We start from the raw sequence: 72,089 nt of genomic DNA on the forward strand, positions 1-72,089 counted from the left end.
GAAGACAACCTTCCGAACTCGTTACGGACACTACGAGTTCGTGGTGATGCCATTTGGACTGACCAATGCGCCCGCAGTTTTCATGGATCTGATGAATCGAGTATGCTGACCTTACTTGGATCAGTTCGTAATTGTTTTCATCGATGACATTCTGATCTACTCCCGGAGTAAGGAAGAGCATGGCAGTCACCTACGACAAGTTTTAAGAACTTTACGAATGGAGAAGCTCTATGCGAAGTTCTCGAAATGTGAATTTTGGATCCGAAGAGTCGAATTCTTAGGACATGTGGTAAGCGAAGAGGGAATCCACGTGGATCCATCCAAAATTAAGGCTATTGAGAACTGGTCAGCACCAAAGACGCCTATAGAAATTCGTCAATTTCTAGGTCTTGCTGGATACTACCGCATATTCATACAAAACTTCTCAAGTATTGCGAAACCTCTTACAACACTGACCTAGAAGGGCGTGGCCTTTGACTGGGAAGAGAAACAAGAGAGAGCATTTCAAAAGCTCAAACGAGCCTTGTGCACCGCACCTATACTATCCCTACCCGAAGGGATAGAAGACTTCGTGGTCTATTGCGATGCATCAAACCAAGGGCTCGGTTGTGTCCTGATGCAACGGGGTAAAGTCATCGCCTACGCCTCGAGACAGCTGAAGACACACGAAGTCAACTACACCACACATGATCTTGAACTGGGGGCAGTTGTGTTTGCCCTGAAGATCTGGAGACATTACTTGTATGGCACAAAAAGCACTATTTTTACCGACCACAAGAGTTTACAACACATATTCGATCAGAAGGAGCTCAACATGAGACAACAACGGTGGGTCGAGCTACTGAACGACTACGAATGCGACATTCGTTATCATCCGGGTAAAGCCAACGTAGTAGCAGACGCCCTAAGTCGGAAGGAATATTCTAGTCGAAGAGTCAAGTCGTTGACGATGACTATCCATTCGCACTTGTTGAAACAAATTCAGGCGGCTCAACTTGAAGCTATGAAACCTGAACATGTGGCGAGTGAATCCCTCAGAGGAATGGATAAGAACTTAGAAGCCAAGGGTGGCGGAGCCCTATATTTCATGAACCGGATCTGGACCCCGAAGCACGGTGGTTTCCGAGACTTAGTCATGACCTAAGCGCACAACACTCGGTATTCCGTCCACCCAGGTTCAGAAAAGATGTATCTGGATCTTAAAAAGCTATACTGGTGGCCTAATATGAAAGCATAGATTGCTACCTTCGTAAGTAAATGCCTTACTTGCGCAAAGGTCAAGGTCGAGTACCAGAAACCCTCTGGTTTACTGTAACAACCAGAGATCCCCGAGTGGAAGTGGGAGCGGATTACTATGGATTTCATAACCAAGTTGCCCAAGACAACGGGTGGACTAGATACTATATGGGTCATCGTCGATAGATTGACCAAGTCTGCACACTTCCTACCTATCAAGGAAACCGATAAGATGGAGAAACTTACGAGAACATACATTAGGGAAATAGTGCGACTACATGGTGTTCCTATATCCATTATCTCCGATAGAGATAGTAGATTCACCTCAAGATTCTGGCAATCGTTGCAACATTCCCTAGGAACAAAGCTAGACATGTGCACAGCTTACCATCCACAGACCGACGGACAAAGTGAGAGGACCATCCAAACACTAGAAGATATGTTGAGAGCCTGTGTGATTGACTTTGGGAAGGCATGGGATACTTATTTACCCCTTATCGATTTTTCCTATAATAACAGTTATCACACGAGCATTAAGGCTGCTCCATTTGAAGCCCTCTACGGCCAAAAGTACAGATCCCCTCTGTGCTGGGCTGAGGTGGGTGATACCCAATTAGCTAGGGGGCAAACTTCTGACAGTACTCTCACTGGTCCAGAAATCATTCGGGAAACGACGGAGAAGATCGTTCAGATCCGTGAACGATTGAAAGCCTCCAGAGACCGACAGAAGAGCTACGCTGATAAAAGAAGAAAACCTTTGGAATTTCAGGTGGGAGACCGAGTCCTTCTCAAAGTCTCACCCTGGAAGGGCTTGATACGTTTCGGAAAGCATGGAAAGCTAAATCCAAGGTACATTGGGCCTTTCGAGATTCTCGCAAGAATCGGCCCAGTAGCTTACAAACTCAATCTACCGAACGAACTTCATAACATACATTCTACATTCCACGTTTCCAATTTAAAAAAGTGTATCCGATGAGACTCTTGTAATCCCACTCGACGAGATCGAGATCAACGAGAGCCTCAACTTCGTGGAAGAACCCGTAGAAGTCATGGACCGTGAGGTCAAGCAGACGAAGCAAAGCCGTATCCCGATTGTGAAAGTTCGCTGGAACGCCAAGCGCGGACCGGAATTCACTTGGGAATGCGAGGATCAGATGAAACTGAAATATCCTCATCTTTTTACTTAGTTATTTGTAATAATCTAGTAACTAAACTCAAATTTCGGGACGAAATTCCCTTAACAGGGGGATAATGTGACAACCCGAAAAACTTCTCGCATGCACTCTTCAATTCTTTCCAGTATTAGACTTATTTTACTATATAGTAGTACCCTTTAGAGTCTAATGAAGTGTTCTAAATGTGATATAATCAAGGTAGGAGTGTTAAAAAGGGTTAACTCGAAGTGTAGGAATCAAAAACCGGGCCAAACACTCCAACACATGGAGTGTACGGCTACACACTTGAGTGTGCGGCCACACACTCTTGTTTGCGGCCTCACACCCTCCCAACCGCACACTCCACCTATATATGCCACACTTAGATCATTCTTGAACCCTTCCTTCACTTCTTCAAGCATAGAACACGAAAATCCTCTCAAATATCATCCATTCTCCTTGAAGATCTTCATAAAAGGTACCAAGAACACCAAGAACAGCAAGATCTTCATCTGGCCGCACACATGGCCGCACTTAGGGCCGCACACAAGTGCTGGCAGCACACTAGGCTGCACACCTGGCTGCACACACACATATAGTGTGTATTTTGGCCATACACCCTCTTGTATAGACTTATAAGCCCTCATACAATCATATATGATTATAACACTTCACTATAAGTGTTTACTAGTCCCTAAGGTGGTCCCAAAATCATCAATTAGTTGTTCATAACACTAATTAAATCCATATATGTGCCAATATATGCTAAATAGGATTCGCGAGTGTTCTCAGTTCACCACTTGACACTTAGCACCAAATCCAACATTTTCATCAGACACTACAAGTGAGTTTATACCCCTTTAATTAACCTTAGAAAGACTTTTAAACGTTTTAAATACTTTTATGGGGGGATACAAGTTGAATACTTATAATTATTACATCAATCACATGTGATTAATAACTAGAAAACCAATGATTTTATCACTGTTCAAACTGTTTATCAAACTGCTTTACTTCACAATGTTTTACAAACTCTTTTACTTATCAAATACTTTTATTTAAACTTTATTATACTTCTTATAAATTGCATGTCCATGTATGCATAGATATATAAGAAATGTTTAAAAGGCTTAGGAAGGCCATCCACCCTATTTCCTTTTCCTCGATTTGGATGTGGTCTGGTGGGATGTCGGGTAGCCGTCCGAGGGTCGTTTCAATATTAATTATATGTCATATGTGCATATATAGACATAAAAGTACTTCCTTATTCATGCGTATCAGTTACATCATTAGTAAGTTACCATCGGGGTAACACAAGATTTCATTTATACTATTGCAAGATCAATGAGTCAGTTCATTCATGAGTCAATACTTATTGCTATGAAAACATATACATTACATTACTATGAAAACATATACATTACATTACTATGAGAACATATACATTACATTACTATGAGAACATATACATTACATTACCATGAGTACACATACAACTATACTAGAAAAAGAACATATACAACTATACTAGAAAGAGAACATATACAACGATACTAGAACAGGAACAATATATATACATATACATACATACACTTACATAAATGTGATCCACTGTATCGGAGCATGCCTTAAATGTCATGGCCCGAGTTGTAACCAGAGTCTCTTGGAGGGAGAGCGTGAGTTTGCGTATAGATCTATACTGGATTGACTATCCTACACCTTGCTGCTAGCTACAGCCGGACCTACAGGTCTGCGGGTGCCAAACGTCATACCTTTTTACGACTTACATTTGTCGTTGTTACTCAGTCGATAGTATGGTACAATAAATTACATGATACCTTAATATAAATCCGGTTTAAGGTAGTTAGTACAGCAGTAGTTCCTATAATACAACACTACAGTACTACATTAATTTACCCATTATATACATTTAGTGATTATTTCACTTAAACATTTATGTACAAACTATATTTTGTTAATAATAGTTACACTTGGAAAATTACACACTTTTACAACAAACGAACTTACAAAACAATTAAGCCTTGGTAAGAGGCTACTTTAATAGAAAATATAGGTTTTTCTGAGAGATTCAAAATTTTACAAACACTTACAAACATTTACATACATTTTACAAACTTACACTTGAGACAAGTTCAAACGTCTTGATAACAAACACCGACACTAAAATACTTATGAACTCACCAACTTAATGCTAATAAACTCTTTCAAAATAACTTGTATTCTCAGGTCATCAGTAGTCAGGTACCGAGACCAGCTTTTGAGAAGGTGGAGCACATTCAGGACTCATCTCTTTATTTTGACTTACATTATTTTTGGTGTCCATATCTATACAGAACACTCTTGTATTAAAATTATATATTTAATGCAATGGATGATGTTGTTTTCTTGTTTACTTTTACTGTGTTGTGATACTTTACATGACGTCCTCTGCCCCAGAACGTTTCCGCCGTTCTCGGTTATTGGGGTGTGACATAGATCTATGGTTTGGATCATCCGCATGGCCTGGAAAGTTTCTGTATGGATTAAGATCTAGGGATACTCGGCGAGTCACAAAGGTGTACTCGGCGAGTTGCTTGAAGATGGGAAGGAACTCGGCGAGTTGGAAGAACAACTCGGCGAGTTGGTTAAAGATAGCCTTGGACTCGACGAGTCTGGTCGTGAAGTCCTAATCTTCTTCTGGTTAAGCCGTGAATCGGTGAGTCAAGGGAGGACTCGGTGAGTTGAGTGCAAGGGGACTCAGAGTTGTTGGACTCGGTGAGTCTCGGGGTGACTCGGCGAGTTGAGTCGCGGTTTGGGGTAGTTCTGTGCATGGGGACTCGGCGAGTAGAGTCAGTCAGGGGTTGACTTTGACTTTAGCTTTGACCAAGTGTTGACAAGTTGACTTCCAGGGGCATTTTGGTAATTGTTGGCATTTGTTTTGAGTTCAGTGTTGGTGTTGGCTAGTGGTGGAGATCGTGTCTGTGGTCGGAGCAGTTCGGTCGTATCTTTTTAGTCGGCAGTTTCGAGGTGAGTTATCCTCATTATATCGACAGGGTCTACGACACCAAGGTCGGCCCTTTATCGAATTGTGATCCGTGTATCGTTGTTATGTTATTGCTTTGCTATGTTTGCATCCTGGTAGTTAGGATGGTATTATGTTAGAGACCTGGTTAAGGTCAGTATCCTGGTATATAGGATGATGCTATGCTAGTGACCGGTTAGGTTGGTATCCTGGTTAGGATGATGTTATGTTATGTGATCGGCTTGATTGAATGTGGATTGTTATATGATTGAATGTTTATGTGCACATGGTTGTTGGACTGGGGTTGGGTTGAGGCGGGTCCTACTTTGCGCTGCTGGCCAACATACCCAGGGCGGACCGGTTATCCCGAAGGCCTAGCGAGCGGTCCGGATAGGCTGTAGGCCCCAAGAGGGCGGACCAGACGTGCCGAGGCTCGGAGAGTGGACCAGGCCGACTGAAGGCCCAGTGCGGGCGGACCAGTCATACTGTAGACTCAGAGAGTGGACCAGGTGGATTGAAGGCCCGGTGCGGGCGGACCAATCACACTGTATACTCGATATGTATGGCTAGACTCGGAGGGTGGACTAGGTGGACTGAAGGCCGGTGTGGCGGACCAGTCACATAGTAGACCCGAAGTGCATGGCTGTTTTGTGTTCTGTTATGATATGTTATGTTGTGCGTGTTTGGTATATGTGGTTGGTATTTTGGGGGTATCTCACTAAGCTTTCGGGCTTACAGTTGTGGTTTAATGTTTTTCAGGTTCTTCAGGAGACCGTGGCAACGCAAAGGCGTGATCGTACCGCTCGTCATGATTATGTTTTATGATGTGGTTCTGGGAAGACTCTGATAATAATTGTATTGAAAACCTTTTTGTAATAACTTAATGAAATGGGGTTGTTTTTGAAAAGTTTAAATTGATTGAAATTTTTAGAGCGTTACAAGTTGGTATCAGATCCTTGGTTTCGGTGAATTGGAGGAACATTCGTGTGAATCCAGTCTCAAATCAAGGAGAGTTTTCAAAAGAGAATTTAAATGGTTTTCAAAATAAGTAAAGGAGGACGCGGAGGTACGATCAGCCGGAGCCAGTAAGTAACCCCAAAATACCATACATGATATTGTTTTTAAGCTTTGATAGAACAGCATGCTAGTACTAGGCTAGGGATCTTCAGGATTTCATGATAATGTTGCCTGATTTATGATACCTACTAGCCTAGAGTTTCTTCTGTGTGAGATTTCCAGTGTTCCTCTGGGAGTGAGGTCCGAGTGCTTGTTATGTATGTTTTTCTCTAGGGTGTTGTGGTATACTTGCTACAAATATGGGTAGGTGTGGAAGGTAGTATGGGCCCGTACTACTGAAAGCACAGGACCGATATGCGTATCAAAGAAACCATGACCTCTAGGGTGGGGTTGGTTCCCGGGTTAGTGGGAAGTATCTGAGATCTTGCGGTGTTTTTCAGTATGGTGGATGCGAGGCATGCTGGGAGCGGATCCGGGTCAGGATCGGGAGCAGGAGAGGGCGGTCAGGGTGGGTCGGTGCTCACCGAGGTTATTGGTCAGATGAGCACATGTATGTTGGATGCTAGGATTCGTGAGATCCTGCATGATGAGGTTGCTGCATTGTTCCGGGCCGAGTTGCCAGAACTGTTTGGGTCGATCAAGACCGCCATGATTGAGTATTTTGATGAGCGTTATGCGGCTCTCACAGAGACGGCTGCCGCGGCGACTACAGCGGTTGTAGCAGCGGCAGGGGGAGGAGTCGGTCGAGGTTTTCAGTATCGTGACTTCGATAATACGAAGCCTCCTACCTTCGATGGGGTTCAGGATCCGATTGTTGCTATGAGATGGTTTTCGGACGTGGAGGGGTGTTTCTTCACGTGTTCATGCCCTGCTGATCAGAGGGTGAGGTGTGCCCTGAACCTGTTGAGGCTCGGGGCGAAGGATTGGTGGAGATTGACCACGGGGTCATATTCGGATGCGTAGAGAGTTGTGGTTTCATGGGATCAGTTCCGGGAGATGTTCAGCACTCGTTATGTTCCACGGGTTGAGAGAGAGATTGGCTCAGGAGTTCCTGGAGCTGAAGCAGGATTCAGAGTCAGTGACAGAGATCCCCAGGATGTTCACTGAGAGGGCGATGTTTTGCCCTGAGTTCGCTTCGGAGCAGGATTAGATGTCCCGATATCTGAGTATGCTCAAGAGGGATATCAGGCAGTTTGTGTCTACGCAGAAGTGCGAGACCTTGTTGGAGTTGCAGGAGGCCGCTAGGCGGCGTGAGTTAGAGATTGAGTTGCAGTTGCGAGAGTAGAGGCAGGCCCCGGTGCAGTCACAGCCGGCGCCGAAACGGTCCAGGACCGTTGATTTTAGAATGGGAGATCAGAGCATCCATACTTGTGGGAAGTGTGGGAAGGGTCACACCGGAGTTTGTAGGTCCGGTGGTGCATGCCGCAAGTGCGGAAAGGAGGGGCACTATGCGAGGGATTGTCAACAGACAACCTCGGTTCGGGATTTTAGGATTTGTTATCATTGCCATCAGGTTGGACATTTGAGGGTCAACTGTCCACAGCTTGCTGCAAGACCGGTGCAGGCTCCAGCACTGGCCACTTTGAGGATTGCGGGTGGAGGTCAGGGTGGAGCGGAGCCCCCGAGGGCTCAGGGTCCTGCTTTTCAGCTTACAGCGGAGGAGGTTAGGGCAATGCCGGATGCAGCTGCGGGTATGTTTCTTTCTTGATGTCTTGTTATTTGGTAATTATTGTGGAGTATTGTTTATTTGCTAGTCTCGCTGTGTGATTTTTGGTATTGTATTCGTTGTTCCTTGAGGGTTGTGGTATGGTTATGGGTGTGGTGTTGGGAATTTCGTGGGTTATCATTCATGAGGATTATTAGTGGGAAATCTGGCTTTTGGTCTGATGTCGGGTAGCATCTGTAGTCTGAGGAGTGGTTAGCTGAAGTTCGGGTTCCTTTCGAGCCCGAGATGATCATCGTTGATATGTAATATTGGGAAGGTTGCTCGTTCTAGCGGGAATCGGTTCGCGTGTAAGGGATTGTGTTATGTATGGTTGTTTCGGGAGGTCAATGATGACGACCGGTGGTTGATAGTCAGTTCTCTAAGTGGGGGAGAATTGGAGAATTCTCCGGAAGATCGATAAGCACGAGAGGTTGTTTAGCTGTTGGGATTCAACTGTGGTTCTGTCAGCCGAGCGTAGGCTGGTTTGATGCAAGCGTCAGTCAGACGGGGTGGGATGCAGACCAAAGGTGATTGATTGTGGACGACCTGGGATCGGGCCGGGATTGAGAAGGTAGGATGGAGATAGAGTTCGGAACCCCTAGTGGGCTAGAACAGTATGCATGGGAGAGTTTCTTGGAGGGATAACTCGGGATGATGAATGCTAGTTGAGCGGTCCGGATAGACTGAAGGCCGGTGGGCATACCAGTCAGGCCGAAGGCTCGGAGAACGGTCCAGTCAGGCTGAAGGCCCTAGAGGGCGGTCCAGACCTGCTGAAGGTTTTGAGAGTGGTCCAGATGGGCTGAAGGCCTGGTAAGGAGGTCCAGTCATGCTGAAGACTCTGCATGTGTTGATAGATCAGTATGAGGGAATGGAATGAGTATGTCGCGTTGTGATAGCATCAGAAGGTCTGGCCCCGGGTATCGGTCGTGATTCGTGAAAGGTAGTGCATGGACTCGAGAGTCCTTGTGAACGGAGTCAGAACATGTGGGGTGCATGAGATAGCGGCTATGCTATAAGGGAATGGTGTAGTATTGGGTGAGCACCGTGGCACTTGTGGTAGTGTCATAGCAGCCGAGTGGATTCCCTTGGTAAGGAAAGGGAAATGAATGTAGCTCTGAGAGGGAGTGTAAGCTCACGGAAGTGAAAGCAGTAGTGCGGAGTTATGATTGGGGTGTTCCAATTATGGTTATTGCGCACCGTGTGCGGCGATGGTATGGAATCACATCCGGGTTGGATGTTTTCTGAGATCGCGGAATGAATTCCAAGGGTGAAGAGCAAAGAGGCTCGGAAGGGATGCAGGGATGGAGTCTTGGATTCCCAGCTTGATTTTGATCAAGGATTTGTGTATGTAGTAGTAATTCATCCTGGGGGATGTTTGGAGGTGTCGTCAGTGTGTCGGGTCTTCCTAACCCGAGGATGCTAAAGCCAGTTCAGCATGTGTATGTGATTGCGGAGAACTCGTGGGAGTTGCTTTGAAGCTGAAGGATGTGTCATCCTGTCAACATGGAGTGGATAAAGTTGGGCTCAGATCGGGATTCTGGTGGTTCGGGGTTATTTCTAGCTCGTATGAGCCAAGTGAATGTTGTGATCTGGAACGAGTGAAGTATCATGGAGTGGTACTTGGCTGTTAAGTGTGGTTATCTAAGGATGAGGTCGGTGGCTGGCTTGAAGCGGTGGTCAGGGCACCGCAAAAAGGGGAAAGTTGGGTTTTGTGTTTCGGTGGTTGTGTCTTGAGGAACCTGGTCTGGCTGAGTGGAGAAAACCCTAATTCGGGGGTTGAGCCCTATATAAAGAACATGATATCCTCTCCCCCATCCTCTTTACCTTCCCCTTGAGTTCCAAAAGCCCTAGATTCGTGTGAGCTTTCCTTGTGTGAGTTTGGAGCCTCTGTGGAGGGAACCTTGGGGAGAAATCGAAGAGCAAGAAGGTTAGAGCAAGGGGCTTTGCAGAGATTTAGCTTATTCTTTAGTTGGAGCTTTCATTTGAGGTAATAATCTGCTGTTTGAGCTTTTATGCATCTAGATCTATCATTTGTGGGGTTTTTGGAGCATAAATGAGGTCCATCTCAAGTTTGGTGTAAGATCTGAGGTTGCTACCTCAGATCTAGGTTGTTAATAATCCACAAAGCCATAAAGTCAATGCACAAGAGTTGTGGGTGAAGTCCTTTTGTCCTAAACCCTAGCCCTAGAGTGTAAAATGCTTAGATCTACTTGGATTCACGTAAAGTTTGCCACTTTACGTGATGGATGGATTGTAGAAGGGTAGATCTATGGTTTGGATCATTTGTATGGCCTGGAAGGTTTCTGTATGGATTAAGATCTAGGGATACTCGGCGAGTCACAAAGGTCTACTCGGCGAGTTGCTTGAAGATGGGCAGGAACTCGGCGAGTTGGAAGAACAACTCGGCGAGTTGGCCCATACCGGAGATGCGTGCATATATAGTACATCGAAAACAGAGCTCGTATGCGGAAGTTACGGATTTTACAAGTTCAAGACACAAAATCCGAGGTTGTCAGGCTGGCCACGATGTGGTAGCATGGCTGATGGGTTCCAGGGTTGTTAGCAGACGTATCGTCCATGGAAGAGGATAAGATCGACACCATGACGTGGTGAAGAAGACCACGACATGGCACCCAAAGCTCTGCATTTAAACCCCCGAAGCCATCCCGAAGCCCCGGTCTTCACATCCAAGTTCCAACGGAAGGTTTTACACTCCCGAGATTCCCGAGAAATCAACTTTCTCAAGTCGAAGTTCTGCTCGGTTTTTGTCTCACCTTCTTCAATCTATCCAGTGAGTTCATACCCCTACAACTACATTTTCAAATGCTTTGTAAATGCTTTTATACACTTTTAAGGGGGGGGGGGGGAATACAAGTAAACACACGGTTATCCTCGTGTGAAAAACTTCAATCTTTGCTATACTTTTTGTTATATAACCAATCATATGTGATTTATAACTATCATACAAAAACGTTCTCATGCAACATATCACGATAACACTTTGTCCTTTTTGGAATGAAACATGTTTTTATATAAATATCAAACACTTTATTTTATATTTTGAGTATAAATGTTCAATAATGTTATTACAAATTGTTGGGTCGTATTTTGTGTAATGAGTTGCGTCTATTTGGCTCGTTAGTTAGTCCATTTTGCATCTCCGGTATGGGCCTGTCCATCCGTGAGTTTAGTAGGGTTTAGTATATATATAGGAGCTTGCATGCATCCTAGAACGTAACGAGAGAATAGAACGATCAGAGTATTCAACAAGTTTATTTGTAATCGCTCTTGTAACCCTAAAATCCTCTACAGCGGAAGTTCTTAGTCGAGCTCTGCTGAGGATTGTTTGATCTAATCATTCGACACGTATTGATCCATACTTGTGTTATTTACTGCTTTTACATCCATCGCATTACCTGTTACGAAGATCTAATCGATCTTTAAGTTGTTTAATAACTTATCAATTAGTATCAGAGTAGGAGGCTGTGTAATTCATACACATCTTTTCGGTGAAAAAGGTTGCGATTAGGGTTATTCCGCATTAACTAATATTTATTGAGTCGTCATCTCTTAATTGACGTATCTCAGCATTTATTTGTTTTGACCTAATCTTATATATATTACAAGTCTGATCTTTCAAACAGGTTACGATCAAGCATGGACGAGTCACAATCAAATCCCGTAAACATCTCAAATTGCATTGGATCAACAACGAAGATTCCCATCCTTTACACCCAGGATTATGAAGTCTGGGCACATCACTTTGAAGATTATGTTGTTGGATCTAAAGACAATGGATACCTCATCTGGGAAGCAATCGTGTCTGGACCATTCGCTCATTCAGCAACGTCTAGAATCATTAAAACACAGAAAGAGTATAATGATCTGTTGAAGGACGTAAAAGATATTGCTCAAGACGAAAAGGATAAGTTTCAGTGCAATATTAAAGCATTGAGACTAATCTGATTCGCTCTTCAATCAGATACTTTCAGGCTAGTGAGTTCATGCAGCACTGCCAAAGAAATATGGAATAGGCTACAAGAGTTATATTCCACATACGAAGATCTGGAACATTCCATTCAGACTTTACTCTTGTCTGAGTTAGGCGAATTTAAGCAGAATCCCGAGGAAACTGTTACTCAGACATTCGATCGCTTCAATCATCTTCTCAGTAAGATGATTAAACACGATATTGAAAGGAAGTTGATTGAACAAAAGGTTACATTTTTAAATGGCCTTAGATCTGAGTGGAGAGCGGTTGTGTCCACTGTTAAAGCTCATGAGCAATTCAAATCTTATTCATTGGCTAAGCTGGTAGGAATTTTGAAATCCCAAGAAAAGATTGTCTTGCAGGAGAAGAATGTGGTTTCAAGCTTGGGTTCCTTGGCCCTTCTTTCAAAAAGCAAAAGTGTGATGGAAGATGAAGACCTTAACTTAGAAGACTATGACCTTACCTATGAAGACTATGCAATGATGGTGTCAAATCCAAAGAGGTTTATTAAGAAAAGGTTTCCTACCAATAAGAACCAAAATTGCCAAGGAAGCTATAGTTCTGAAAAAGTGAGGGAGGAACCAAAGGCAGAAGAAGCAAAGAAAGAGCCGAAAGCTGAAGGGGATTCTGGGGTGAACTGCTATTACTGTGGAGGAAAAAACCACTATGCCAAAGACTGTGTCCTAAAGAAAATGGCAGAAAATGATGAAGAAAAAGATGAAGAAGCTGTGTTGATGAAAAAGCTGGAAGAGATCAAGAGAAAGAAAACTGCTGCTAAGCCTTCTATGAATGCTTTAATTGTGCAGGGTTCGGTAGCGGATGATGAGTTCGGTGGTGTGGAGGTATGGTCAACCGACTCTGAGGATGATGAGGTCAGAAAGCCATCTCATGGAAAGGCTTATGTTGCGAAAGGTGAAGGAAGCGGTGGAAGGTGTTTGATGGTGTCGGATGTATATCAAATGAGGGGATACAACACAGACGGTGGGAATGAAGACATGAAGGAGCGAGAGGACTTGTGCTTCACAGCAAAACCTCTCAGCGTGCAGTTTAATGAGCTTGATGAATTAATCAAGAAGGTACAATCCATTTTTGTTTCATTCAAAGTCCCACAAAATTCATATGAAAAAGAACTAAAAAATGTAAATTCAAGAATCTCTCATCTAGACAGCAGTTTAACTCAAACACGGGTCACCAATTCTAACCTAACTGACCAATTAAGCAGGGTGTCTTCAAAGAGTGAGGAACGGAGGATGTGGATAGAGCTGAAGGAGTCGGAGTTGATCAAATCCAAAGACGAAAACATTTACTTACAAAGAGACAATTTAAAACTTTTGAAACAAAGAAATGTGTTTTGTTTGATTGCTAAGCGTCTTTATTCTAACATCACTCAACTTCATCTTAACTGTGAAATAGGACAGAAAATTCATCGCATGATTTTGCCCTTTCTTGAGTTTAAGGAAGATGAAATTGACGCAGAAGCATATAATTGCGAAAGTGTAGTTTCGTCTGAGGATGTAAATCCGACGTATATGTATGGTCTAGACAAAATCGAATCTTTCATAAAGTCCAAGGACCATAAGGACATGTTGAAAAATCTTTTGGATGAAAATGACAAACTGAAACTAAGGACTGAAACCATACAAAAATTTGACTAATTGAATGCCAACTTGAGCTCAGAAAATAAAATTGATGTTGAAAATGCATCTGAGCTTAATGAGGATGATGATATGAGTGTAATTTCTGTAGAGGATGTAATTGACTGTTCTGAGTTTGTCAAAAGCGAACCCAAAAACCACAAAAATCTTATTTCAGAAAATTTTGTGGAGTTCGCTCGTTTGTCCCACCAAAAGTCCCCGATCCTTGAAGAAAAAGTTGTTGTATACCAAAAGGTAAGGACGACTCCAAATCAGGTATATAAGGTCACAGGAGTAACCGAACATCAGACAGCCGAACTCACTGCCATTGTAAATGAAGATAATGCTGATGGCTGTGATGAGTTCTTCTAGTCTGCCCCCATCGACAATGCTGGTGAAACCGTTGGTCTGTCGGAACGGACATCCTGGAAAACCAAAGGCAGATATGTGCCAGAGCCTTTGAACAAGCCTGATAACTTCGACGTGCCAAGTACTAGTGGTACAAAAGACGTTCCTGAAGAGAAAGGAGTTCCTGCAGAAAAAGTCACTCCTTCAAGCGAAACATCATCAGTTCAGAGTGAACCGGCAGACAAGAAGCAAAAGAAAAAAGCCAACATCCATCGACAGCCGAAGCAAGTAAAGAATCAGAAGCAGCAAAGGAATTAGAGATACAAGAAAAATCTCTCTGAATGAAAACATTTTTGGCGATCTCAAAACGCCCATTTCTCTTATCATGACAGAAATCCAACGTCATAGAAAAATGCTGTTAGGAAGCAAGAAAGTAATAACAACCGAAAGGAAAGGTTCGGTTCAGAGGATCATAATAAACGAAAGGTTCAGAGAACACCAGCTACCGAAAGCAAAAGTTTGGTTCCGAGAGTAAAAGCAATCAAGGTTCAAGGTTCGGTCCCACTAATAATCAAAAACAAAAGGGATACCTAGAACCTCAAGTCAAGCAAACTTCTAAGTCTAACTTCTCTTATTGTAATTCCTCTCAACCTCATTCTAAATCCAATTCTGTTCATACTTAAAATCCAAAATCTTCAACAGATTTGAAAGGAAAATCGAAGGTTTCCTCAGTCAAGACCAATCAAAATCATTCCAATGTCCCAGTGCCTAAACCTGAATCCAAACCGTCTGTAACAAATCCCAATAAAATTAAGGTTTTCACCATTAAAAAGAAAGATGAAACAACTTTAATAAAAAGAACATATCTTGTTGACATCTCTCTTACTATTCCTGTTCCTATGAAAGGCTCACGTGGACCCAAGAAACTTTGGGTTCCTAAATCTGCTTAATTTTTGCAGGTTATCAGTGACGAGAAGTTTGACGAAGAATGGTATATTGACAGTGGATGCTCACGTCACATGACAGGAAGGAAGGAAGAGCTGAGGGAATTTCGGTCTCTTTCAAACGGTGGAAACGTCAAGTTCGGGAATAACTCATTTGGCACGATAAAAGGCTATGGAATGATAACAAATGGAGATTTCACAATCAGAAAGGTTGCATACGTTGAAGGACTACAGCACAACCTCATTAGTGTATCTCAGCTTGTTGGAGGAACCAGTCTCAAGGTTTCTTTCGACGATGAGGGTTCAGAGATAATTGAAAAGAAAACAAAAAGAGTAATTCTCAAATCGGAGCGTAAAGGCGAAATGTTTCCCCTGAATCTCAAACCTATCAAAGGAAACCCAACTATCTGCCTCCTATCCAAAGCACAATCTGACGAAAGCTGGTTGTGGCACCAAAGGCTCTTTCATCTCAACTTCAAAGATATCAACAAACTTGTCTCAGGTGGTCATGTTCGAGGTCTTCCATTGCTCAAATTCGATCGAGAACATTTATGTGCTGCGTGTGAAATGGGAAAGCAGAGTCGTCATAGTCACCCATCGATTGTAAACACTAAAGTTGTTGAACCATTAGAGTTAATTCACATTGACTTGTGTGGTCCATCATCTATCGAAAGCATCGGCGGTAGCAAGTATATTCTTGTTATTGTTGATGACTTTTCACGTTTTACATGGGTGTTCTTTCTGAAGCACAAATCTGAAGCAACTCTCAAGCTAAAGACGTTTATCAAGCAGGTTGAAGTGCAGCTGAGGAAAGTCGTTCGCAATATCAGGAGCGACAATGGGCTGGAGTTCAAAAAATAAAGAATTCGAAGACTTCTTGAAAGAAAAAGGAACCAGTCACAACTTCTCAGCTCCCTACACCCCTCAACAAAACGGAATTGTCGAAAGACGAAACCGATCTTTATGTGAGGCGGCCCGAACCATGCTAAGTTTTTCTTCTTTACCGTTATACTTTTGGGCTGATGCTATTGCTGCAGCATGTTTTACGCAGAACAGGTCCTATCTCAATAAACGCTTTAATCTCACTCCTTATGAGATCATCAACAACAGGAAGCCAAATGTCAAATTCTTCCACGTATTCGGCTCACGGTGTTTCATCTTCAATTCTAAAGAACACCGTAACAAGTTTGACGTAAAAGCCGATGAAGGGATATTTCTGGGATACTCTCTCACTTCGAAAGCATACAGGATTTTGAACAAACATTCGAGGAAAATTGAAGAAACTTATTATGTGACTTTCGATGACAGCTATGTCAAAAAGCTGAAGGCCAATGAAGACACAGTAGGAGAAATTTTTTCTCAAACATGCCAAGTCACAGCCTCGATTGCAAATCTGTTTGAGAAGTTTGTTGAGTTATTCGATGAACCAGAGAAGGCCACTCTCTCGGAAGTCAGTGCAGCAGCCAACAAAGTAGATCATCTGAAGCAACTCATCGAAAATGCTGCCAAGCAAATGAATGAAGGAGGATCAAGTTCCAACGACCCTCCACAGCACGATGCTTCAATTGAGGAGGAGGATCCACCTTCTTCTTCACAACAGGGTTCACATGTTGAGGGGGAGAACTATTCTCCAACTGCTCCCGAACGCCTAGCTGTACCCGAAAGCCAATCTGTACCAGAAAGTCCTGTGGTACTCGAAAGCTCAACTCCACCCGAAACTCCTGTAGCTCCGGAAAGTCAAGATATACCTGAAAGCTCATCTGTCGAGGGGGAGAATGTTGATATGTCTTATGACGATGATAGTCAATCTGAGCTAGAAGAGATCGTAAATGCTGAATTGGATCCATCCTATGATCCAAATTACCCTCCTCTTGTCAAATGGACCAGAGATCACCCTATTTCACAGGTTGTCGGTAATATCTCTGAAAAGGTCCTGACCCGATCTCAACTGAAGGCAAAGCAAACTTCCTTATTTTCAAAAGTAGAGTTCTGCATGTTTAACTCCTTCGTCTCAAAAGTTGAACCAAAGATAGTTAACACTACTCTTGATCATTCCGATTGGGTTCAAGCTATGCAAGACGAACTTAATGAATTCGAAAGAAATAAAGTTTGGCGCCTCATTCCAACTCCTCCAGATGCCTCGGTTGTTGGTCTCAAATGGGTCTTTAGAAATAAGCTGGACAAGGAAGGCAATGTGGTTAGAAACAAAGCTCGTCTAATGGTGAAAGGATACTGCCAGGAGGAAGGAATCGACTATGAGGAAACTTTCGCTCCTATGGCTAGGCTGGAATCTGTTCGAATATTTCTTGCCTATGCTGCACACAAGAACTTTGAGGTCTACCAAATGGACGTAAAGTGTGCATTTCTAAATGGAGAGCTCGAAGAACCAGTGTACGTGGAGCAACCTCCTGGATTCGTTAATGAAAAATATCCCAATCACTACTATATTCTGGACAAAGCGGTATATGGACTGAAACAAGCACCGAGGGCCTGATATGAAACGCTAACCAAGTTTTTAAAGATGTCTAAATTCAAACAAGGTTCGGTTAACCCAACCTTCTTTCGTAAGAAGGAAGGTAACCACCTTATGATTGTTCAAATCTATGTCGATGATATTATCTTTGGCTCAACGAATCCTAGCTCAACGGCTGAATTCAGAAAGTTGATGGAGACTAAATTTGAAATGAGCTCAATGGGTCCAATTAACTTTTTCCTTGGTTTGAATATTAGACAGGGACCCGAAGGCATCTTTATTAATCAGGAAGCTTACACGAAGACTCTCCTTGCTAAATTTGGCATGATGGGAGACTCAAAAGTTAAAGTTCCAATGGCGTTCGGCACCAAGCTCACTCTATCCTTGGATAAGCCAGCTGTCGACATTACGCTATATCGCCAAATGATCGGTTCTTTAATGTACCTCACTGCTAGCAGGCCTGATATAATGTTTTCTGTTTGTTACTGTGCTAGATTTCAGGCAAATCCCCGTGAACCTCACATGCTTGCAGTGAAGAACATACTCCGGTATCTCAAGCGAACTACCTCTCTCGTCTTATGGTATCCATCCAACTCAGGTTTCTTCGTTCAAGCCTATTCAGATGCAGACCTTGGAGGTTGTGGACTAGACAGGAAAAGCACCACTGGAGGCTGCCAATTCTTAGACGGGAAGTTGGTTAGTTGGTAATCAAAGAAACAGACCTGTGTGTCTCTGTCTACCGCTGAAGCAGAATACATCGCAGCTGCCTCCTGTACTTCTCAAGTGATTTGGATCCAAAGCCAACTCCGGGACTATGGACTCAATATGAAAAAGATCCCACTATATTGCGACTCTGAAAGTGCAATTAGGATCTGTCATAACCCAGTGCAACACTCGAAAACTAAGCACATAACACTGAGGTATCACTTCATTAAGGATCATGTGGAAGATGGGAACGTCGAAATACACTTTGTTCGAACCATTGATCAATTGGCTGACATCTTCACCAAACCTCTTCCTGAAGCATCTTTTAACAAAATACTACAAGGGCTAGGTATGATGGAAGCAGAGTCAGTACCAAAAATTACCTCTTAAAACTCAAAAGCAAGAAGCGAAATAGACCGAACGTTCGGGTTCGGGTCTTGTGCTAATGTACCGAAATGAACCGAGCGCTCGGGTTCGGTTGCATTATCTGCTTTTCGCTCATCACTCAAAGGTAGTTTCCTTGGTTGTAGATCTTATGTATAAATTTTCCATATTCGTTTCTCTTATTGTCAAAGTTATTCTCTTTTTCAAATCTATTTTCTTTGGTGACCGAAATCAACCGATCGTTCGGGTTCGGTTCCACAATTTTTATCACCCGAAATAGACCGAACGCTCGGGTTCGGTCCCAAAGTTTTTCTCAACTGAAATAGACCGAACGCTCGGGTTCGGTTCCAATTTTTTTGTGTGTCTTATTTTTTTTATTTTTATCATAAATATTTTTTTCTTTTCTTTCATAAATTCAAAAATTCCAAAAATAATTTATTTTTTATTATTATCTTATTTAGCTTGGCTATTATTTTTATTTTGTTCTTGTGGGTATATATTTTCATTAGCTAAGTGTCCCTAGAAGCATGCTGTTGTATGTGTCCAAAGCCTCACCTGATTCTGAATAATAGGCCTTACTGACTTGGTATAAACAAACATTGTCTTCCCAATTAGGCTTTCTTATTTATTCTAATCATGAGCTACCTAACTCTCTTCTCACATGAGATATGAGTTTTCTGCTTGGTCCTAATCTTTATAGCAGAGGTACTTTCATTTCTTTACACCATCTATGTTGCATTTCTCCATCACATTCGCTTCACAAACGTAACCCTTGAGACTCTCAGAAATTACCACTGAGGTTTATGGTTGCACAATTTCTGTGTTCATGATCTTAGCTTCGTGTCACTACGTGCTAAGTGAAACCCAAAATTCAATACCCATTATGCATTGACGGTGAACAATTAATTTTCTCAAGCTTTCACTAATGGATTGACGAAGGTACCACATGAAATCTCTAATTTTCTTTTGAGTGATTCCTATGAAATTGTTAAACACCCATAACATTTCTTCCCTTGGGATCCAGTTTTAATTTTTGTTGAGATTTTATAAATTTCCTAGCCAAATTAAAATTATCTCCAACCTACTTGTTCAATAGACTACACCGGTCTCGCAAGTACTTCGTTCGATTTCTGTCTTATATCAAGATTAGGAATTTTGAATCGAAGCGATATCCACCATCATAAGCCTAATTAAAAGAAGCCTTTCAACACTTCTTAACAAGTGTCTGATCGTTATTCAACGGGAAACCACACAAACACTTTAAAGTCTCTCCTGACTTTGAAGGAAGAGATTCGTGCCCGGGATCATTTGTTTCGTGTCTTTATTGACATCACATATTTTCCCAAAAGTGTTGCTTTATTTCTTTTCTTTTACATCCTAAGCACGGAAATCTTTGATTTTCCTAAATTCAGGTTCTATTAATTACAAGGCATTTAAATGGATTGGTGACTTATTAAAGGATGTGGTAAATATTGATCCACGTGGGCGAATTTTCTTTTAAAGATGTTGTTTTATTCTAAAGGGATAAGATGACGAAATGATGACTCAGGCGAGAGTCTAATCGATTTGATTTCAAACGGCGCAAGAGGGACGCGTGCGAATCTGAACCGTTTCATCTCCAAACGGCGCCTGATGGGAAGGCGTGTTATTAGGGGCCTGACATTCTCTCTCATGCGTGTTCATCGGCAACCCTAACTGTCACGCATCAGTCAACTCCGAAAAACCCTTCGTTTTTCAATAGAAGATTTGGGAAGATCTTTCTCTCTCCTTACACCATAGTATAAAAGGCAACATCCTCCACCGTTTACCTCTTTACTGCAATTATAATTCTCAGAGCGCAAGAAATCCCTAAACCTTCACTGTTCATCATCTTCTTCACTTTCTTCATAACAATGGCAGATTCTTCCTCAGTTCACGCAACATCTCACATTTTGCCCATCCGCCCACATCAAAGCTTGATCATCGATTTAACTCCTCAATCGTATGATGCATTCATGTTCCCCATCATCGAGTGTCTGAAGTTTTCTCCAATCGCTTCTGCACTTACCAGGGCTGAAACCGTTCCGATGGAATTCTTGTCACAGATCTTTGCCACTGCTCACTACGACAAGGTCTTCGACAGAATATTCTTTGATATCTTTGAACACAAGGCGTCGATTTCAAAGCAGCGGTTCTGGTCACTGTTAAGGTTTGACGCAGATTCTTCCAGGGTCAATCCGGAATTCATCCCCATGGGTCATCTATTCAACATGTTCTACAACATGGGATACATGGAGGTGCTTACTACGGTGACGAAATTCAAGAAGTCGTGCCTACCTCCACAGTGGAATGGGATGTTCACTGTTTTGTTTAAGGGCTTATCTGAACGAAGCGTCGGGTCTGATGGAGCCAGCCGTTTATTTCTCTCCATCATGTATGGTATCTACAATGGCATCAACATGGACTATGGGTCAGTTCTGTGGCAACAACTCATTCAGAGTCTCTCTTCCACTTCCAGACATTCAGAGATTTCATATGCTCGATTCTGGACCATTGTCACGAAATGGGTGATGGACAAGTACCATGTCCCCATTGTCGCTGGTGCTCCAATGTCTTCGATTGGTACCTTCCATACCACGAAGATCATTGTGTCGGATGCTTCAAAATTTCCGTTCAACGGGTCTATTCCGGAAACGATGTATGGTGATGTTCCGGCTGATAGCAGGATCATTCAGGCGTATAAGGAGTTCAGACGTTCTGGTCTGAGGGATCTTACTCCGGAAATGTTGAAATCCATTCATGACGCCGACAAGCCTGCTCCAAGAGGCAAGAAGGCTGATAAGGGAAAACAAGTGGCGAAGGGGGCGAAAGGCCCATCTCCAAAGAAGAGGAAACCCACCAGAGCTGCTCAGTCTCCATAGCAAAAGAGGAGAAAAACCCAACCGCGATGAAAGTTAATTATCGCTTCCTCCTCAAGCGAGTCTGAAGGTGATAGTTCTGATTCTGACGGCTATCAACGTGGTAACACTCCACCACAATCTCCAACCCCTGAAGTTCATGTCTCTACTTCTCCAATTTCCTCTCCACCTAAAACCATTCCTATTTCTATTCCCCCCATAACTTCCACTACTCAAATACCACCCACTTCCATCCCAATACCAACACCAATATTCACCGATGCAACCACAACAACCACTGCAGATGTTAGAACCAACGTATCTGATACGGGGGTTCATACTGATGCACCCGAAACTACCCCAGCACCCGAAACCACCCCAGCACCCGAACAAACAACTCAACCCGAACCTACCCATACTACCGAACCACCAGCATCACCACCACCATCAGAGGGAGAATAACCATTCCTTGGCGGGGAGAATATGACCTTTGACTCGGTCTACTATAGCCCGTTTCAAGTACAGAGTGATGACGATGTCGACGCTCCTGTCACAAAAAGGCATCTCCAGGAGCTCCATGATAAAATTGACTCTCTCATCACCTCCTCTTCCACTTCTCAGTCCTCCCTATCTGAAGCTGCAGTTCAGAAAATTGTTGACGCTTTCTCCAAAGCTCAGCAAGCTTCACTTGCTTCTGCAACCACTGCCATAGATGCCTCCACCAAAGCTTGTCAGGCAGCGACCGAAAAAGTCGATAAACTATTTACTGATGCCTCTTCCCTGTTGAAGTCTTTACAGGAGAGTGCCAACACCGCCAAGACTATGCTGGAACCAATTGTCCACCAGCTAGCAACATCAGTCGCAACTGAGTTGAAGTCATTCGCTTCTCTTCGTCAAACAATTTCTGACGACAACTCAGCCTTTCGAACAACCATCGAGGAACGTCTCTCCAAGCTTCAAGAAGATTTGGCTGCCGAGAACACTCTCATGGATGCTCTCGCAAGGAAGACTACTGCTCTGAAAGTCAAGAGCATTCAACTCTCCAACTCTCAACAGGAGATTGAATCTCTTCGATCTGAAAGGGAGGTCATCAAATCGTGTGTTTCGGATGTCCACTCTGCCATCTCCAACATCTTAGAAGCACATGATCCAATTCTTAACTACACTGTGAGGCGTGACCTTGCAGAGAAGCTCGCTCCCGCCCTCGCCCTACTCAGCAAAATCGAAGGGCTCCTTGATTTTGTGTCCATTCCGAAACAAGGGGGAGAGAAGGAAACAATGTCTCAACCACCTCCTACTTCCACAGCTACTCACACTTCCGAACCTTCTCCAGTAGGCCAAGCCTCTGGTTCCGGTGTGAAAGACAAAGGCAAAAATATTGCTGAGGAAGAAGAAGAAGAAGACAAAGAAACAATCGCCGACTTGTTGAAGCGTAAAAGTCGATGCAATGAGGCTGTCATCAGTGCTCGTGTGGCAAGAGAGGCTGAAGAAGCCGAACGTAAACAGAAGGAAGCCCACGATCTTCTTGAGAGCAGGAAAACTCTGTTTCCTTCCTAGACTCTTGAGAGGATGATTAAAGAAGCCATTGACACACCGAGTATCTTGTGGCTGGAACCTGTGATCTCTTTAGATCATTCCAATACTGTCGACTCACAGTTCGACATGCCATTGACCCGAAAGGCTTTCATCTTTCATGCCTTTTCCAACGTTGCAGAATTCCCTCATCCTCATCCACAGGTTGATCGGGACCTAATTGATTTCTATCTGAAGGCTGCTCAACCCCAATATCAGACTTGGAGTGCTCAAAAACTTGTCAACGTTCGGGTCTTGAAGCCGTACAGTGAAGGTAACTTCATCAACGTCTGGTTCAAGGTACTTCGGGGATCTGCCAAAACAGAACATACTATTTCCCTTGCAGATCTTCCCAACCTTAATCCCCATGATTGGATTATCTTGCACACCATCCTCCTCACCAACGAAGTTGAATACGGTCCGATCATCGACCATTTCAAGAGGATGCTCGTGTGCTACATCATGGAAGTTGCATTGATGGATCAGGAGATTGCAAGCGTATTTAAGAAGAAACCTACAATATCTCCTGTTGGCTCTGCCAGTGATCTCAACCAAATGCAGATGGGGAAGATTGACTCGAGGAGGAATTCGGTCATGTTTACCAGAAACGAAGGATATAAATGTCTTTTCGCCTTGGCTGACAAACATCTCTATACCACTGCATGTTTGGAGCACGTTTTGGGGATCATCCACAGATGCAAGCAGAACACAGCGGATGATATCAAGTACTTTGATGATATGATTCAATGGTACATTCGGTTCAGACAGACTATTCTCGCTCTTATCACACGTATGTTTGATACTGTAAAGAAGGCTCCTGCTGCTGGCCCGAAGAAGTAGTCTCGCTCCAATTTGACGCAAAGGGGGAGATTGTTGGGTCATGTTTTCTGTAATGAGTTGCGTCTATTGGGCTCGTTAGTTAGTCCATTTTGCATCTCCGGTATGGGCCTGTCCATCCGTGAGTTTAGTAGGGTTTAGTATATATAGGAGCTTGCATGCATCCTAGAATGTAACGAGAGAATAGAACGATCAGAGTATTCAGCAAGTTTATTTGTAATCGCTCTTGTAACCCTAAAATCCTCTATAGCGGAAGTTCTTAGTCGAGCTCTGCTGAGGATTGTGTTGGGCTGAAGATTATTTTGAAGATTGCGTCTTTTGGGCTCGATAGTATAAGTTATCTTGTATTCCGGTTTGGGCCTGTCCAACCGAGAGCCTTTTATGTATTGTATATAAGTTCATGCTTGCATGCATATTAGGTTAACGATTGATACGATAATTCTAGAGCTTAACGATAGTATTTACAGGTTTCTTTAATCGTTCTTGTAACCTACCAATCCTCTACAGTTGATGTTCTTAATCGAGCTCTTCTGAGGATTTTGTTTAATCATTCGACTCGTTTGATTCTATCTTGTCTTGTTCTTATTATTGCGTTCTTACTGTTTTATATTTAAATACTTGTTCAAGATCTAATCGATCTTCATAGATTAAAGGTTGTTTTTAATCTCATCAATTGGTATCAAAGCAGGAGGCTGTGTAATCGATACACATCTTTTCTGTGAAAAAGATTTCTATTAGGGTTTTTCCGCAATTAATAACATTTATTGAGCCGTCATCTCATTATTGACGTATCTTGATATTTATTGTTTTGCCCTAATCTGAGTTATTACAAGTCTGATCTTTGAACAGGTTTTTACGATCATAATGGACGAGACGCAATCAAACCCTATTAATATTTCCAACAGCATCGGATCGACGACAAAGATTCCAATCTTATACACCCATGACTATGAAGTATGGGCGCATCACTTCGAAGACTACATGATTGGATCGGAGGATAATGGGTACCTCATATGGGAAGCTATCATCAATGGACCATTTTCTCATTCTGCAACGTCCAGAATCATTAAGACACAAAAGGAGTACAACGATCTGCTGAAGGATGTGAAGGATATTGCACAAGATGAAAAGGACAAATTCCAGTGCAATATCAAGACGTTAAGGTTGATCAGATTCACCCTTCAGTCCGACACATTCAGATTGGTCAGCTCATGCACGACAGCAAAGGAAGTTTGGGATAGACTTCGCGAACTGTATTCCACAGACGAGGATCTTGAACATTCTATCCAAACCTTGCTCTTATCTGAGTTTGGAGAATTCAGGCAAGGAGCCGAAGAAACAGTGACCCAGACGTTTGATCGCTTCAATCATCTTCTTAGCAAGATGATCAAACACGATATTGAAAGGAAGCTTATCGAACAGAAGTTTACTTTCTTGAATGGACTGAGGTCTGAATGGAGAGCAGTGATTTCCACAGTTAAAGCCCATGAGCAGTTTAAATCATACTCTTTGGCGAAGCTGGTGGGTATTCTCAAGTCCCAAGAGAAGATTGTGCTACAAGAAAAGAACGTCGTTTCGAGTCTTGGTTCGTTGGCCCTCCTATCTAAAAGTAAAGCTGTGATGGAGGATGAAGACCTCAACTTGGAGGAATATGACCTCACGTCTGAGGATTATGCCATGATGGTGTCCAATCCTAAGAGGTTCATAAAGAAGAGATTCCCCAGCAACAAAAACCGAAACTGGCAGGGGAGTTACAGTTCTGAAAAGGTGAACAATGAACCGAAGGCTGAGGAGCCCAAGAAAGAACCGAAGGTGGATGGCAATTCCGGAGTAAGCTGTTTCTACTGTGGTGGGAAAAACCACTATGCTAAGGACTGTGTTCTTAAGAAGATGGCTGAAAAGGATGATGGAAATGACGAGGAAGCTGTGTTGCAGAAGAGACTGGATGAGTTGAGAAAGAAGAAGTCTACCGCTAACCCTTCTATTAATGCTCTTATTGTGCAGGGTTCGATTAATGATGACGAGTTCGGTAGCACGGAAGTTTGGTCTACAGACTCAGAAGACGATGAAGTGAGGAAGCCTACCCATGGAAAGGCTTATGTGGCGAAGGAGGAAAGCAGTGGAGGAAGATGCTTCATGGTGACTGACGTATCTCAGATGAGAGGATACAACACCGATGGTGGAAGCGATGGACCGAAGGTGCAGGAGGACATGTGCTTTACGGCCAAACCACTGAGCCAGCAGTTCAATGAGCTCGATGAACTGATAAAGAAGGTACAATCTGTTTTTATTTCATCTAAAGTGCCACCATCCTCATATGAGAAAGAACTAAAAAACGTTAATACTAGAATTTCTCATCTAGATAGCAGCTTAACTCAAACTCGAGTCACCAATTCTAACCTAACTGATCAATTAAGCAGGGTGGCGTCGAAGAGTGAGGAGCGGAGAATGTGGATCGAGTTAAAGGAGTCGGAATTAGTTAAAGTTAAAGACGAAAACATTTACTTGCAAAGAGATAATTTGAAATTGTTAAAACAGTGGAATGTTTTTTGTTTAATAGCTAAACGTTTATATTCTAATATTACTCAGCTTCACTTGGATTGTGAAATAGGCCAAAAGATCCATCGCATGATTTTGCCCTTCCTTGAGTTTAAGTAGGATGAAATCGATGTCGAAGCCTATAATTGTGAGAGTGTGATATCGTCTGATGATGTTAATCCGACCTACATGTATGGGCTGGACAAAATTGAGTCCTTCATTAAATCCAAGGACCACAAGGACATGCTTAAAAATCTTTTGGATGAAAATGATAGACTTAAACTGAGAACCGAAACCATACAAAAATTTGACTCTTTAAACGCTAACGTAAGCTCAGAAAACAAAATTGATGTTGAAAATGCATCTGAGCTTGACGAGGACGAAAACATGAGTGAAATTTCTGTAGAGGACACGGTTGACTGCTCAGAATTTGTTAAAAGCGAACCTGAAAACCACAAGAATCTTATTTCTGAAAATTCAGTGGAGTTCGCTCGTTTGTCCCAACAAAAATCCCCGAAATTAGCAGAGAAAGCAGTTGTGTATCAAAATGTCAGGACCACTCTGAATCAAGTATACAAGGTGACAGGAGTAACCGAACATCAAACAGCTGAGCTCACAGCTATTGTAAATGAAGACAATGTTGATGGATGCGATGAGTACTTCTGGGAAGCTCCAATAGATAATGGAAACGAAACCGTTGGCTTATCTGAAAGAACCTCCTGGATGAGAAAATGGAGATACATACCTGAACCCTTGAACAAGCCGGATAATTTCAATAAGCCAAGCACCAGTGGTACGAAAGATATTCCTCAGGAGGATGATCGTTCGGCAAAAGAAGACATTCCCTCTACTCCCTCAGCTCAAAGTGGAACTTCTTCAGACATTCCCTCTGCTCCCTCAGCTCAAAGCAAAACTTCTTCAGTTCAAAAGGAACCAGCCAAGGAGAAACCGAAAACGAAAGCGAATGTTCATCATCAACCTAAGCAGATGAGGGATAGGAAGATAGAAAGGAACCAAAGATACAGGAAGAACCTTTCTGAAAGAAAACAATTCTGGCAATCCCAGAATGCATACTTTTCACACCAAGACAAGAATCTGAAGTATGAAAACAATCCTGTAGGAAAGCCTGAATCTCACAACAACCGAAAGCCAAGGTTCGGTTCACAAGAAAATACCAACCGAAGGCAAAGGTTCGGTTCTGAAAAAGACTTCAACCGAAACCAAAGGTTCGGTTCCGAGACAGACTTCAACCAAAAGCCAAGGTTCGGTTCACAAGACGATTCCAACCGAAAGCAAAGGTTCAGTTCTGAAGTCAAAAGAGAACAAGACTCTAAGGTCAGTCCCTCCAATGATCAAAAGCAAAAGGGTCATCTGGAATCTCCAGTCAAGAAGCAATCTCCATCTAAACCCACTTCTTCTACCTCTTCTAATTCGTCTACCAATTCATCTCCATCTTGCTCTAAAGCAAATTCTGCCCGTTCTCATCCGTCAGCTGAACAAAAGGGAAAGCGGAAGGTCAATGAATCCAGACCAGAGTCCAAATCGAACACACCCAATCCTAACAAAATAAAAGTTTTTACTATTAAAAGGAAAGATGAAACAACTCTCATAAAACGAACATATCTAGTTGACATCTCTCTTACTGTTACTGTTCCCATGAAAAGCTCACGTGGACCCAAGAAACTTTGGGTTCCTAAATCTGCTTAATTTTTGCAGGTTATAAGTGACGAGCAGTTTGACGAAGAATGGTACATCGATAGTGGCTGCTCACGTCACATGACAGGGAGGAAAGAGGAGCTCAGAGAATATAGATCTCTTGCAAATGGTGGCAACGTCAAGTTTGGAAATAATTCCTTCGGCACCATAAAGGGATACAGAATGATAACAAATGGGGACTTTACTATAAGGAAGGTGGCATATGTGGAAGAACTCCAACACAACCTCATCAGTGTATCTCAGCTTGTTGGAGGTACAGGTCTCAAAGTCTCATTCGATGATGAAGGTTTTGAAATCATAGAGAAAAAGACAAAGAAAGTGATTCTCAACTCAGAGCGAAAGGGCGAAATGTTTCCTCTAAACATGAAACCCATCAAAGGAAACTCAGCTATATGCTTGTTATCAAAAGCTCAATCCGACGAAAGCTGGTTGTGGCACCGAAGACTCTCTCATCTCAACTTTAAAGATATCAACCGACTTGTCACTGGAGGTCATGTTAGGGGTCTTCCATTGCTCAAGTTCGACAGAGAGCATTTGTGTGCTGCATGCAAAATGGGGAAGCAGAGTCGTCAAAGTCACCCATCTGTAATCAACACAAAAGTTGTTGAACCACTCGAATTACTTCATATCAATTTGTGTGGTCCTTCATCTATCGAAAGCATCGGTGGTAGCAAGTATATTCTTGTTATTGTTGATGACTTTTCACGATTTACATGGGTGTTCTTTCTAAAGCTCAAATCTGAAGCGACTCAAAAGCTGAAAGTGTTTATCAAGCAAATTGAAGTGCAGCTCAAGAAAGTCGTTCGCAACATCAGGAGCGACAATGGTCTTGAATTCAAGAACAGGGAGTTTGAAGAGTTTCTTGCAGAAAAGGGAATTAGTCACAATTTCTCAGCTCCCTACACACCACAATAGAACGGAATAGTCGAAAGATGAAACCGGTCTTTGTGTGAAGCTGCCCGAACTATGCTAAGTTTCGCTTCCTTACCTCTTTATTTTTGGGCTGACGCTATTTATGCTGCTTGTTTTACACAGAACAAGTCCTATCTCAACAAGCGATTCACGCTCACACCATATGAGATACTAAAAAATAGAAAGCCCAATGTGAAATTTTTCCATGTGTTCGGCTCAAGGTGTTTCATCTTTAACTCTAAAGAACACCGCAACAAGTTTGATGTCAAAGCCGACGAGGGAATTTTTCTGGGTTACTCGCTCACATCCAAGGCGTACAGGGTTCTAAACAAGCGTTCGAGAAGAATTGAAGAGACATACTACGTGACCTTTGACGATAGCTATATCAAGAAGCTACAGGCCAAAGAAGACACTGCTGGGGAAATCTTTCCTCAAACTGGCCAAGTCACAGTCTCGATCGCTAACTTATATGATAATTTCTGGAACTCTTTGATGAACCAGAGAAAGCTTCTCTCTCAGAAGCAGGCGCAGCAGACAACAAAGTGGATCATATGAAGCGAATTGTCGAAGATGCTGCAAGAAGAATGCATGAAGGAGGATCGCCCACTGATGACCCTCCATCCAACAATGCTTCAGTCGAGGGGGAGCCAAGTTCTCATGTCGAGGGGGAGCCAAGCTCACATGTCGAGGAGGAGCCAAGTTCTACAACTCCAACCGAAGGTACCTCTCCAACCGAAGGTGCTTCAATGCCTGAAAGCTCAGTACCACAAGAAACCCCTGAACCTCAAAGTTCTCAAAGCATATCAATCGAGGGGGAGCATGATGATATGACGCTTGATTACGATAGCCAATCTGAGCCAGAAGAAATGATTAACGCTGAACTAGATCCAACCTTTGATCCGAATTATCCTCCTCTTACCAAATGGACCAGAGATCATCCTATCTCTCAAGTAGTTGGTGACGTATCTGAAAAGGTTCTGACCCGATCACAACTGAAGGCAAAACAAACATCCTTATTTTCAAAGGTTGAGTTTTGTATGTTTAACTCATTCGTATCAAAAGTTGAACCGAAGACAGTTAACACTGCCCTCGATCACTCTGATTGGGTTCAAGCAATGCAAGACGAACTGAACGAATTTGAAAGGAACAAAGTCTGGCGCCTCATTCCAACTCCTCCAGATGCTTCGGTTGTTGGTCTCAAATGGGTTTTTAGGAACAAAATGGACAAGGAAGGTAATGTAATAAGGAACAAGGCTCGTCTGGTGGTCAAGGGATACTGTCAGGAGGAAGGTATAGACTATGAAGAGACTTTCGCTCCAGTAGCTAGGCTAGAATCTGTTAGAATATTTCTGGCTTATGCTGCTCACAAAAACTTTGAAGTTTTCCAAATGGACGTCAAGTGTGCATTTCTCAATGGAGAACTCGAAGAAACTGTGTATGTGGAGCAACCTCCTGGGTTCGTGAACGAAAAGTATCCAAACCATTGCTATATTCTGGATAAAGCGGTGTACGGTCTCAAACAAGCTCCGAGGGCCTGGTATGAAACGCTTACAAAATTTTTAAAGATGTCTAAATTTAAACAAGGTTCGGTTGACCCAACCTTCTTTCGCAAAAAGGAAGGTAACCACCTTATGATAGTTCAAATTTATGTCGATGACATCATCTTTGGCTCCACGAATCCCAGCTTAACAGCTGAATTCAGAAAGCTGATGGAGACTAAGTTTGAAATGAGCTCAATGGGTCCTATTAACTTTTTCCTTGGTTTAAACATAAGACAGGGACCCGAAGGCATCTTTATTAATCAAGAAGCTTACACAAAGACTCTCCTAGCGAAGTTTGGCATGATGGGAGACTCAAAAGTCAAAATCCCAATGGCATTTGGCACTAAGCTTACCCCATCTCTAGACAAACCGGCTGTCGATATCACGCTCTATCGTCAAATGATTGGCTCACTGATGTATCTAACTGCTAGCAGGCCTGATATCATGTTTTCTGTGTGTTATTGTGCTAGATTTCAGGCAAACCCACGCGAACCTCACATGCTTGCTGTGAAGAACATCTTACGCTATCTCAAGCGAACCTCCTCTCTAGGTCTATGGTATCCATCCAACTCAGGCTTCTTCGTTCAAGCCTATTCTGATGCTGACCTTGGAGGATGTGGACTCGACCGTAAAAGCACAACTGGTGGCTGTCAATTTCTTGACGGGAAGTTGGTCAGCTGGCAATCCAAGAAACAAACGTGTGTGTCGTTGTCTACTGCCGAAGAGGAATACATTGCCGCTGCATCCTGCACATCACAATTGATTTGGATCCAGAGTCAACTTCGAGACTATGGACTCAATATGAAGAAGATCCCACTATATTGTGACTCTGAAAGTGCAATTAGGATCTGTCATAACCCAGTGCAGCACTCTAAAACCAAACACATAGCACTGAGGTATCACTTCATCAAAGATCACGTGGAAGATGGAAACGTCGAAGTTCACTTCGTAAGGACCACTGATCAACTGGCTGACGTCTTTACCAAAGCTCTTCCTGAAGCATCATTCAATAAAATATTGCAAGGGCTAGGTATGATGGAATCAGAGTCAGTATCTCATACTACCTCTCAACCTCAAACGTAAGAAGCGAAACCAACCGAACGTTCGGGTTCGGTTCAACCATCTGCCTTGCTCATTACTTCAAAGGTAGTTTTTCTTTGTTGTATATTACTTGTACAATTTTGTCTTTCTTTGTGTTAAAAATATTTTTCTCTTGCATATCTAAAATCCTTGGTTTCTCAAAATTTTTCAAAACCGAAACCTACCGAAGGTTCGGGTTCGGTTTTTCAAAATTTTCCTAAACCAAAACCAACCGAAGGTTCGGGTTCGGTTTTTCAAAATTTTCTATAACCGAAACCAACCGAACGCTCGGGTTCGGTTTTTCAACTTTTCCCAACCGAAACCAACTAAACGTTCGGGTTCGGTTTTTCATATTCTTTCCAAAGTTTTTTTTGTCTTATTTTTTTTCTTTCTTACTTATTTATTTATTTTTTATTTTTTTATATAAATCTCAAAAACTCCAAAAATACTTTTTCTTTTTCCTGTGTGTTCTTTCGTTTATGGGGATATCATTGCTGGATTACTTACGTGTCCCTAGAAGCATGCTGCTGTATGTGTCCCAAGCCTCATAAGATTTTGAATAATAGCCTTCATGACCTGGTATACACAAACCTTGTCTTCCCAATAAGGCTAACACATTTATTCTAATCGTGAGCTACCTCAATCTTTTCTCACATGAGTTAAGAGTTTCCTGCTTGGTCCTTATTTTCGCAGCAGAGGTACTATATCTTCTTACACCATCTCCATAAATCTTCTCCACTACATTCGTTTCATCAATGTAACCCTTGAGACTCTCAGAAATTACCACTGAGGTTTATGGTTACACAACATCTGTGTTTATGATCTTAGTTTCGTGTCACTACGAGCTGAGTGAAACCCAAAATTCAACACCTAATGAATTGACGGTGAACAATTAATTTGCTCAAGTTTTCACCAAAGAATTGACGAATGTACCTTCATGACATCTCAAATTTTATTTTGCGTGATTCCTATGAAATTGTTAAACACCATAACATTTCTTCCCAAGGGATCCAATTTTAAATTTTTATCTGAGATTTTATATTAATCCAAGCCAATTTAAAATTTACTCCTACCTACTTGTTCAACAGACTACACTGGTCTCACAAGTACTTTGTTCACTTTCTTTCTTATTTCAAGAATAGAATTGATGAATCAAAGCGAAAGCCACCTTATTTAACCTAATTAAAAGAAGCCTTTCAACATTTCTTAATAAATGTTTGATCGTAATTCACCGGGAATCCACACTAGCACTTTAAGGTCTCTCTTGACCCTGAAGGAAGAGATTCGTGCCCGGGATCATCAGTTTCGTGTCATTATTGACATCACAGAATATCCTTAAAAGAGTTGCTTTATTTCTTTTTCTTTTACACTCTTTTCACGAAAATCTTTGATTTTCCCAAATTCCGTTGCTAATTATTTACAGGCTGTATTATTACCCGGTGGTTAATTATGAAGTTGTGGTCAAAAACAATCCACGTGGGTGTTAAATTCAAAAAGATGTCGTTTAAAAGGATGAGACGAAAGGTTGCTGACTTGGCGGGGGTTAAAGGGATTGAAATTCAAACGACGGTAAAAAGGGGGCGCGTGTGAATATGGAACGGCCATGCTTTTACTGACAACGTGGACGCGTGTGCGAAATCCAAGCGTCATATCTCTGGCAATTAAAGGCACGTGCGGATTTGAAGCGATTTTCTTCTGAAACGGTGCTTGTTGGGTAGCGTGGTCCTAGGATTCTGACAATCTCTCTCCTACGTGATCATCGCATAGAAGATATGAAACGATTTTTCTCTCTCCAATCCCTCACTATAAAAGGCAGTCCACAAAACCTTTTACCTCTTTACTGCCTCCGAAATTTCTCAAGAGCAAAAACTCCCAAACAGCTTCACTGGTCATCATCTTCTCCAATTCTTCAACAATGGCTGAATCTTCTTCCGTCCATGCTACTTCACAGATTCTCCCCATCCGCCCACAACAATGTCTGGTTATTGATCTTAACCCACTGGCGTACGACTCCTACATGTCGCCGGTCATAGAATGTTTGAAGTACTCCCAACTTGCTCCTGCACTCTCAAGAATCGAGTCTGTGCCAATGGTAGCCCTATCGCAGGTCTACACGACTGCTTACTACGACAAGGCGTCGACCGGGTGTTTTTCGAGCTTGCAGAACACAAGACTTCCATTTCACGCCAACGTTTCTGCACCATGCTGGGGTTTGCCGTTGATCCTACAAGAGTCCATCCAGAGACGATTCCGGTTGGGATGCTGTTTAGCATGTTTTACAACATGGGGTACACAGAGGTCCTAACCTCTGTCGCAAAATTCAAGAAGTCCTGTCTGCCGCCACAGTGGAATGGCCTATTTACAGTCCTTTTCAAGGGCTTGTCGGAGAGGAGCTCAGGATCTGACGGTGCAAGTCGTCTCTTCCTGTCAATAATGTACGAGGTATACAACGGGATTAACCTGGACTATGGGTGGGTCCTATGGCAACAGCTCATCCAGAGCCTCTCTTCATCATCCCGACACTCTGAGGTGTCGTTGGCCCGGTTCTGGATCTTAATTACAAGATGGGCCATGGACAAGTTTGATGTTCCTACTGCTGACGGTGCATCGATGTCTTCTGTTGGTACGTTCCATACCAAGAAGATCATCGTCTCAGATGCATCAAAATTTTCCTTCATTGGCTCCATCCCGGAGACAATGTATGGCGGCGTGCCATCTAACAGCAGGTTGATTCGGACTATCAAGGAGTTTAGGTCAACTGGTCCTAGGGAACTGACACCGGATATGCTCAGGTCGATCCATGATGCAGACAAACCGACCAACAGGGGCAAAAAGGCTGAAAAAGGGAAGCAAGCAACCAAAGCTCCAAAGGTTCCTTCTCCCAAGAAGAGGAAACAACCGAAGGCTGCACAGTCCCCACAGCCGAAGAGGAGGAAGACGCAACAGAAGCGAAAGCTTGTAATTCCCTCTTCTTCCAGTAACTCTGAGGGTGAGAGTTCCGATTCCGAAGGCTCTCAAGGAGACGAATCTCCTCAACGAGGCAACACACCACCTCGGTCCCCAACCCCAGAGATGGAACTTCATAATTCCCCAGTTCCTTCATCTCCACCTACTATTCCTACTTCCATTCCCACCATAAACCCCACTATTCCCCAAACCTCTTTCCCTATACCACCACCCATTTTCACAACTGCCACCGAAACACCACCAGTAACCGAAACCCCTCCCGTAACCGAACCACCACAAACCGAAACACATACAACTGAACCTACCCACACTCAACCACCACCCAATACTCAAACTCAACATACCCCAACCACAACAACCCCAGCTTCACTACCCCTTCCATCTCCAGAAAATGCCTCTGATGGCGACGATACTTACCTTGGTGGGGAAAACATGAACTTTGATTCGGTCTACTATAGTCCGTTTCAAGTTTAGAGTGATGAGGAGGATGGTGCTCCAGTGACAAAGAAGCATCTCAAAGAGCTTCACGAGAAGGTTGATCTACTTCTCGCCTCTTCTTTCAACCAGCAGTCCTCTCTATCTGAAGCTGCCCTTCAGAAAATTGTTGATGCCTTCTCCCGGGCTCAACATGATTTGATGGCCTCCGCAACTGCTGCGATTGATGCCTCCACCAGAGCGTGTGAGGCGGCGACCGAAAAAGTCGATAAACTATTCTCCGACGCTACTGTCCTGTTGAAGTCTTTGCAGGAAAGCGCCGACGCCACTAAGACAACTTTGGAACCAATTGTTCAGCAGTTGGCCAAGTTCGTCTCTACGGAGTTGACTTCGTTCGCTACCCTACGCCAAAATATAAGCGACGACAACTCGGCACTTCGTGCCTCCATCGATGCCCGCCTAGCTAAGCTACAAGAGGATCTTGCAGCTGAGAATTCTTTGATGGACGTCCTGGCGAGCAAAACAACTGCCCTCAAGGTCAAGAGCACGCAACTTTCCAACTCCGAACAACAATTGGAAGCTCTTCGATCCGAAAGGGAGGTGATCAAAACGTGTGTTTCGGATGTCCACGCAGCATTATCCAACATCCTGGAAGCACACGATCCCATTCTAAACCATTCGGTGAGGTGTACCCTCGCTGAAAAACCCTCTCCGGCCATGGACCTTCTCAGCAAAGTTGAAGGCCTACCGAGTTTCGTGTCCATTCCGAAACAAGGGGGAGATGAGAAGACTGGATCGAAACCACCTCCTTCCTCCAAAGCTACTCACACAACCGAACCACCTCAGACTGGTCAAGCTTCGGGTTCGGGTGTGAAGAACAAGGGTAAAAACATAGCTGAGGAAGAAGATGAAGATGAAGACAAGGAGACCATTGCTGACATGTTGAAACGAAAGAACAGTCGCAATGTTGATGATGATGTCAGTCGTGTGGCGCGAGAGGCTGAAGAAGCCGAACGCAAGCAAAAGGAAGCCCACGATCTCCTTGAGAGCCGAAAGACTCTTTTCCCTGCCTAGACCAGGGAGCGTATGATTAAAGAGGCCATAGAAACTCCAAGCATATTATGGCTCAAGCCGGTTATCTCGTTCGACTGCAACAACACTGTCGATTCGCAGTTCGACATGCCGCTGACTCGAAAGGCGTTCATTTTCCACGCCTTCTCTAACATTTTCGAAGTCCCACATCCGAACGATGAGCTTGACAGGGAGCTCATTGACTTCTATCTGGCGGCTGCTCGTCCTCAATACCTTACTTGGAGCGCCCAGAAGATTGTGAACGTTCGGGTGCTGAAACCTTATGCCGTAGGGAGATTCACAAACGTTAAGTTCAAGCTCATTCGAGGATCTGCAAGAACTGCTCATCTTATCTCCCTGGCGGATCTACCGAATCTAAATCATCATGATTGGATTGTCCTGCATAATATCCTTTTGACTGATGAAGCCGAATATGGTCCCATTATAGACCATGTCAAAAGGATGTTAGCCTGCTACATCATGGAGGTTGCCCTAATGGATCAGGAGGTCGCCACAGTCTTCAAGAAGAAACCGAAGATAGCTCCTGTGGGATCGGCTAGTGATCTCAACCAAATGAAAATGGGCAAGATCGACCCGAGACGCAACTCGGTTATGTTCACTAGAGCCGAAGGACAGAAATGTCTCTTCGCTTTAGCTGACAAACACCTTTACACCACAGCTTGTTTGGAGCACGTGTTATCGATTATCAAACGATGTAAAGAGAACTCGGCTGATGACATCAAGTACTTCAACGACATGATCACTTGGTACATCCGGTTTAAACAGACCATTCTCTCCATCACCAAATGTCTGTTTAGCACCGTGAAGACGAAGGTACCTGCTTCAGCTGCTGGCCCAAGTAACAAGTGAAGGTCTCGCTCCAAATTGACGCAAAGGGGGAGATTGTTGGGCTGAAGATTATTTTGAAGATTGCGTCTTTTGGGCTCGATAGTATAAGTTATCTTGTATTCCGGTTTGGGCCTGTCCAACCGAGAGCCTTTTATGTATTGTATATAAGTTCATGCTTGCATGCATATTAGGTTAATGATTGATACGATAATTCTAGAGCTTAACGATAGTATTTCCAGGTTTCTTTAATCGTTCTTGTAACCTACCAATCCTCTACAGTTGATGTTCTTAATCGAGCTCTTCTGAGGATTTTGTTTAATCATTCGACTCGTTTGATTCTATCTTGTCTTGTTCTTATTATTGCGTTCTTACTGTATTATATTTACATACTTGTTCAAGATCTAATCGATCTTCATAGATTAAAGGTTGTTTTTAATCTCATCAGATTGTTTGATCTAATCATTCGACACATATTGATCCATACTTGTGTTATTTACTGCTTTTACATCCATCGCATTACCTGTTAAGAAGATCTAATCGATCTTTAAGTTGTTTAATAACTTATCACAAATGTTATACTTGATGGGTTTTGAGCATTCTAACACTTCCTAAGTGTACATGCAACCCTAATAAACCTTGGATCTATGTTTGTCTAAGATACATACAAATAATTATTTTTCCAAGGCTTATATCCTAACTAGCATGGCATGGGGAACTTGAATCAAGTAAAGCTAGTAGAAACACTTACCTTGTAGTTGTAGTTGATTCCTTAGAGTTCTAGAGCCTAGCACCAATAATGTGGATGCCTCAAATGAAAGTCACAAATCACCACAAACTTGGAACTTTGAGAGAATAGTCACACTTCTCTTGAAATCAGCCCTCACCTCAACATGTGTCAACTAGTGTGATTTCAAGAGCCAAAGCCTCCTTTATATAGTGTGGTGGATTAGGGTTACATCCATGTAAACCCTAATACCCATGTCTCTTCATTTCCATGAGATCCATGGGTTAAAGCTCCATGGAGTATCCATGGACTTCTCCATCCAAGCCTAGCCCATTCCAAATAAGCATAAGCCCACACTATATAAATATAGAAGCCCATATTTAATTAGTAATATCTTTGATCACTAAATTAATCCTAGATTAATTATAGATCACTACTAATTAAATAATACGATCTTATATTAATATATTAGAACTTATAATATATTAATAAATCATAACTTGTTCTATTCTCAAATATTATCCATAAATTGTTCGGGTGAAGTGCAACCCAAATGGACCATGCCGGGTCGGGTCAAGTATATACCAAATATAGTTATGGACTTAGACACTATATCCAATAGTCTCCCACTTGGATAAGTCTAGTAACTATATTTGCAAGTATAACTTCAGGAACCGATCAGCAATCGTAGCTCTTTAAACTCTGTTGAACTAGAACGTGCCATTTAGATAAGTGATCATATAATCCTTTGTTCTAGATATCAGCTGGACAAATACATGGAACATTGTCTTGCTTATTGTCCAGCATTTGTTTCCCGATTTCCGATTTGTTTGACATAGAACTCAACTGAACACATCAATTTAGTTCTAACCGGGCCCGGTACATAGGTCAAAACAAAATCATCGAGGGGCCTAGATATCAGCTTCTAATCCAAGAAGGACCAGATAAACTTCGACTCATATGTTTGTTCTACCACTCATTGAATTACACATAAAAGCACATTTTATAACATCGAGTTACCAATGCGTTTACGTACAATCAATGCATAACCAACTCGTAAGTAACAAATCATATCTCTAGGTTTGAAGACTTATATGATATTACCGTCTCACAATCACTCGAGATAAAATTCCATGAAGTGATTCTAGTGAGCGTGGGTTGAGTCCAATGCTCAGAACTTATGAGCACTCATGATTGTTGTAGCCATGTCCAACACCTTAGACCTCTGCAACCAATCATGATAGTCTTGATTCATACCTACTTCCGACATATGACCGACTGTGGAGGTTTGAATAATATGATATACCAAACATAATTATTCTGGAAGTCAAGACATGCAAAAGAAATATAGTAAAAGATCGACAAGAGATAGAAACACTTTACTCATAAATAAAACACCTTTTATTCATCATCAAATGTCAATTACACTTTACAAATTTCTGGGTTATCTAACTACTAAAACTTATATCATCCTTCAGCCCTATGCTCCGAGCATGCTGGAGATGCTTAACCCTACTTAGTCCCTTCGTGAGGGGATCTGCCGGGTTCTCATCCGATGATACCCTCTTCGCCATGAGGAGTCCTTCTTCAATTCGATGTCTGACAAAATGGTATTTTCTGTCGATGTGTCTGGATCTCACGTGATCCCTTGGTTCCTTGGCTAAGGCAACCGCACTATTGCTGTCACAGAAAATCTCCATTGGCTTTTTTATAGCTGGTACAACTCCAAGGTCTCCGATGAAGTTCTTTAGCCATATCGCCTCCTTTGCTGCCTCGCTTGCTGCTATATACTCTGATTCACAAGTGGAATCAGCCACTGTCTCCTGCTTGGAACTCTTCCAAGAAATTGCTCCTCCGTTTAGGGTAAAGACCCAGCCTGACTGAGAGCGGAAATTATCCTTATCAGTCTGGAAGCTAGCATCACTATACCCTACAACTCTCAAGTCATCACTCCCACCGAAGGTAAGGACCCAGTCCTTAGTCCTTCGCAGGTACTTGAGGATATTCTTTACCGCAGTCCAGTGTTCCTTGCCAGGGTTCGCCTGATACCTGCTAACCATGCTCAAAGCAAAAGCTACATCAGGTCGAGTACACGTCATGGCATACATGATCGATCCTACAGCTAAAGCATAAGGAAAACGAATCATTTCTGCTATCTCAGCCTCACTACTAGGGCTTTGTGTCTTACTCAATCTGGCGTTACACTGAATGGGTAACTCACCTTTCTTGGAGTTATGCATGTTGAATATTTTCAACACTTTGTCCAAGTAGGTACTTTGGCTAACTCCAATTAGCCTTTTACTCCTGTTTCTCAAAATCTTTATCCCTAGGATATAGGCAGCTTCACCAAGGTCCTTTATAGCGAAACACTTCCCAAGTCAGGACTTTACTTCCTGCAGGGTTGGGATGTCATTTCCTATGAGTAGTATGTCATCCACATACAGTACCAAAAAACTGACTATGCTCCCACTAGCCTTGATATAGACGCAAGATTCATCTTCACTCCTTGAAAAACCAAATTCCTTGACCTTCTCATCAAAGCAAAGATTCCACCTGCGAGGTGCCTGTTTCAATCCATAAATGGATTTCTCAAGCTTACACACTCTATTAGGGTACTCGTTGCTGACAAAACCCTCTGGCTAACTCATGTAAACATCTTCAGCCAACTTTCCATTAAGGAAAGCGGTTTTGACATCCATTTGCCATATTTCATAGTCATGAAATGCAGCTATGGCTAACAGAACCCGAATAGACTTAATCTTGGCTACTGGAGAAAAGGTCTCATCATAGTCCACTCCAGGAATTTGAGAGAAGCATTTTGCAACCAGTCTCGCCTTATAAGTGTGTACTTTACCATCCATGTCGGTCTTCTTCTTGAAGACCCATTTGCACCCTACAGTCTTACGACCAGGTACATTCTCAACCAAGTTCCAAACTTGATTGTCATACATGGATTGTATCTCGCTATCCATGGCCTCTTTCCATTTAGCAGCCTCAGGGCCTGCCATGGCTTCCGTGTAGCTGTTAGGTTCATCCAGACCTACTAGTGTCTCATCACTAATAAGTGTCTCACCTTCTGCAGTAATATGGAAGCCATAATAATGCTTAGGTGCATTCCTAACTCTCGTGGAACGCCTCAGAGGTACGGGCACATCAACTGGCTCAACAGGAGTTTCCTCCTCAAGTTGAGGGCTAGTGTTCGAAGTTCCTTCACCGCTTGATTCTTGAATTTCTTCAAGATCAATTTGCCTCCCACTGTCTCCTTGGCTTATAAATTCTCTCTCTCGAAAGACTCCTCTTCTTGCTACAAAGACCACGTTATCACTAGGTCTGTAGAAGAGGTAACCAAAGGATTGCTGTGGGTAGCCGATGAAAATACACCTCTCGCTTCGAGGTTCGAGCTTATCATGAGTCTCACGTCTCACGAAAGCCTCACAACCCCAAATCTTGATGTGGTCTAGCTTAGGTACTTTGCCAGTCCACATCTCGTGAGGAGTTTTGGCAACTTTCTTTGTAGGGACAAGATTAAGAATATGGGCGGCAGTCTCTAAGGCATACCCCCAGAATGAGATTGGTAGCGTAGCTCGACTCATCATGGAACGAACCATATCCAACAAGGTTCGATTACGCCTCTCAGCCACACCATTCAACTGTGGTGTCCTGGGAGGTGTCAATTGTGAGACAATCCCACATTCCCTAAGATAGTCGAGGAACTCTAAACTAAGATACTCACCTCCTCGATCGGATCGAAGCATCTTAATGTTCCTGCCCAATTGATTCTCGACTTCCTGTTTAAATTCCTTAAAGCTCTCGAAAGTCTCTGACTTATGCTTGATTAAGTAGACATATCCATATCTACTGTAATCATCAGTAAAAGTCAAATAATAACGATTAGCATCCCTTGTGGCATGTTTGAATGGTCCACACACATCCGTGTGTACAAGGTCCAACAAACCTTCACCCCTCTCACACGAGCCTGTGAAGGGTGACTTTGTCATTTTTCCAAGTAAGCATGATTCGCAACTATCATCTGACTTTAGGTCAAACAACTCCAAGACTCCATCCTTTTGGAGTTGGCCTATGCGTTTCTTGCTTATATGTCCAAGACGACAATGCCATAATGATGCTTTATCCAAGTTATTATGATTAGTAGAATCAATACACAAAACATTATTTCCTAAGTTATCTACAACAGATACAGCTTCATACACACCATCACAAGGTAATGCTTTAAAATAAAAAACATTATTATAGAAAACATCTATAGAACCAACTTCATTATTAAATGAAAAGGTAAACCCTTGTTTGTACAAAGCATGAAAGGAAATAATATTTCTTGCCATTCCTGGCGAATAACAACATTTATTCAAATCTAAATTAAACCCACTACTTAGCGATAAAGTATAAACTCCAATCTTGGTGACAGGTGAAGCTTTCCTATTCCCCATGATCAAGTTTATTCTTCCTTGCTCCACATTCTCACTTCTTCTTAGTCCTTGCAAGTCACAACAAATATGAACACCACAACCGGTATCAAGGACCCAAGATTTAGAATGGGGTGAGTTATTAGAAATGATAGTGTAAGTACTTGCATGGTTGGGTTTGACTTTCCCATCCTTCACATCCTGCTGGTACTTTGGGCAGTTCCGCTTCCAATGAGATTTTTCATGGCAATAGAAGCATTCAGCCTCTTTTGGGTCAGAAGAAGGAGTGACGAAACCTTTCTTGGTTCCACTTGAAGAAGAGCCATCAAGGGTCCGAGCCTTGGTACCCTTCGAGGATCTCTTTCTCTTCCTCCATCGAGTTTTCCCAATTGCCAAAACCAGAGTTGAGTTTGGAGTAGGAGTGATAGCAACCGACTTCCCCTTAAGACCTGATTCTGCGGTCTTGAGAAGTCCCTGAAGTTTGCTGAGTGTGACCTCTTCCTTATTCATGTGATATGTCATGCGGAATTGATCATAGCACAATGGTAAGGAGTGCAAAATGATATCTATTGCAAGATCCTCAGGGAAGTTCACATTAAGCTTCAGCAAACGATCCACATACCTTTGCATTTTCTGCATGTGGCTCGTGACGGATTCCCCGTCCTTCATCATGGTTGTTATCATGGAGCAAATGATTTCATACCTCTCTTGTCTTGCACTTTGATGGTATCTTTCCATCAAATCTTGGTGCATTTCATAAGGGTAGAAATCCTCATAAGACTTTTGGAGTTTCGCTGTCATCGTGGCCATCATGATGCAAGCCACTTTCGTAGCATCCCTTTCATGTGCCCGAAATTCAGCGATCTCCTGAGGAGTTGCAGTGGTCTCATCGATCTCCTTAAGCTCCTTGTCAAGGACATATTCTTTGTCCTCGTAGCGGGTAATCATCCTGATGTTTCTGATCCACTCATTGAAGTTGGATCCATCAAAGGTGACTTTCCCACACAAGTTCATAAGGGTAAAGGAGCCATTAGGATTAGAGCCAGAAGCAGCATTGTTTGAAGACATCGGAAAAGAAGAGAACAAGATTAGTTTAGATATAAGAGAGTCCTTAATAAAACACCCAAATGTAATATTAAGGCTAGGATCCAATCACAATATAATATAACTTAGAAGAGGTATGCCGTAATCTAAGCTATACCATATTTGAAAGGTAGGTGAATGACGATTCACCAATTTCCACCACGAAAACCGAAATGTTTAAATATTAGGTTTTTGATTGGTTCTTAGAAATTCCTAGATTCTTTGAGATTCAATGAACTTTTCAAAGGCATGTTTCAATCTCGAGTGTGCCCTCCAAGTTTTGTGACTGGGATGCCGAGGATCACAAAACGAGGTGTGAAGTAACCATGCAAATCACTTGGTACCCTTAAAGTTTATCACTCAATCGATGTGCCGGTAAACCACACACGCTCCATCGATACTATAATAAGCCTTAAGTCACCCTTTACCTACCTTGTTAAGTCCAAGTTAGTGTGCCGGTTAACCACACACGCTCCACCAACGACTTAAACAAAGTGTAAAGTGTAATTTCATGGATTAGCACCTTATTCACATTTTTCCTAAAGTAACTAAGATTGGGAATTTAATAAAACATTTAGTTACTTTATAATATTCATCATACTTTAAATGAGAATTTATAAGTCCTTGTCTTACCCGTTCGGCTAACGACCCTCCACCAGTCAAGCAAGCGGTGGGTGAGAGTGGACACCCATTAAGTCACCATTTTATAGGCAACAACCTTATACCCACCTTATAGACCGGCTTCGTGAATGAGGCGTACTAGCGGTAAGACGACTTTGTTCTTATACATATATATATATATATATATATATATATATATATATATATATATATATATATAATTATTAAATCATAATAATATAAGTATAAGGGTTGAATTTTAACTTTTAAAATTCTAAGGGTTGGAACTAAAGTTTTAACTTGACTTTACTTGTTCCAAAACTTGAGGGCAAGTTTTGTAAACTTTCAAAACTTTTCATATCTTGTAACTTATGAATTTAATAGAGTAATAAAAATGAAGACTCTTCACTTTTCTAACTCTTGTGTTCTTTTAATGGTTTTCAATCCAAGAGACTTTTGGTTTTCCATAACTTGAGGACAAGTTATGGACTCCATTAAATAACATTATGATCAAGAATTAATCTACCACATAGGTTACAAATAATTCCTATGATCATCTAAACATCATAAGAACAAGATCATGAACATGAACACTTTCATATATCAAAATCACACTTAATCTTTGTAATTTTGATAACTAGTTGTTGTAAATGAGTTAGAAAAGACATTACACCTTCTAAAACAAGTTTTCAAGTACCAAAACAGTTTAGGGTAATGTTTCTAATCCATTTCCAGCAACTAAAGTCGAAAAACTGCACTCTGTCGACCCTACTCGCCGAGTGCATGAACCTACTCGGTGAGTAGGTTGAAGATACAAGTGGACTCGGCGAGTCCCCCCATGGACTCGGCGAGTCCATCAGTCAGACAGCAATATTTCGACTTTTTCAAGCATATTGCAACAATTATCAAACAAACAAGCCTAGGCTCTGATACCACTGATGGGTTTTGAGCATTCTAACACTTCCTAAGTGTACATGCAACCCTAATAAACCTTGGATCTATGTTTGTCTAAGATACATACAAATAATTATTTTTCCAAGGCTTATATCCTAACTAGCATGGCATGGGGAACTTGAATCAAGTAAAGCTAGTAGAAACACTTACCTTGTAGTTGTATTTGATTCCTTGGAGTTCTAGAGCCTAGCACCAATAATGTGGATGCCTCAAATGAAAGTCACAAATCACCACAAACTTGGAACTTTGAGAGAATAGTCACACTTCTCTTGATATCGGCCCTCACCTCAACATGTGTCAACTAGTGTGATTTCAAGAGCCAAAGCCTCCTTTATATAGTGTGGTGGATTAGGGTTACATCCATGTAAACCCTAATACCCATGTCTCTTCATTTCCATGAGATCCATGGGTTAAAGCTCCATGGAGTATCCATGGACTTCTCCATCCAAGCCTAGCCCATTCCAAATAAGCATAAGCCCACACTATATAAATATAGAAGCCCATATTTAATTAGTAATATCTTTGATCACTAAATTAATCCTAGATTAATTATAGATCACTACTAATTAAATAATACGATCTTATATTAATATATTAGAACTTATAATATATTAATAAATCATAACTTGTACTATTCTCAAATATTATCCATAAATTGTTCGGGTGAAGTGCAACCCAAATGGACCATGCAGGGTCGGGTCAAGTATATACCAAATATAGTTATGGACTTAGACACTATATCCAACAATACTTTACATACAAAGTCGACACTACACTAAGGTTTACCATACAAACAAAACACTTTCGGAAAAACTATAATATGTATAGTTTACAAGGTAATCATGAGATTTTACATACTATAAGTACTATATCAAGGAAATACTTTCATATACAAGAAAAAATGAAGCTTTCATACATAAATCTATTTGATACTAAGTTTTGTGAGCCATTCAACTTCACGTACTTTCAAGTATGCAGTTAATGTCCTGTATTATATACCATAATCTCTTGTAGGGAGAGTGTGATACTTGTGTATAGATCTATACGGGATTGAAAATCCCACACCTAAACTGTTAGCTACAGTTAGACCGACAGGTCTGGGGTGACAAATGTAACGCCCGCAAATCCGGGCTAGTCAAATTAGAGGCAATAGGGGTCGAAAACGACTTTTCGACAAAAGATTACTTAGAATAAATAATCTTAACCAAGTTTTAGTATATGTCACGAGGTTTCCGTACATAAAAAGAACGCCGAAATCCGAGTTATAACGAAGAAGTTAGGACCCGTCGAAGTTTCGCGACAGAACCGACACGATACCGGGAAGCGTAAATAGTGAATTTACGATAGAGCGAGATTTAGCCTTAGCGATCTAAACGAAAGTCGTAGAATATGTTAAACTAAGAACATCGATAAAAAGAACGCCCAAATCTGACTTCGTATGAAGAAGTTATGATTTTTCGAAATTTCGGACTAGCAGTGTACAGCCCGAAATTCGAATATTAGATCGAGCGGTTTTTAGCCGACACGACCTAAACGAGAATCGAAGATCTCGTTGAGAGTAGCGTAACAAGAAAAATATGGGCGAAAACGGATGTTGGATGAAGAAGTTATGAGGATTTAACGGACCAATCCTGTCCCGACCCGTTAATAATATAAAATTTAAAATCGAGCCAAAATTAGCCGACTGATTCTAAACGAAGGTTGTAGAGTACGTTCCCACCTTCGCGTGGATATAAAGAACGTCAAAAACGAAGCTCGTACGCGAAAGTTACGAATTTTTAAAGATGAGCATGCAAGTTGCGAAATCTGATGCGAGATAGATGACGTGGCCTCATCGCAGCCGTCCATCGTCGATCAACAGAGCGCCCTTCGGATCTCACCACGTCGCCTCGCTTCGCCTTACGCCCAGCGTACCCTTCGGTCTTATCCCTTCCGAGTGCGAGACAGCTAGAATCGATGTGGCAGCCCCATCCGAAGTTACGCCCCGCGTAACCAAGGATTACGCCCAGCGTAGTTCGAGGCCTCGCAGGGTATAAAAAGGGGCGAGGGCCTTCGCATTTTTCACACAATTCTCCTTCTCTCTCTAGATTTCTTTCTCTCTCTAGGGTTTCTAACCCCCCCTAAGCCCTAGTTAAACCCCTAGCACCCTAGGGAAGCCCCGAGGCTCCCGGAGTCCCGAGAAAAAGGAGTTTTTCGGTTTCGAAACGCTGCTCCAATTAGGTCCCGGTTTTCGATAAAATTCGCTGTAAGTGTGCTACGCTTACGTAATTTTTAATATAGCTTTCATATAATTATAGGAATGTTATTAGGTCCTTAAAATAATTATTTGGGCTATTAAAATGAGTTATATCGAGTATTATTAACACTTAATAATACTCAGACTAATGAATTTGTCGCGGTTATCGTTATGCTAAACCCTAGTGGTATCGATACTAGGTTTTATCGAAGGAATATTGTTTTGAGAGTATCGAAGCGCTGTCCGAGTGCTGAGTCACCACCTAATCAAGTGAGTGCATAGTCCCTTTCATCTTACACATAGATATGAAGTATTTTAATATAAATTACGTGCTATGTGTGCATATTGTTTGAATACTTGTTGTCTATGCTGGATGAATGATTTATACATGTTTTAAATGATTTAAACTGTATATTTATTTTATATCTACAAATATGTTGGGATAAAACACGGGTAGATGAAATAGTTGGTGAGTGATGAAATAAAATAATGAGAGATAGGTGATGATAGGAAGGTGATGATAATTAGGTGAGGATAGATAGGTGATTATGAATCGGTGATGTAGGATACTACAACCTTGTCCGACAATTTGGAGATGTAGTCATCTACCAGACTATAGATGGCAACCACGGACTATTATAGACAACCCCGTGGAAACACCAGCAGGCTAGTAACCTGTAGGTGATGAATTACGAGTTCAGGCGATGTTGTAACTATGTATTCATGCGATGATAGTCTAACCCTTATTATGAAGTACGAGTCCAGGCGATGTTGTGGCTACGTATTCATGCGATGATAGACTAACCCTTATCATGATTTACAAGTCCAGGCGATGTTGTGGCTGCGTAATCATGCGATGATACCCTAACTCTTGCTAGACACATATTGAGGGAGTAATCCCTGGATTAGTATTGTCTATGCAATGTAGGCGATGATCCTTAGGTAAAGTTCGTAGGAACAATCAAATAAGGAAATACGATGTAAGGAGATGAGAAGTAAATATGATATAGGAGATGACCCTTGAGATAATATCTTTAGGGAAGACTAAAAGAAGATAATGGGGATGGGCAATTGGGTTGATTGTTTAAACATAATAACTATATTATTGTGGGTTGAAAACCCTATGTACTCACCAGGTTTCCCAACCTGACCCACTCAGTTTATTTACATCACAGGTGACGATATGAAGTGACATTACACTGAGAGATTTAAAGAGATGTAGATCACTAGTGGAAATAATTGTAAGTTCTGTTTATGCTTATGTTTCTGTATTAACAATGACATCCCAAATGTTTTAAAATGAAATAAATACGTTTCTTCGAAAATGTTTTAATAACGTATTTATCGTGTTTTTCTGGGAACAAATTCCGCAACATTTTTATGAAAAGAAGTACTCTGATTTTTACAAAGCATAAACAAAATCGGTCTTTTCTGGCCGTGATTTTGGGGATGTCACAACAAACGTCATAATATTCCAACGCCTGAAGAACGTTGTTACAGGCAGCCTGGGTCAATAGCATGGTTATAAAACTCACATGGAGTATTAAAAACACGTTGATTTACGGGGTTATCAAATGCCTTAGTGATTTTATACACACATAAATATACTATTCTAGGCATGAAAAACACTATTGCATTACAGTTTTGGAACTTTTAAACTACCACACACTTATGGAAAAATATTAGATTTCTAGAAGCAAACATTCAAAACAGTCGGGTCTTGGTAGAAGACTACTTTTATACTAGTAGGAAATATGAGATTTTCTTGGAGTTTTCAAACATCTACAAACAATTTCATTCAAACTTATACAAACATTGACATTAAATACTTATGAACTCACCAGCTTAAGTGCTGATCTACTCTTTCAAATCTACTTGTATTTCTCAGGGATTCAGTAATACTAGTAAACTTTAGCTTTTGGAGAAGTGACGCTAAGGCATCAGTTTTAAAACTCAATTTGTCATCATATTGTAATTTATTTTGAAATAAGTATCATTCAACAATGTAACTTTTAAATTATATATATGATGGTTGTTTTACTTTCTTTACTATGTATTCAACTGTTACGATACTACATGAAGTCATTCGCCCTCGAACGATTCCGCTGCTCTGGTTTAAGGGTGTGACTGTTAGCTATAAAAGTTATCTCTATCATTGGCACATATCAATTAGCTATACAAGCCATCTCTACCGATAGCCACAAAGGCTATCTCTACCATTAGCCACAAGGCTATCTCTACCATCAGCCATAAGGTTGTCTCTACCATTAGCCACAAGGGCTATCTCTACCGCATATCATACATACATTCATATCACACACCTCTACATAACAAGTATACCAACTATCATAAAATGGGTCGGCCTTTGTGCCTTAGACCCATTGGTATGGTGAGAAGACTCACCTCTCGAAAGTTGAACTGACAAGCTGAAGTCAAGTGTATTCCACACGCTGCTCTTTCTCAACTTTCCATATTCGATGAATAAATAACTCAGTATAATCCCAAGAATACCCCCTGGATCAATCCTGGTCAAAGTCAAAGTCTATAGTCAAGGTCAATAATCCATATTGACCTTGACTCACCGAGTACAATCATTCACTCGTCGGGTTCCCTGATTAACTCGTCGACTCGCCGAGTCACCCGAGGGACTCGTCGAGTTCCTTAGTGTTTACGACCATAAACCACCAACGTTACACCTTTGACCGTAAACCCTTGACCGTACACCCTTGGCCGCACACCCTTAGCAGTGAACCCTCTCGACTCGCCGAGTCACCAGAGGGACTCGACGAGTTCTCACGTAATCAGTTCTTTCCAGTGGGATTTAAGGTTTCAAACTTCAGATCCATACTCTCCAAGTGAAGATATCATGTAAAGTTGCAAAATTTACGTGCATGTATAGCCTCACGTGGCCATAACACTAAGATTAACATTCAAACAAGGTTCTAATGCATGGAGAGGGAATGAGCTCAATGAAAGATGCAACTTTATGATATTTGGGGCCTAAAAAGGTCCAGATCTGGAACCATATCCTTGTGATAGGTCCAGATCTAAGCTTGCTTCCATTTCCTCAAAGTTGGTCACAACTCTCAAATAGAATTTATGCTTAAGATAATAGATTCTTACCTCAAATCAATGCCCAAGACGAACTAGATGTTAGATCCAGTGTTTTCCCCTTGATTCGTCTTCTCCAAGCTTGGATTCCTTCCTAAATTCCCAAAGTCAAGCTCTCACATGCACATACTTCCACACCAGGGAGTTTGCGGTCGTACACAGTCTCTTATGATGTTAAGGGAGGCTGCAAGAGTGTTTAATGAGGCTTATATAGGGACAAACCCCAAAATTGCGGTTTTTCATTAAACAGCCCTGACTCGTCGAGTCACTTCCGATTCGTGCCCCTAAAATACGACCCTACTCGACGAGTTGAGCTCCCAACTCGCCGAGTCCATGCATGAAACCTCTCCTTTGGCAAGTTTCCAACCAATGCTCAAACCAGGTGTTACACAATCTCGAGTGATGCTTTGTATTATAATTGTAAGTTGTATATTAGGAATATGAGGAAACATATCACTTATCCTAAATCCCTAATACTTATCGAGTTGACTTTGTTGACTTGTTGACTTTGGTTGACCCAAAATGGACAATTGTCACAGAATGTCTATCTCACATCTAGTTACATATAGTTATGCATTCCTTAAGGATCTTCCAGTAGTTGAGTAGTGTACCTTACGAGGCTTGGTATGTTGTAGTCTACTGTTGGACATGTAGACTAGGGTAGATAATTACATGTGCTTATGGTTTTCTTGATTGCTTGCTTGTTTCACATGTCAACATATAATGGTGGGGTAGGTTGAGCTGATCTTGCTTTGTGCTGAAGACCAACAAACTCGGGGCCAATACAGTCTTCGTGTTGTGGGCCTGGGGGCAATCCAATCTTTGTGCTATAGGCCCGAGGGCAATCTAGTCTTCGTCATGTGGGCCCGGTGGCAATCCAATCTTTGTGTTGTGGCCCCGACGAAAATCTAATCTTCATGCTATGGGCCCGAGGCAATTCAGTTTCCGTGATGTTGGCCGGGGGGCAATCCGTTCTTTGTGTTATGGACCCGGGGGAAATCCAATCCTTGTGTTGTGTGCCGGTGTGCATGCATTGTATGTATATCGTGGCGTGTGGTATTTTGGGAGAACTTATTAGGCTTTGCCTTAGAGTTTTTTATTAAATGTTTTCCACGTACTAGTGGTGATCGTGGGAAAGCAAATGTAAAACAATACATATTCATCAGCAGCCATAGCCATGAAGATTCCGCGTTTAATATATTACTTTGATTTTAGACAGATGTACCTTGGAATAAATGGTTTTTCTTAAATGAAATCTTATAAATATAAAGTTTTACCTTAATTAAAAATAAAAAACTTTATTATAAAAATGAGACGTTACATTTTATCAACCCATTCAACCTTTTTCTCAACTGGAAATCAACGCATCAAGAAAAATAAATCATTTATCTTATCTTAAAAAAGGATAATAAAGTGGCAACTGATCGAGATTGTAACACATCAAGGGTAGTGTTCAAGCTAGACAAAGGAGAAAATAACCAAAAAAAGTCCCAATACCATTAAGTAGACGTGTTTTTGACCAATTCTCCTTTAAAAAGAAAAATAATAAGTTATTTATGCAAAGTTGACAAACAAAAAGTAAATTACTGTCAGATCAAAGAAAATATGTTTTGGCTATATGCACTTCTAATTTTCAAGTTAAATGGTTAATGTTTGCCCCCTTTGTAGGTGAATTCTCGGTGTATATACCATTTGTTTGGTCAATGATCGTTTTTTACAAGAATTTGTCTAAAATATACTTTGGTGACAATATTTCTTTTAAAAGAAAGTATCTTAAAATCAGAACTAATTCGTGTATATTATATCAAAATTTTGAACCTTATTAAAACATTATTACTCATTAATCTATACATTTTATCCAAAAAAAGACTTCAACTCTTAACCTTTTAACTAAAAATCATTTATCACTTCTGTAAACTTAACACATCTTTTAAACTGGTTTTGATTTCTAAAAACATAAATATTCACCAAACATTAGTTTTTAATTTTTTCTAATACTCTTTTCCTAAAAAGTCGAGTCGACTTAAAAGTCTCCCAAAAACATCATAATCAACCTATTGATTACTTTAAAACTACATGCAAGCTAAAAACAATGACATAAATGGTTGTCAATTAAGATAGAAGATTCTAAAAGCCATGGACAAAATGTTTCTCACTTTCAAGAAAGTTAAAAGATAGATAGATCACTATGGAAAGAGAACTAAAGAAGATAAGATAGACACGAATGAAAATTTGTACATTTCATAGCTGGCCTTAAAAATGATCAAATTGTGTGCTTTTATATATGATGTTTCGGGATTGAACAATAATTGATTTCTACGTGTTAGCAATATTTATGAATCCAAAAAGAAACATTCTTGAATTGCACCCACGTGATATCTAAACCATTGGCATACATCAAATTATTCTACAAAATTAAATATTTACATTCAAGAAACAAACAAAAAGTTGAAGTAAAATGGGATCTTGGAGACAAACAAAAAGTTAAAGTAAAATGGGATCTTGGAGATTGATGATGATTGATGATCAACAATGATCATCCCATTGTGTCCAATTGGTTTCACTACCCCTACGAGGGATAGAATTGACCCTTGAGTAGGTGTCCACTTTAAAATTAGCCCCACACATCACCCCTTCACTATCAACCCTTGGCATTGCCTTAATCTTGTTCATTGGATGCTCAAAACTCATCAAACCACCCTCACTATGGAACATACACCCTGCAAATTCATCCCAAAAACATGTCAAATCTTGGTGTGGATTCACTAAATCTTTACAAAAATGAAATCTTGAAAATGGGTTATGTATACCTTTCGGGAAAGGTGCAAACGACTTGGCACAACCTGCTTTTATGACCTCTAAATCATCGGAAATAACGACTGATCCATCTGCAGCTATTCCCCAATACAACTTTACTCCTCCATCTGAACCCTGTAATTATATATATGTATATTTTTTTTTCATTTAGGCATTTTCACGAACAGTTGGTAGGTGAAACAAAGTGAAAAGAAAAACGGAGTCTTGTGAACCATGAATATGGAAGTTTTACCAGTGCAGTGAAAACAGTTCCGGATTTACTATCGTAGACGACAAATGCGAAACTTCCTTCAAGATCTTTGATGACCTGATCGGCGGGGTAAGGCCCACGGTCTCGTAGCGTCCGATAAGCTTCGATCACGAACATGGCTTCGTTGGTGTTCTTTGACAGTCCGTATTGTTTGATTTGGGAGCAGAGATTGTTCAAACTCCCCATGAACAAACAGTATATGTCATCGAAGGCAGTGAACAACCTTTGATGAACGGAGTAAGGACGATCGGGTTTTACATAAGCAAGAGCAGCAGCGTCGCCGAAGGTCATGGAGAAGGTGTTTGTAGGATGAACTGAAAGGAATTCTTCAAGGGTTTCTTCCGGGAGTTTTGGTTGCTTGGTGCAATGATGTGCCGCCGGGCTGTTTAGTTCTTCCGGTGGGTGTGCAAACGCCTTATGGAAGATGGCCAACATTTTCTTGTTTTCGAAGTTGTAAATTCAAGGGAAAAGGATGAAAGAATGTGGATCCATTGAAGGGTGTTTGCAGGGTCTATAAATAGGTCAGGTGTGGACCCGACTTGGGATGGACAAACAGTGGTGGTTTTTGGGTGGCGCGTGGCGGCGTGGAATTACGTGGTGATGCATCAGGTCGATAACGATAACGATCGCGGATAAGCTTCTCGTACTTCGTGTAACGCTTCTTATTATTTTAAAAACTTACAATTTACAAATATTAAATGACGATGGTTATATCTTTATTTATTTATTTTAGATTGTATATTTTATCAGTTATTTAAATGCCATCAATAATTTTTTATTTTATATGATCTATTTCAAGTATATGATCTAAACAATTTAATCTTAGTGATTCCATTGTCAAATAGTATCGATTATATATTTGTTCCATTCATAAAGGAATTAACAGTACGGACGTAATTGGTACGGTACCAATTCGTTTTTCCTTAAATCGTGTACCGTACCAACTATATTTGGTATAAAAAAATTGCTACCAGTACCGTATCAAATATATTTGATACCAATATATTTGGCTACCAACAAGGTTGGTTGGTACAAATTGGTAATGGTTATACAGATTTATTTTATTTTTCTATTGTAATATTTTAAAATAAGCAAATACATCGAGTAATTTTGATATTTAGTAAAGAAATTGGTTATGTAGCTCTTTTAATTTACAAAATAATTCTATTGAAGTAACGTTAAAGTAACATTTTAGTTTTGTGTTTTAACGTGTTAATAACTATCCATTACTGCAACCAAATAACCAATTCATATATATATATATATATATATATATATATATATATATATATATATATATATATATATATATATATATATATATGAATTGGTTGGTACCGTATTACCATGGTATTCAAAATATTATATCATTACTGTACTAAGATTGTTCAACTGGTACGGTACTACCAACCAAATATGTTGGCTACCAAATATGTTGGCTACCAACTTTCTTGGTTCAGTTGGTAGCATGTTGGTTGGTTTTCCGTAGTACAATTTTGACAGCCCTATTTTTTACTATGCTCCTACTTTAAGATGTAACCTTACTTAAGATAATAAAGATTAAATAAAAATAAAAATTAAATGATTAGACATTTTAAGAAAAAAAATTAAACTAGAAAACTGAAATTATTATCATACTTTATACAGTGACATTTTCTTTAGGCTGGTTGTAACGATTATAAGGCTATGGGGTATCAACACGCGTAAAAGTCATTCAACATCATCATCTATACATCTTCACAACTCATTTACTATTTAGGGGGTGGTGTTCACTAGTGAACAAGAGTGAGACAGAAGAGAGAGATAGAGAGAAAGAAGAGAGAGATAGTAAAAAACGGTTTTGATTGGGTGTGAGAACCCGTAATTGGCTTCAATCCACACCATTATTACTCCTAATAGGAGCGATATTCACTAGTGAACATCTACTCCACATAGGCTCCACATAAGATTTTTACGCATGAAAAAAGAACCATACCCCATGGCCTAACGTTGTTTCTAAAATAGACGAAAAAAAAAACAGAGTAAAGGTAGATATTATCTTCCCAATAAGGCAATAAGTATTATTTTCATTATAAGATATTTTTTATTATAAAGTTTTATATTCAGAAAATAAGTATTTCGAGAAAAAAAAAATAAAGTGGAGCAAATGGATTCGGAGCATACCAGATAAGGTCGTGTGTGACATCTTATCTACTGTCAAAATTTTTGACTACAGGCACAACGCCGTATGTTTTCCCAACCTGTGGGCTGTCGCCACGTCGGATTGTCACGTGATGTTTTCTTCGTATCGACCTCCCTGGCGGCTGAAGCTGAATAACTCAATAAGGACCGGATATGAGGCCCAATATCGTACAAGCCGGGAAATCAAAACCCAATCTAGCTAATAAGGCCTTAAAGCTAAACATAATAATGGGTCAATTAATCTGAAGCCCATTAATCGAAAAAAATAAGAGCCACGATTAATTGCACATATACAAAAGAATAACGAATCAACAATTTTATGCATATTAGAATTTATAATTATGGATTGTCGATAATAAATTTGTTGAAGATAGCACAGGGATGTTTAACATCCTGTCTCAAATATAAGTTGAAAAGGCATTTTTAAGTTTACTATTAAATGACACTATTATTACCCAATGACAAATGAGTTTAGCACTACAAGAGCCCAATAACACTACCAACTATTTAGCTTCAATAGAACGTGGCCCATTTTTTAAAACAGTTGAATTATATGTGTTGAACACGTTAGCAAAAGCTAATAAAATAAAATGGATTTTGAGGTTCCATATAACTCACCATATCATCAAATAATGTTACATGTCATTGATCCGTGATAATTAAGTTTGGTTAAGTTGGTTGCACTTTGTGTTTTTGTGATGTATGTATTTCCTACTTGTATTGTACAATGAGTTTTTCAATCAATGAAATGAAGAATATTCATTCTCTTTCTATCATTTCTCTTTCTCTTCATCAATTCTAACAAATAATCGCTCCAAAGATGTAAGTTTTGTAATCGATAAGTGAATTGTGTCAATCTAGTTTACCACCTCGGACACATGTACAAAACTCGGAGCAATTAAATTTAAATCACAACAATTTCCTAAATCCCACAAAACTGAAGCTACTTTACAAGCAATAAAAATGTGTGGAGTCTTTTGAGAATGTGCAGAACATAAGGAGCAAAATATATTTGTTTGGGGATTGTTATTGAATCGACTTTCTAGTTGTTTGGGAACTAGGAATCGTAGAATTGTAGTTAGTTGGATTTGTTGGTTTTATCATCTTTTAAACATTTTACTTTGTAATTGGTTTTTTAGGTAGCTGGTTTTCGTTTTAATCAAATATCCGGTTGTTCGCAAAAAAAAAAAAAAAAATCTAAAATCAAATCTATTAGTTTAAAGCTTAAGATTTGAAAACATGTATTAAGTGTTATATATCCTAAAAAAAACTTTGGTCGTTCAATTTCTAAATATTTTCTTTGATATCATGAATGCTTGATTACTCACTATCAATGAATTTAATCGTTTGTTTGCCAACCAAATTTATCCAATTGTTCGAAAAACATAAATCAAGTGTTTCTTTTTAACCTAAAGATTTGAAAACATGTATTCAATGTTATCTTAAAAAACTATGTTGTTCCATTTCTGAATATTTTCTCTAATATATCTTGAATGCCTGATAACTCACATTAATGACTTTAATCGTTTGTTTGCCGACCAAATTTATCCAATTGTTTGAAAAACATAAATCACGTGCTTCTTTTTAAGCTAAAAATTTGAAAACATGTATTAAATGTTATCCTAAAAAACTATGTCGTTCCATTTCTGAATATTTTCTCTAATATATCTTAAATGCTCGTTAACTCACATCAATGACTTTAATCGTTTGTTTGCAAACCAAATTTATCCGGTCAAAAAAAACATATAAATCAAATGTTTCTTTTAAAACTAAAGATTTGAAAACGTCTATTAAATATTATCCTAAAAAAACCATGCTGTTCCATTTCTATATAAAAGTAAATCAAATGTTTCTTTTAAAACTAAAGATTTGAAAACGCTATAAAATATTATCCTAAAAAAACTATGTTGTTCCATTTTTATATATTTTCTCTAAATATCTTGATTTTATGATAGCTCACGTCACATCAATGACTTAAATCGTTTGTTTACCAACCAAGTATTTAAAGCTCTATACTTCATTTTGATATGCGAGAGGTCTCGAGTACAGGCAATGTCTCTTTCTTTTAAACTCTGTTTCATCTTGTTTGTAGATAACTTTATTATTCTTGTAAGATCTCTATCTTATATCTCAACAAAAAAAATTTTAAAAAGTAATATATATAATCTGAGATTTTTGGGAAAAAAATCTCCATTCTCCTTTAATAAGATATCTCCACGTGAATTTTCATGGCACAACTATCGATAGCATGCTTCCTAATACGGGTTTTAATCTCGAAAAATCCTCGCTTTGAGATCAGAATAAAGATATTCATAGCCAAACTTCATGATTACTAATCCAACGAAATTTCAATGCATGTGCATCCAGTTTAGTTTTAAGTAAAACATTCACACTAGGTAAAGGTCTTAGTAAAACAAACAAGAATATTAAGTTTAATAACATCAATACAAACGAGATTGACATAAAATGTTTACTAAATGCACGGAGTGCACAAAAACACTTCATACAAACGAGTTTTCGAACAACAGGTAGAAAGATAGGTTTTTTTTTTTTTTTTTTGAACAACAGCTGACACTAAAAGAAACAAAGCTAGCTAGAGGCTAGAGGTACAGAGCAGAAAAGAGATAACAGAACAAGGAAAACAAACACAAAATGTAACACTCGGTTCATGGTACGTATTTAAATTCAAGTATTTTCATGTTTTGCTCTAGGACTCGGCGAGTTGGAAGCCCAACTCGTCGAGTAGACTCGATTTTGACCAGAAGGTTTAGTGACCTACTCAACGAATAGGGGGACCGACTCGACGAGTAGAAGTTGTTTGGATGAAACCCTAATATTAGGGTTTGCACTCTATTTAAACGACTTATTCTACCTCAACCCAGCCCCCATCGTCCCTCATAACCTAGAGAAACCCTAACTCGAAACCCTAAGCCTTATTTGAGTGTTCTTGAGCTTTTTGGTGCCTTTTGTGTGTATTTGAAGTTGGAAAAGGAGAAGGAAGCTTGGGAGATTGATATTTGCATATTTAGCTATATTTTTATATTGGATTTTATCATTTATTGGCTAATTAATTGCATATTATGGGCAAAAGATACTTAATATTGTTCAAATTATATTTTCAGTCCAAAAAAGAAGCTCGGAAGCAAAAGGAAGCAGGAGATATGAACGGAAGCTCAGGAACGAAAGAAAGAAGAAAAAAAAGGCTAATTTTGAAGCTACTCGGCGAGTAGAATCGTCTACTCGATGAGTAGACACGAAGATTCGCGAAGCGACACGTGGAGTCCTTGTCGTATACGGATTCCTCAAGGGGGACTCGACGAGTCAGTTGGCTACTCGACGAGTAGCCCCTGTTTTGAGAAAACTATAAATAAACTTCATAAACCCGAATTGAGGACTCTCTCTGGATTTTTGGTGGAACACTTGGCGATCAAGGAAACCCTGGAGCTCTGGAAAACAATTGAAGAACCCTAATCCTTCATTCTTAAGAGATTATGACACTTTAGGTTTAATTTTCCACTTTTCTTTTGAATTAAATTATGTTAGGATTATTTGAATTCGTTTTTATGCTTTCATACACTGAAATCATGAACTAATTTCGTTAGTTTCTGTTTGGGGAAACAATTTTGCTCCTATGGTTTAATTTACTCTTTTGATTAATTGTTAGTTGGTGATATTGTTAAATTAAGCTTGTTAAAGACCCTTATGCATTAACCATAACTGTTTTCTGTTAATTGCTAAGTGATTAAGCTGCATGAACATCTCTTAATTGCTTATCTCATATAATTTATGTGAACATAATACTATATGCCTAGGAATAATGAACATGAAACTAGGATTAATTAGAGAATGGGTAAATTAATGTGTGAGCTTGTGTGATACACCATCAACAAGAGGTTAATTGAATCACCAAATTTAATTAGCTAGCTAAAAGTCTTATTTAACCCGAATAATTAACCTAGGAAATCTATTAGTTTAATCAACTGGGCATTGCTTGAATTGGTATGTTTTCTAAGGATTAGAAATAGTGACCGCAAATCTAATCACCAGAGTCAGTAACCAATAACAATTAATCTATCATATTATCATAAAAATTAGCCATAGGAGTAAATCAGTTGAACCTAAACAAAAACCCTTTTTGATCATTGAATTTAGTTTGTTTTTACGTGTTTTCAGCTTTTAGTTGAGTAGTTAAGTTTCTACTCTTGCAAAACTAGAGAAACCCCTATTTCCTATTACTTGTTTTTAGTTAATTCTAGTTGTTAGTTTTAATTTTCTGTTCCCTAAGTTCGATACCCTACTTATTTAGCTACACCACAATTGATAGGTCCACTGCTTTTGTGTGTCAATTTTATAATAAAAATGTAGGATTAAAACTAGTTGAGTAAACACACATCAAGTTTTTGGTGCTGTTGCCGGGGAACGGTTCAAAAATTAGCACTAATATCTAGTTTTATCGATCCTTTGTGTGAGACTTATCTTGCACAAAGTTATTTTTAGGTAATTTAATTATTAGGATTAGTTTTAATAGTTTCCAGTTTTAGAATTTTAATTAGTAATTTTTTCTGTTTCTTCCTTGAACTCGCCAAGTGCAGTCGCAATTACTCGGCGAGTCCGTCGCTGTTTCACACTTTTGTTTTATTTTCTTTTTGTTCTTTTTACGCGTTTTTCTTACTTTGGTTTCAGTTATTACATGACCCGAGGATCCAATACACCTTTGGTCCCTCCACTTGAAGACCCGGAGTCCGCTATAAAGAAGAACAAAGGAAAAGTCGTTGGAGAATCTGCTTCTTCAAAGAACTCACCTTTGAAGAATCTAAAGTCCATTTTTAGCAAGAAAAAGAGCAGAAAATCAGGAGAATCCAGCACCTCTTCCTTGGCAAACAAAGACCCAATCAAGGAAGACACCGTGAACGACTCCGAAAGGGAAGAAAGCGAATTTGGAGAAGACAACGATCTATAAGGTGACTTTGACAACACCATGGCGAAAATCGATGAAGTTCCCATGGGCGAATGGAAGAAGAGGATATGAGATGACACCGGCCCGGGACTTGTGCAACCCACAATTCTCGCGACTGCCACTTTTGAGCTCAAGGGTCAATACTTGTCAACTCAAGGAGATCCCCTTTTACGGAAAAGACCACGAAGATGCTTATAAACACTTGGATGAAGTCAATGATGTAGCTGATTACTTTAATGTTCCAAATGTGCCTCACGAAACCCAGCTGCTTCGTATGCTTCCAGTTACATTCAAAGGTGCTGCAAAGGATTGGCTCAAGTCACTCCCTCCCGGATCCATCACTACATGGGCTAAGATGAAAGAAGAATTCATTAACCAGTTTTGCCCACCTTCAAAAATAGTCAAGTTGAAGAAAGCTATAGCCAACTTTGAACAACAACCCGGAGAGTCCCTTTATTAGGCATGGGAAAGATACAAGAGTCTACTAAGGAATTGCCCACATCATGATCTTAATATCCAACAAGAAGTCTCCATCTTTTATGATGGAGTCAATGTTACAACTAGGCAGCTCCTTGACTCGCAAGGACCCCTCACAAAGAAGGCACCCCCAGTGATCAAGGAATTAATTGAGGAGTTCTCTAAACATTCTAGAGAATATCACAACCCACAAAATGAAGTAAGTAGGGGGTAGTGAAAACTGTTAACGATGGTATGGCAGCAATGATGGCTAAACTAGATAGTTTAGATAGGAGGATGACTAAGATGGATCAAACAATCCATGCTATTCGGGTAGGATGTAAGAATTGTAGAGGACCTCACCTCACTAAGGATTGTGACTTGGATGAAAATGGAAAAAAGAAGGCTCAAGTATTCTATTCAACTGGCAACAGATTTGATGATAACTGGCGAAAACCAAAGAAGGAATGGCTCCCGTACGACGAGTACAAAAAGGCAAAGGAGGAAGAATTCAAGCAAAAAGAACAGGGTTTCTATCAAAAGGAGGAACCGGTTATGGAAAAGAGAGTCGATTTGGAAGATATGTTTACAAGGTTTGTAGCTGCGTCCGAAAAGAGGCACAATGATACCGACAATGAATTGAAGGAGCAACGAGTAATGCTTAAAGATCATCAAGCTATGATGAAAGATCAACAAAATTTGCTTAGGAATCAGTAGTCCTCCATTCATAACATTGAAAAGCAGATAGGACAGCTTGCACAACAAATTAATCAAGGAACACTTGGTCAACTTCCGAGCAATACCGAACAAAATCCAAAAATGGCGCATCTAAATGTGATAACCACTAATTCAGACATAATTTTCACTCCTTTGACCTCTATTCAGAAGAGACCCATTCAGGTGCAAACAAAAGAGAAATTTGAAGGGAATTCGAACAAACCCGACTCGACTCGCCGAGTCGGTGCGATGGACTCGACGAGTCCAAGAGCCAATGAGAAAAATTATTCTCTTTTAAAATCCTACAGGCCCCTTTGCCCTTTCCAACCCGAGCCATACCAGATGAGCAGATTCAACAGTATAGAAGATTTATAAAGCAAGTGAGGACCCTCCAAGTGAATGTTCCATTTGTTGAAACAATACTTCATACACCTAAGTATGCAACTTTTCTTAAGAACCTCTTCACTACAAGACAAAATATGGAAGAAGTTGCTGAAGTGTTGCTAAACGAACTGCTAGAAAAGAGGGGTGATCCGGGAAGCATGTCCATACCTTGTCAATTTGGGAACATAACTTCTACTCATGCGTTAACCGACTCGGGTGCAAGTATTAATCTAAGGCCATATTCTTTCTTCAAGAAGCTAAAATTGCCGGAGCCAAAGTCGATTCATATGAAAATCCATCTAGCCGATAAGACAATAATACATCCAAAAGGAGTATGTGAAGATCTTCTCATCAAAGTCGATAAATTTGTGTTCCCCATGGACCTTGTAGTTCTTGACATAGAAGAAGACCCTAAAGTTCCAATCATTCTCGGGAGACCATTTTTGAATACCGCGGGTGCATTAGTCGATATGTGAGAATCTACACTAACACTAAGGGTGGGGAACGATTCAGTGGTGTTTAAAGCAGAACAAGAGAAAGAGAATGAAGGGACAAAAGACGGAAAAATTTCCTCAACGGATTTTGGTGATGAAGTTTTAGAAAGAGAGCTTGCTTTTTTACAAGAAGAAAATCCAAATCAATTTCTATTACCTTCTTGAGGGAATTTCAATGCTGAGAAAGATTTAAAGGAGATGAAAAGGTTGTTAGAGGAAGCTGATTCAAAAGGAGCGATAAAAATTGTGGAACCCTCACCGACTCGCCGAGTAGTATTGACTGACTCGACGAGTCCAATCCAGAATTTTAAAAATAATGAAGACCTTACCTTGCTTCTTACAAGTTCCCTTTCTAACCTTGACATGCACACTTCTCCTGATCTTTTGGAAAGTCCAATAGAAGAGGCTGAAATTACTGAAAACTCTAACTTCCAACATGCACAATTGGCTTACCTTGACGCAATAATAAAAGAAGAAGCGATTCAACTTGACGAGAGGGTAAGTTTCGGAGAAAAGGAGAATGTAAGGGCAGGGAATGATAATGTGAATAACTCATCCATTGAGTCACATATGACTAATCAAGATATCGAGTTAACTACAATCAAGAGGACAAAGCCTCGAGCCCGAGTTTCTACTAATTATGAAGTATTTGCACTTGAACCACCGGATTCTTTAGAAGGTAAGGAGGAATCCTTAATGTCAAGTGACGATAAGGTGGCAACTGTACGGGAAATCAAGATTGACAAAGGGGAAGTCCAAAAGATGGGTCCAAAGAACGGGGCACAAAAAAAGAAGGCTGGGAAATGGATCATGTATGCAATTAAAGAAGATGTCACAAGGAAAAGGAAAGAAGAATTGCGTTGGGCATATAAGAGAAAGATACACGCTTACAAGACAAAGTATAAACAACAAAAGATTAAGCGTGAATTCCCGATGAAGGAAAACAAGGAAACGTAGAGTGGAAGGAAGTCCAGCTAAAGACTCTTCAAAAAGAAGCGCTTCCGGGAGGCAACCCGCGTTTAGAGTTTGCTTTTTTTTTTTCTCTTATCCTTTTCGTTTTTTTTAATTTTTATTTTGCTTAGGATTTGTTTTTATCAATTTTCTTCTGTGTTTAAAATAATTGTTTGAGGGCAAGCAATGCTCAAGTGTGGGGTGGCATACATTTCATTTTACAAACTCAAATTTTTCACAGAATGAAAAACTCAACGAGTCTATAAGTCTACTCGGCGAGCCCATTTCAGTAATCCCGAAAAATCGATGAATCAGGCATCTACTTGCCGAGTAGGTCCGCCTACTCGACGAGTACATATATTTACCTGAAAAAAAATATTTTTATTACGTTCTGTAAAAGAGGGGTTTTTACCCTAATTTGCAAACACTCAGCCATTCATACGAGCCGCCTCCCCACACTCGACGTGCAAACACTCTCAAGAATCCATCTTGAATCTTCTCTTCTTTTGGAATTTCAACCAACAAGGTAACAACTTTAGCTCTTAATCCTTTAAAAGTTTTGATCTTTGGTGAAATAACACCTTTAATTTATGGAAAATCCCGTTTTTGGGAAAACTTGGATTCTAGGGTTTTGATTTTTGACAAATTAGGACGTTTTAGACGTAAATTTTTACATTCATAGACTCCTGGAACATACCAAAGCAAACCCCTGAAACAATTTATGGATTTGGCCGGTTAATTTCATCAGAGCAGATTTGGACTCCCGCTGTTCGTCCTACTCGTCGAGTAGTTCGTGGACTCGGCGAGTCCATGCTGCTGATGCCCAGTATTTTGCCATTTTTAATACTTTAGCTATTTTGTTTGTGGTTTTCTTGTTTCTTTGCTGTGCGGGAACCATGTCTAGGAGAGGTCAAAGCTCACGAGGAGGCGGTTATGGGGACATCCCATGGTTGACTTTTCCAAGCATCACCAACAAGTCTTCACTCACATGAACAAAAAAGAAGCTGGAGGCTTTGAGGTGGAAGGAAATATATGTTCCTAATGAGTTGGACTAGTCATGGATGGGGCAAGCTGGGCTGGAAGAAGCACTAAGCCATTATTTGGTCAAGTCTTGTGAAATTAATGGGGTACAAATAATCTGTGATGGGTGGAGTAGGTTCTTTAAGCTTCAAGAACCGGTATATCAAGAACTTTGCTGGGAATTCTTTGCCACCATCTCTTTCCGGGGTGGTGATGACTAGTATAGTCCAAACATCATTTCATTCTGCCTTGGAGGAGAATTTCACCAGTGTAGCATGGCAAAGCTGGCATGGAGGCTGGGAATTTATGATCAGAATGAGATCATGTCCGAGACTTTTGAGTCATTTTTGGAGTAGTGCCACAAAGACTTGTCCGAGGGTGTGGTAGCCTCTACTTGGTGGAAAACCATTTCCAACCAAGTCTATATCCCTTCATCCTCTCAAGAGGGGATGATCCGCTCCTCGATCCATCGCCTAATACATCGTCTGATCGCGAGCTCTATCAACATGCGAAAGGATGACGATAAGGTCCCCACTCTCGACATCTTCTACATATGGAGTATTATTACTCCTAATGTATTTTGCAATTTGCCATATTGCATGGCAAAATACTTGGCAGAGGGGGCAGTGAAAGAGCGGGTGACTTCAAAAATCAATGGTGGCATGTTTGTGACAAGGCTTGCGAGAACTTATGGCATTTTGGACCAACCAGAGGCACGAGTATTGACTATGATTCCTAGTCCTCCCTTCACCACAAATTTATTTAGGAGGGTTAGGATCATTGAGGATTATGGAGGGGGCCATGTTAGTATTCCAAATGATGATGAACCGTTGGTGCCGGAAGAACCGGGAAGGAGGGTAAGGCGAAGGAGAGAGCGGGTGCCACAAAACCCATCGGTTATTCTGGTGGATGAGGAGCTATCTATGGATTGGTATAATGTTGAGCTGCGAAGATACCAAGACGACATCGGGAGGGGAGTGAATGCCCGGGTTCCCGTATATCTCCAGTTGGGATGAAAGGGTGCAAGCGAGGGGAAATCAAGAGGGTGGAAGTGGAGCCGGAGGAGATGAAGACGAGGAGGAAGATTGATGCTTTATTTTATTGTGTTTTTGATGTTTATGACTCTTTTCTTTTCTTCGTGTTGGGTGATGAACTTGTAGGATGTTTAAGTAGGAACTTGTTTTCTTTTATTACTTGTGGTTGTTTTCTTTTTAGATTGAAGGATGGGATGCATGCAAGAGTCTCAATTGTCAATTTTGGAGTGAGGATCGGGTCTAGATGAGAATATGCATGAGTTAGGGTCGAGTCCGTTCGCAAGGAGGATCTTAGAGTGTTATTTGTTGAAGAAAAATGAAGAAAATACATTGAGTTATCATACCCAGCCACATCAGAAACGGAACCCAAAAGCAGAATATTTTATTTTTCACTGAGCAATGGACTCGCCAAGTGCACATTACCTACTCGACGAGTCCGAGTTTAGTTTCACGATTTTTCTGCTTGATGCGCTGCTGCTCGTTGTGTTTTCGTATAGACTCGACGAGTTTATCACTTTTTCATTCTCAAGTCTTATATTCTGCTCATATTCACTATGGGTCTCGCTCATATTCCTTAGAGTTTTAATTTCTGAAGATTTCCGAGTATCTTTCCTGCATTTTTGGAGCTTTCCCACACAAGATATGACACCCAAGGCATGGATGAGCTGTTCCCATGTCTAAAGTCAATTGAAGATGGAACTTTAACATGAAGAAGATCGACCTCGCCACTACTACCTCAGGGGAGTTGGTTCCAATTCTCTCTTTATTTTCTTATTATATTTATCATGCATAATATGCAATTGGGACATTGCATAAATTAAGTGTGGGGTAGGGGGTTGGTTACATTAGTTGAAAATTTAGTTAAATTTTGAAAAATTTGAACTTATTGCATAAAAATTGCTAGGATTAATTTAGAAAATTTTGGTAAAGCAATTAGGGATCATGCTAGTGTTATGTTTGATGATTGCATGAAGACCCAAATGTTTAGTTGAGCTTATACACGTTCTAGTACATTTGTGGCCCCCTTTATTCTAGTGAAATCATGGGACACAAACACAACCTTGCTTAGTTTGAGGGATGCAATAAGTTTAGCATCGTGTACTTGAAATGTATCTAGGAAAATTGTTATCCTTAATCAATAAAGGTTAAAGTTGAGCGCCCTTAATTAAGCATGTAGGTATTGAGTGAAAAAAGTGAGTTACATGTAAAAAAAAAAGAGAGAACTACAAGCAAAGTTGTAAGAATTTTGGAGTAGTTAAAGTAAAGATCAAAATTCCAAAAGTTCAAAAGTTGAAGATACCCAAAAATCAAAGAAAATAAAAAAGGTGGCAATTTTTCAAAGAAATCAAAGTTCAAATTATCAAGAAAGTGAAGAATTCCAAAAAAGCTCCATGGTTGTATCAAAGAATTGTAATTTTTAGAATATGTATGCTTGGGTTGCTCAACCAAAAACACCTTGAGACCAGGAGGTTTTCTACATATGGATTTGGAGGGACGCATAAAATGAGCATTGTTCGGGAAAAGTGGGCGAGTGTTTATGAGGATTGTGAGTATTTAGGATTAAGGGGGGTCTTTAGGAAAATTATTTAGACACAAATGCATGCGTTGCGGTCTTGGCATAATGGCTGGGTTGGATTGGGATTGTCTATGTAATATTAGTGTGCTAAATTTCAGTTTTGCTTGGGGGCAAGCAAAAGCCAAGTGTGGGGTATTTTGATATTTGCATATTTAGCTATATTTTTATATTGGATTTTATCATTTATTGGCTAATTATTTGCATATTATGGGAAAAAAGATACTTAATATTGTTCAAATTATATTTTCAGTCCAAAAAAGAAGCTCGAAAGCAAAAGGAAGTAGGAGATATGAACGGAAGCTCGGGAACGAAAGAAAGAAGAAAAAAAGGCTAATTTTGAAGCTACTCGGCGAGTAGAATCGTTTACTCGATGAGTAGACACGAAGATTCGCAAAGCGACACGTGGAGTCCTTGTCGTATATGGATTCCTCAAGGGGGACTCGACGAGTCAGTTGGCTACTCGACGAGTAGCCCCTGTTTTGAGAAAACTATAAATAAACTTCATAAACCCGAATTGAGGTCTCTCTCTGGATTTTTGGTGGAACACTTGGCGATCAAGGAAACCCTGGAGCTCTGGAAAACGATTGAAGAACCCTAATCCTTCATTCTTAAGAGATTATGGCACTTTAGGTTTAATTTTCCACTTTTCTTTTGAATTAAATTATGTTAGGATTATTTGAATTCGTTTTTATGCTTTCATACACAGAAATCATGAACTAATTTCGTTAGTTTCTGTTTGGGGAAACAATTTTGCTTCTATGGTTTAATTTACTCTTTTGATTAATTGTTAGTTGGTGATATTGTTAAATTATGCTTGTTAAAGACCCTTATGCATTAACCATAACTGTTTTCTTTTAATTGCTAAGTGATTAAGCTGCATGAACATCTCTTAATTGCTTATCTCATATAATTTATCTGAACACAATACTATATGCCTAGGAATAATGAACATGAAACTAGGATTAATTAGAGAATGAGTAAATTAATGTGTGAGCTTGTGTGATACACCACCAACAAGAGGTTAATTGAATCACCGAATTTAAATAGCTATCTACAAGTCTTATTTAAACCGAATAAATAACCTAGGAAATCTATTAGTTTAATCAACTGGCCATTGCTTGAATTGGTATGTTTTCTAAGGATTAGTAATAGTGACTGCAAATCTAATCACTAGAGTCGGTAACCAATAACAATTAATCTATCATATTATCATAAAAATTAGCCATAGGAGTAAATCAGTTGAACCTAAACAAAAACCCTTTTTGATCATTGAATTTAGTTTGTTTTTACGTGTTTTTAGCTTTTAGTTGAGTAGTTAAGTTTTAGTTAAGTTTCTACTTTTGCAAAACTAGAGAAACCCCTATTTCCTATTACTTGTTTTTAGTTAATTCTAGTTGTTAGTTTTAATTTTCCATTCCCTGAGTTCGATACCCTACTTATTTAGCTACACCACAATTGATAGGTCCACTGTCATTGTGTGTCAATTTTATAATTAAAAAGTAGGATTAAAACTAGTTGAGTAAACTCACATCAGAGATCGAGAGAGAGCAAGTAGATCCAGAAGTCTTGGCACATTTCTTGCTCATTTGAGGTATAAAGCTGATACCTTGGCTATTCATTACTTAGATTTTGATTTGGGGCTATTTTCTACCTTTTCTAAGCTTTGGTGAAGCTATACTCGGATTTGTGTGTATATTTGGAGTTGTACTTTAGACCTGGAACCATTGAGGGTTCCCATGGCATAAAGGTGCCAACTTTATGGCCATGGGAGACCCATGCAATGTTTAAACCCCCTTTTTATGGCTTTTTGAGCCAAAGACCCCATGCATGGACATCAAGTTCATAGCTTTATGTATCAAATGGACCTTAGGAGATCAGATCTATGGTTTGGATGCATTTAGACCAAGTAAAACCGACTGTATAGTTTGGGACAAAGAGGGACTCGACGAGTCGTTCATAGGAATCGACGAGTCGGGACGCATTTTTCATCAAATCCTTTCTATTAAAGGACCAGATGATAAGATTGAAGATCACTTAGCTGTCTAGGCCCATTAAGTACCTGAAAATCATAGAACTCGGCGAATGTATGAGCTAACTTGGCGAGTTCAAGGCAATGTCCCAGCCACATGAAGATGGACTTGACGAGTACAGGGAGAACTCGGCGAGTCATAGACTAAATGCCTTCATACGGATGAAGATGAACTCGACGAGTTCAAGGATGAACTCGCCGAGTCAGTTGAAGAAGGTCCCGATGTTTGTTAAAGGAGTACTCATCGAGCTCTTGCTAGAGTCGACGAGTAGGGACATGATTGTAGCCTTTTGTGGACGTGGGGACTCGGCAAGTTGGTGGACCAACTCAGCAAGTCGAGTCAACCAGATGTTGACTTTGACCAAGGTTTTGACCTTGACTTTGACTTGGACTTGAGTTGACCCTGGTAAGGGTTATGAGTGTGAAATGGTAACTTAGATAGGATGTTGTGTAGGAATCGAGGAGGTGACATGTGTTGATTTCCATACCGAGGACAGTGCAGACACTACACGACATTGAGGTGGGTTACCTTCATGTAGAAGTGAGTCTAAGGCACGAAGGCCGACCCACTATTAGTTGATTACAGTGGAGATGATTGTCTATGTGATAATTGTCTGGTTAGCTATTAGTTGATGTGTTCTATGAGCCAGTATGATATGTTCTATGTGATAATGGTAGTAGGAGGGGGAATAGTCCCCGATTCGGGTCGTTAGGACCGAAGGGTAGGTCGGAAACCCCAGATATGTCTGACAACATGATTATGATATATTATTATGTGATAGTAATAGGGGTGAAATAGTCCCTGTGACCGGGTGAGATAGAACGGAGGTTAGGCAGGCACCCCAGAATGGCCTGACACGAGTAGGTCAGCACCATAGAATGGCTTGACATAGGTAGGCCAGCACCCCAAAATGACTTGACATGGGTAGGTTGGGCACCCTAGAACTGCTCGACAGTATGTATAGTTGTATGGTATGTGGTATGATGGGGGAGCTCACTAAGCTTTGTGCTTATGGTTTTCAGTTTTGGTTTCAGGTACCTCTTCATCTATGGGGAAGGAGCCAGCAGGGTAGCAGAGCATCGCACACTTGATTCCGCATTTGGGAACCCTGAGATTGTACTATGACATTATACTATCTGACATGATGGTTTTTGAAACATGTAACTATGGTTTTGTGGTTTGATGTGATATCAGTAATGTTTTACTCAAATAGTTTTACAAGTATTATAATTAAAAACAAAAAATTTCGGTCTTCATTTTTGGGATGTTACAAGTTGGTATCAGAGCCTTGGTTTGAGGGATTCGGGCAAGCCTTTGGGAGTGTCTGGACTCAAATCGAGGGCTTGAAAGATTTTTATAAGAAAATAGTTTTCTAAAATCTAAAAATAAGGAGTTTTGAGAAAGAACAAGGTGTGTGATGCATGCGACCGTCCGAGCTCAAGTAAGTTTTCCCCAAGATACCCATACATGATATGTTATGTTATATGATATAATTATGAGAATTGCATGCTAGACTAGGGTTGAGGATCTAGGGAGGATGCCTTGTATGCCTGTTATGTGATTATGAGAACAGCATGCTAGATTAGGGCTAAGGATCTAGGAAGGATGCCTTATATGCTTGTTGTATGAGCTTATTGAGCTTTATGCTAGGGCTAATTAGTCAGCAGTATGATAGCCTGATTAGGTTATGCTTGGTTATGGTTACTCGATGCACAAATGCTGTTTGATTTGTGCTTATAAGGGGTTCCAACTAGCTTTAGCTAACTAGTGAGTGAATATGTAATAATATTCGCAAGCTAGTTAGCGAAAGGTGGTAGGGACTCCCTGTGTAGCTGTTAGCGGAGAGTAGGTCGGAAAGTACCCTAGGACAAGCCTAGGATGAGATTAGCTTGGAAAGAAGTATTAGTATAAGGGACTTGGTGAAGTCAAAGCAATCCTTGAGGAAAGTACAGATAGATGTGGAAGGTAGTATATGCCCATATTACTGGAAGCAGATGATCTGTACTTGAGTTGAGGAGGGCTAAGATAGAACCAAGGAACTGGGAGAGTGTGTGAGACCTCTCGAGAGTATGAATGACCCTGATGTTTATGTGTTTTATTTCAGAATGGTGGTTACGCGTCATGGAGCAGGAGGATCAGGGTCAGGATCAGGATTAGGATCAGGCTCAGGTGCAGGATCCGAGCAGGTTGATGATGGGCTACGTGAGTTCATCATGTCTGAGATCACGAGAGGTATCCTTGAGGCGACCCCGGTCATTTTTGGGTCAATCAAGGAGGGGATTATTGAGCTGATGGAAGTTCGCCTCTGGACATTTAGGAGTGACTTGGTGTCTAGCCAGTCGGGTACGCACACACTGTCCTTCAAGGACTTCAGGGGGAGTGGTGTGCCAGACTTTCATGGGGTGAAGGACCCCATTGCTGCCAGGAGATGGATAACAGACATCGAGTCTGCGCAATTGACAAGCTTCTGCCTGGAAAGGTCGAAGGTCCACTTTGCTACAAGTTGTTTGAGAGACAGAGCTAAGGATTGGTGGAAGTCGGTTGGTGACTCACTGGGAGCCCCAGCCATCGAGGCCATGACTTGGTCGGACTTTGTGACCAGGTTCAAGGATGAGTTTGCGCCAGCTGTGGAGCTTCAGCAGCTGGCCAGGGAGTTTCTTGATATGAGAATACTATGGAGACAGTGGCGGAGATCACCGCCAAGTTCTGAGAAAGGGATTTGTTGGTACCTCAGTATGCAGGGGATGAGGAGATGCAGAAGACCCGCTATCATGACATGTTGAGGGCTGACATTTGGGAGTGTTTCAGCCACTCAGCCTTCCCGACCCTGGAGTCCATGATTACCAAGGCGAGGGAGAGGGAGATTGATTTGGAGCACCTCAGGAAGAAGAAGGCAAAGTCGGAGCAGGTTACTGGGGTTTCGGGGAAGAAACCCAAGGGATCCGACACTAGGTTAAAGGGCCAGCCGGGCCAGAGCCGCTGCAGGAAATACAGCAGGCCGCATGAGGGAGCTTGTAGAGCGGGAGCATCGGGCTGCTACAAGTGCGGCAAGACGGGGCACT

General features: G+C 40.7%; 2 protein-coding genes across 2 annotated transcripts; one reads left to right on the forward strand and one right to left on the reverse strand.

Moving 5' to 3' along the window:
• Positions 1–52,420: 52,420 nt before the first annotated feature.
• LOC145052070 (aluminum induced protein with YGL and LRDR motifs) lies at positions 52,421–53,723 on the reverse strand. Its single transcript, XM_078999878.1, has 3 exons — positions 53,210–53,723; positions 52,971–53,091; positions 52,421–52,880 (listed from the first exon to the last, which is right to left on the reverse strand). The coding sequence occupies exons 1-3, from the start codon at positions 53,660–53,662 to the stop codon at positions 52,687–52,689; spliced, it is 768 nt and encodes a 255-aa protein (XP_078856004.1). The 5' UTR covers positions 53,663–53,723; the 3' UTR covers positions 52,421–52,686.
• A 7,917-nt stretch (positions 53,724–61,640) lies between these two features.
• Positions 61,641–62,398, forward strand: LOC145049350 (uncharacterized). Its single transcript, XM_078997769.1, has 2 exons — positions 61,641–61,721; positions 61,847–62,398. Exons 1-2 carry the CDS (start codon positions 61,641–61,643, stop codon positions 62,396–62,398), a joined length of 633 nt encoding a protein of 210 aa, XP_078853895.1.
• Positions 62,399–72,089: the final 9,691 nt, after the last annotated feature.

This window comes from Lactuca serriola, chromosome 5, assembly GCF_051521515.1.
Source record: "Lactuca serriola cultivar US96UC23 chromosome 5, Lser_US96UC23_V15, whole genome shotgun sequence".
In the NCBI taxonomy this organism is placed as follows: domain Eukaryota; kingdom Viridiplantae; phylum Streptophyta; class Magnoliopsida; order Asterales; family Asteraceae; genus Lactuca; species Lactuca serriola.

Coding starts and splice junctions, on each gene's coding strand:
- LOC145052070 (XM_078999878.1), bottom strand. CDS start 53,662: ATGTTGGCCATCTTCCATAAGGCGTTTGCACACCCACCGGAAGAACTA. Junction 53,092..53,209: donor GAACTGTTTTCACTGCACTG/GTAAAACTTCCA, acceptor ATATAATTACAG/GGTTCAGATGGAGGAGTAAA. Junction 52,881..52,970: donor GTTTGCACCTTTCCCGAAAG/GTATACATAACC, acceptor ATGAATTTGCAG/GGTGTATGTTCCATAGTGAG.
- LOC145049350 (XM_078997769.1), top strand. CDS start 61,641: ATGGCGCATCTAAATGTGATAACCACTAATTCAGACATAATTTTCACT. Junction 61,722..61,846: donor TTCAGAAGAGACCCATTCAG/GTGCAAACAAAA, acceptor AAAATCCTACAG/GCCCCTTTGCCCTTTCCAAC.